Source organism: Chiloscyllium punctatum, chromosome 27 (assembly GCF_047496795.1).
Source record: "Chiloscyllium punctatum isolate Juve2018m chromosome 27, sChiPun1.3, whole genome shotgun sequence".
Classification (NCBI taxonomy): domain Eukaryota; kingdom Metazoa; phylum Chordata; class Chondrichthyes; order Orectolobiformes; family Hemiscylliidae; genus Chiloscyllium; species Chiloscyllium punctatum.
This window is the reverse complement of record NC_092765.1, coordinates 32338072-32410160: the sequence shown is the minus strand read 5'-3', so window position 1 is coordinate 32410160 and position 72089 is coordinate 32338072. Positions and strand designations below refer to the sequence as shown.

General features: G+C 41.8%; 1 protein-coding gene across 1 annotated transcript; it reads left to right on the top strand.

The window, feature by feature from the left end:
* The first annotated feature begins 44398 nt into the window (after positions 1-44398).
* Positions 44399-68769, top strand: utp11 (UTP11 small subunit processome component). The gene is made up of 8 exons (XM_072548486.1): positions 44399-44530; positions 50933-50994; positions 52554-52656; positions 53891-54004; positions 60080-60173; positions 64942-65072; positions 65596-65706; positions 68533-68769. Exons 1-8 carry the CDS (start codon positions 44468-44470, stop codon positions 68614-68616), a joined length of 762 nt encoding a protein of 253 aa, XP_072404587.1. The 5' UTR covers positions 44399-44467; the 3' UTR covers positions 68617-68769.
* Positions 68770-72089: the final 3320 nt, after the last annotated feature.

Below are 72089 nucleotides of genomic sequence, written 5' to 3'. Positions count from 1 at the left end.
TGCAATGTATACCAACAAATAAGGCAGCCATATTGGGAAGCTGCTGGATGGGAGAGAGTTTCAAAGAGAGGGCAGACATCTGCCTGGGATTACATGGGCTAGGAATGATTTAACAAATTGTAATCAAAGGGACAGCTGTCTACGTGAAACTATTTGAAATTCTAGCAGAAGAACTGCATTAAAGGGCTGCTAAACTGGAGAGGTCCAAGGAGAGAGCAGTCTCTCCTACAGCCACTTTAATAGACTGGGAATATTTGCTCAAGTCAATTGAAAACAGATGAAAAACATTTGGCACCGACAATGTGATATTTCGATCCTAACCCCATGGAAACATGGTTTTGTTTTAACGTTGGATTTGCTTAGCTCTACAAATCCAACTTGATTCTTTTTGAAAATTTTCATGCACAGTTACGGAGTATTGTTTTACTTAAAAGGTTAGAAGTGAAGTGAAGTACAGGAGAAGCCAAGATTTCTGCACGTATTTGCAGATTACAACATTTGGTTTCAATCGAGGGATGAGTGTTCCATGTATAGCTCAATTTCAGCAGTGAAATAGAAAATTTGAATGAGTCATGCATTTGTTCACCATGAATCTACAGAAATATATTACAGTAATATGAAACTTTGCAAATGGCAAGTTTTTCTTAACACTTTGATAGACTCACTAAGTGTAGGGATACAAAATACTCACTGATTTTCTTTGTAAACTGCTGGGAATCCTATAACATATGTGCCAACTTATAAAACTAGTAGAAGCTGGCTAAACAATTTGACAAGTTAACAAATATACGAAAAGGGCAACAACACAGAACCATTCCAATTTATTAATCTATCATCTGAACATAAACACGTTTATTTATTTTTAAACTTGAACCAAACATCGACCAAACATTATCCCATACTTCTTTGTGAGACATTGTTGTGCATAAATTACTTACATTACCAATAATGACAATTTGAAGATATTTCACAGGCTGTTCAACTGGGATGTTCAAAGTTTGTGAAAAGCTCTATGTAAATGTGAGCTTGACCTGTTTTGATTTATTATTATTGTCACATGTACCAAGGTACATTGAAAAGTTTTGTGTGCAGTATGGGCAGATCATACCATACAAAGTGCATAGAGATAATAGAACAGAGCAAGGAATACAGTGTTACCACTGCAGAGAGGATACCCAAAGAGCGAAATCAACATTAAATTTAAAATTTGAGAGGCCCATTCAGAAGTCAAATAACAGCGGGGAAGAAGCTATTCTTGAATCTGTTCGTACATGTGTTTAAGCTTTTGTAAACCTTTTACAATTGTTATGTTCTTAAATATAGTACAGGGGTATATGAATTTTCCACAGCCCAACCAGTTATCATAGCCCCAAACATTTTCTGCCGTAGCCACTCTCTACTGAACGCTTTCCAAAAGATCTTTTATCTTCTTCTGCACACCAATATCTTTTCCCTTTCCATGCACCATTCAAATATGCATCCATCTTCCCCTTCCCACATTCAAGTTCCTACCCTTTATTCACCTCATCTTCTCAATTCAGTCTGGCATTCTTCCTGACCCAGACCCCCCCTACCCGAGTTCATCTTGCCATGAAATCCTGCACTTTTCATCAAATAACCCTCATTCCCCATCTCACTTCATGCTGAAACTGCTTTCTCCGACTCCAATCCATCAGCTAATGATTGCACACTATCCCATCTTTCCAAACCAAGCTCACATTCCTCCTGCCCTACAGGTCAGGCTGCTACAGCCCTACACACAACTAATGCTACCTTAAAGTGTAGCCATCAGTTTCTATGTTCTTGCCTCTCCCAACGCAGCCCTTTCAACCAATTTACAATGCTCATGGATATGATTCTAAGCATTACATGCTTTGAATAGTGGTCTTATTTTATGAGATTGCTACCTCTAATCGAATGAATAGATTCACATCCAGGAGTAGCATCACTAGGGTAGGAATTGGTACTCATGGTGAAAAGGTCCAAGCCTGGATTTATTATTGACTACATGCCCTGGGCCATTGAAACATTGATCATAAGTGGAAAACATAAAAGTGAAATGTATATTGCAGCTATGTTCCTTGCTAAGGACAAAAAGAACATGTGTGAAGATGTTTCCCATGTGTAGAGTAATAAAGACTGTATAGTTGCAGCCATAAAATGACAATAACCTCACCACCTACCAACACCCCCCCCACCCCCCCAACTAAGTCCTTTTCCAGACAGCAGAACAATTTTCCCCTTACATTACAGTTCAAAACATGAATTTAATAAGAATGGAACAAAGAAAAAAGAAAATTTACAGGCCAGGAACAGGCCCTTCAGCCCTCCAAGCCTGAGCTGATCCAAATCCACTGATTAAACCTATCGCCCAATTTCCTAAGCATCTGTATCTCTCTGCTCCCCACCTACTCATGCATCTGTCGAGACGCACCTTAAATGAATCTACTGTGCCTTCCTCTCCCACTTTTGCTGGCAACGCATTCCAGGCACCTACCATCCTCTGTGTAAAGTACCTGCCATGTATATCCTCCTTAAACTTTTCACCTCTCACCTTGAAAGCGTGACCTCTCGTTATTGAATCCCTCATCCTGGGAAAAACCTTATCTCTATCTATCCTGTCTATACCCTTCATGATTTTGTAAACCTCAATCAGATCCCCCCTCAATCTCCTTTTTTCTAATGAAAATAATCCTAAACTATTCAACCTCTCTTCACAGCTAGCACCTTCCATATCAGGCAACGCCCTCATTAACCTTCTCTGCATCCTCTCCAAAGTGTCCACATCCTTTTGGTAATGTGGTGACCAGAACTGTACACAGATTTCTAAACGTAGCTGAACCAAAGTCTTGTACAATTTTAACATGACCTGCCAGCTCTTATACTCAATATCTCGTCCGATGAAGGCAAGCATACCATATGCCTTCTTGACCACTCTATCCACCTGTACAGCCACCTTCAGGGTACAATGGACCTGAACTCCCAGATCTCTCTGCTCATCAACTTTTCCCAAGGCTCTTCCATTTACAGTATATTTCGCTGTACAATTAGACTTCCCAAAATGCATCACCTAATAAGTCAGCTACTGTTCATCCTCTCAGTTTCTTGTTTCTGTTTTCTTAGTGATTACTCACTTCTAATCATTAGTGGGAATGACTAATGATTGAAAGCAATGAAGAGAAAGCTTTCCATTCACAGAACATAAGTTGATATTTTAATTACAGTAAATTACTACTGAATAAAGTCCTGTACAAAGGAAATTTAAAATAAATTGTTTGAAGTTAGCTGCTTAATTTTCTTGTAAAATGATGAGAAGAAAATGTGGCCATTTGAGATGTGGACATAGCTTGTCTTGTCTTCTGTTTGTTCGTCCTTTGAGGATATGGACTGCATTCATCACCTGGGACATTTGGAACGATTCTGGGGAGTAGGTTTAGATGTAACTGCTTTCTGGAAGGTATATCTGTAAATAGGACTGGGCACTGCTGATGGTTGACCTTTGGATGAATTGTTGACTTGAGATTTCCTCTCCTTGTGTTTTCACTCTGCCTCTGATACATACTTGCGAACGAAGGAAATGGTACCATTTTGTATTTGGTTGTGCCTCGTTTAGTGATCCTGTGCCAATGTCTCCCAGGACTTGAAGTCAACATCAAATCTCAACGAAACTTTAAGAATTTTGTTGTAACTCTTCCTTTGACTGTCATGACAGTGCAGTCCAGACCAACCTAACGAGATTTAGTCCAATCAGCAAGTGTCAGATATGCCAGTACATGGCTAGCTCAACTCAGTTGTGACAGTGACGATATAGTGTAGATGTTTAGCATATTAGCTGATGTCAATCAGGTCTGGCATTTTGTCCTACCATCTGGTCGTCAGAAATTTAAGATGAAGCTTCTTGACATGGCTACAATCCACACACCCAGTCTCACATAGAAAAGAGCATGAGCAAGACAACTTATATCATGGAATAAAATTCTGAAGGGACTATTTTTTCCATGACAGCCTGGTCCCACTTCTCTATCACACCAAATATCTCATTTTTCTCCCACTACACTTTCTCGTGCATTCGCAGGAGATGTAACACGCACACTTTTACTTCCTCCTTCCACAAGCTTGCCTTTGATGCAGTGATTTTTTTTGTAGCTAGTCTTATGTATTCCCTGCTCACAATTTAGGTTGCTCTACACCGGACAGACCAAACTCAGATTGAGCGGCTGTTTTATGGAATTGCCTGGCTCAGTTCACAAACCTTCTGGTCACTTTCCATTTCCAACCACTATCCTGCTGTCATGCTCACGTGACCATCCCAGGGCTGCTGCAGTGCTCTACTGAAACCCATAACAAGTGGATGAACACCACCTTTTTTCCCAATTAGCCCATTTACAGCCTTCTGGAAGAGGCTGAGATTAATCATGCTCTTGGCTTCCCTGACTGAAGGTGATCATTGGTGGTTCAGTGGTAGAATTCTCACCTGCCACGCAGGAGGCCTGGGTTTGATTCCTGGCAAATGCATTGCAGCATGTTTTGGGCTGAAAGGCCTGTTTCCACACTGTAAGGAATAAATGCTTCAACTTTAGTTTTGGCCCATTGCACTGGGCTCCCTGATCACTGAGGATAAGAATATTTGTGAAATTGCATCTCCTTGTTAGTTGGCTAATTGTCGGCTATGATTCATAGCTGGACATGGCGAGACTAAGAATATATCTGATCCATTTCTTTTGGGATTACTTAGCTCTGTTGATCACTTGCTGCTTCTGCTGTAAGTCGTTCTGTGTTTAATCAGGATGAAGCTTCATTTTTAGGTATGTCTGGTGCTGATACTGGCATACCCTCCTGCACTCTTTATTTGGATAGGGTTAATAACTTGATAATGATAGAGTGGGGCCTGGGGGTCACAGATTTTGGCTGTATACAATTGTGCTGCTCCTAATGGTCCACAATACCTCATGGATATGCAGTTTTGAGTTGCTGTATTTATTTCAAATCTATCCCAATTATCACACTGGCAATGCCAAGCAACACAATGGAGGGAATTTGTCTCCACAAGGACTGTGTAGTTGTCACTTCTACAAATGCTATCATGGATTTGTGACCGATAAATTGGTGATGTTGAGGTCAAAGGGGTTTCTCTCTCTTGCTGGTTTTCTCACTACCAGGTACAGCTTAGCATCTATGTTCCTTGAGATGTGGCCAGCTTGGTCTGCAGTCATGGTACCGAGTCGCTTGGTGTTGGAAGTTGAAGTTTTCCACCCCAGAGTATATTCAGTCACCTTGTGACCCTCAGTGTTTTATCCAAGTGGTGTTCAACATGGAGAAGTACAGATTCATCAACTGAGGGGATTGAGGGGTGCAACACATGGTTACAAGGAAGAGGTTTCCTTGTTCATGTTTAACCTGATGTCATGTGACTGCAGGGGGTTTGAGGACTCCCAGATCAACTCTCGGCTGACTTCCCACCACTGTTCTCTCACCTCCCCTGCAGATAGGATAGGACATGTCCAGGGATGGTGACGGTGGTGCCTGGAACATTGTCTCTAAGGTGTGATTTACTGAGCATGATTATGTCACATTATTGCTTGACAAATCTTTTTGGACATCTCTCCCAATGTTGGCACAAATCCCCAGTTATTAGTAAAGTTTGGATTTGTTACTGTTACCAAAGGTGAATATTGATGGTCTATCTGGTTTCATTCTCTTTTTCAGATTTTGTAACATTGTCCTGAAATGACATTAGTGAACCAGATGGTTTTTATCAATCAGCAAGGATTTCATTGTCATCACTAGTGTAGCTTTAAATTTTAGGTTAACTAATAGAATGTAAATTTCACCAGCTGTCTCAGACATTCGCAGCTGTCTCTGTCTGAACCAATAGTCTGGGTCTTGAGACTAGTCTAGTGACACCACCATTACACCACCACTTACCACTGTATAGACTTGCAGTGTAGCACACAATTTACTCCTCTTTATTCTCAGACTGATCATCAAAGTCTACCAAAGAGTATTCTAACTTTGGCAATTCTTGCATGTGCCTTGTAATCAATACAGACAACACGAGAGAATGTGCCAAAAACATAAGTGAATTGTCCGCTGCTAACAGATTCTGATCATTGTAGGAACACTGGGCTTAAGATCAGACTTTCATAGAGCAAGCCAGTACATTATTTCAGATTACTCATGTTGTTTGCAAGGCCAATGTTGTCACTTGCATTGGAGAACTAGCTTATGCTATATTTATATGTTCATCTCTGAACCAGGAGCTAGTGCAGTCATAAGCAAATAAAATTTAAAAATTCTGTCCTTGGATTTGTGCTTCTGATATGTAAAGGGCACAGTTCAAATTATATCCTTTGCAATTGTGATCTGCTACACTGACAAAGTTAGCTCCAGATCTCAGTAATGTGGGAACCTCAATAACTAAGTAGATCTTGGTCTAAATGTATCAGTGAGCCTGTACTGTGGAGGGTGTTTAAAAGGATCGATTTTGTGAACTTTCCGACAAATGTTGCACCAAGACAAATTGTCTTTTCTTTGAAACTACTATACTGAGAACTATGTGTGTGAAACTTTCAGGTTCACACTGCTGAGCACCATCTTTTGAGAAGGATAAGAGATAAAGCAGTCACTGGATTGCCAAGTTTGGATTTTCAAAGACTGTAAACTGAAGGAAGTAAGAGAACTTGCAAACTCCTATTCTGCAAATAAATCCTGTTCCAATACAATGAGGAAAAATGGTTACGTTACCACTGAGACTGTCATGGAGTTCACTCTGGGCAATGGACTGAGAATGATCAAAGTCAGCTCAATCAATTAAGTTTCACGACAGTTTAATCTTGTTGAGGGATTACTGATGGCACCTATCCATTTACTTCATAATGCATTTATGCCAATGAAATGAAAAGAGGTACCTCCCACACCTTCTCTGTTGATATCAATAATGCTAAGCAACCACACGGGTCATGGTGAAGAATGGTTGAGGGGTAATCTATCCTGCATCAGACAGACTAATTAAAAGAGATTGAATGATGCTTAAAGCCCTACACTACAAATTTTATACATTATCAACTTTGTGCAATGTTGGTTTTATAATCTAAGTTAAAAACAACGTATGGAAAATATTAACCATTTTGAGGCATTTGAGTAACGCAACCCTTTTGTCTTCGAGTTAAATACAATTCTTCTCATTGCTCCGTCTCCTTAATACTCTTGCTGTAAGTCTCCCTGCCGTGACCTAAACATTTTTTCTTGCCTTTCAATCCATAACTTTACTGTGCTCTCCTGAAAACACTGGCTCTTGCAGGAATAATGCCAGCACATTGCCTCAGCAGTGAAGTACTGAGAAGTAAAGTGACAAAACACTGTGTTACTTGAGGGAAAGCTAAAACAGCTAATAAAGAGAAACCTCAGATTCGGCCGACTGTCTAACTTTATATTGGGCTACTCAACAGAGAGGCATCATGGGATCTGCAGGAAGGTTTCAGAGCGTCCTCTCAATCCTCCATCAATTTATCCTCAGATCAGAGCAGTTTATACTGGCCACTTCTCAGGAACCATCACAGTCAGCACCATTTCAAAGACATATCGAGGACTCTGGGTGTTGGCGAAGGAATCTATTATGTCGTTGCATACACCTTCAACTCCTAAACAAGTGTGAATCAGCACTAATGAGCTTTGCTTTTAACACTCCCACAAAGGTAAACAATAGCCAATGCTGGGGTCAATAGTGTCAGGGATTATTTTATCTCAGCAATAGGTAAAAGAGGCTGAATGAGACTGATGGAAAGTTACCCTGAGACTGATCCTGATCACTCCGCCAGGAGATCTTTCAATGGGTGGTAGGATAGCAGGGTTGTGTAGGTGGGTACAGGGCTGCAGTAAATGTACTGCCTCTGCAGCAGGGAGGTAACTTAGTGTCCCAGGCTCTAGGATCGATTCCAGCCACGGGCAACTGTTTGTGTGGAGTTCACACATTCTCCCCGTGTCTGTGTGGGTTTCCATCACACCCTATCCATTTAATGAAAAGGGGTGACATTAAAACAGATTCTCAATTCTGACTAATGTCTTCAGTTTTCATGAACTAGTTGCGCACAAAAGTGATCTCTATAAAGCTGCATATGGTGTCAGTTCATTCAGTTAATTCCATTCCTGTCTATGAATCAGATAATTATAGATTCAAAACTTTACTGAGTTCATAACCATTACAGAGTTTGTCCCTTAGCCTCCTGGGGTGTTGAATGAATGTTGCTTGTTGATACTACCTCACCTTGGATCAGAAGTTAAACTAAACCAGTTTCATCTCACAGTCTAAAGATGTGTAGGTTAGGTGGATTGACCATGCTAAATTGCCCATAGTGGCCAGGCATATGTAGGCTAGATGGGTTAGCTACGGGGATAGGATTGGGATCTGTTTTAGGGTGGGATGCTGTTTGGTGGATTTTTATTATTCTCTCCAGAAACAGAGCATTTTTAATGTATGTGAATTAGGGTCCTGCAAAATGTGTTATTGTAATTTTAAAATTAGTTGAACCAGTGTGTGTGGCCCTTATTAGAAGACTACCTCAAAATATTTCTAGGCCTTACTGCATCTCCCCTAACGTTAAAGTAGATGTGGTTAAAGTCCCTCTGGCAGAAACTGATGAAGAGCAGGAAGTTCTCTCAACGTTCTGACCAATATCACCAAAGTAGTCAGGAATTTCTTTCATTTACAGTTAGAAGAATATTTTTTGTGTACAATGGCTCCTACATAACTGAATTCACATTTCACATTGACAGATTCTGCCACATTAATTCATTACATAACTGCAAATACACATATGAATTTGGATAATAGTTCTCATTCATTCTGCATGTGCTTTGTATCCACACAATGTCTTCTATTAATGTTCCCTATGGATTTCTTGTATTGCTGGTTCACTCCCATGGCAGCAAAGCTGTGCCTGTACTTCTCATTTTCTTCAATAATGGCCTGGCAAAAGCCCAAAAAGGAAAAAAGCGACACTCCTGGAAATTTTGCTCTGACCTTCTCTCTTCAGTAGCAGGAAGCACGTATGTGTGGATGAGAGATCAGCAAGCAATGAGCTTCAATGTGCTATTGGCCAAGGTTTGCCACATTTCATGGTCAATACTCAGAAATGAAGAATATGCAGGAGGATGAGGTACATCCACTGTCTTAATGCCATGACTGGGACCTGCATGCACTTAATGGAAGACAACTGGAAACCATACTGTGAGATTCATTCATTAGCCATTCACAAGGTAGACTGTTGCAGGACTTCAGCAAAAACTTGCTCACTCACATTCCAGCTACAAGGGACCTGACTTCACTGATGGTACACTCCAACAATTAATATAAAAGTTATTAACCACTTATGCCACATGCACTGGACAGCAGGAAATTGAGAGCAATTTCCAAGTTATCACTGGAACATTCAGTTGACTTTGCTCATCACATGGTTATTTTAAAAATACAATTGATGGAAAGGAGAGTTAGGCACTTTGTGAAATGAGTGCCTGACCTTTAATATCAATTTTCTACTCCATAGAATCCCTACAGTGTGGAAACAAACCCTTCGGTCCAACAAGTCCACATCAGCCCTCCAAAGAGTATCCCATCCAAACCCTGATTAATGCACCTAACCAAAACATCTTTGAACACTATGGATAATTTAGCGTGGCCAATTCACTGAACCTGCATATCTTTGGTCTGCGGGAGGAAACTGGAGCACCCGGAGGAAACCCACGTAGACACAGGGAGAATGTGCAAACTCCAAACAGAGGTTGCCTGAGGCTGGAATTGAATCTGGATCCCTGGCTTTGAGGCAGCAGTGCTAACCACTGAGCCAATGTGCCACCCCTCCGATGTTATAAAAATTACTAATAATATCTTCAAATGGGTAACACAACAGCAATTTGCATTATATAGCAGCTATGCTGTAGTAGAACATCTTCCCAAAGTACTGCACAGAAAGGTAATTTGGCAAGTATTGTTATAAAGCTAAAGCAGCAGCTGTTAGACAGATGGCCAAACACTTATAGAGTCATAGAGTCATAGAGATGCACAGCATGGAAACAGACCCTTCAGTCCAACCCGGCCATGCCGACTAGACAACCCAAATAATTTGAAATAAAATAGAACACACTGGAAATATTCAGCAGGCTACTCAGCAGTATCTGTGGAATGAGAAATGTTCTTGTTCTTTTTGCTGCCAGGTAGTTGGTTAGGTCTACCTCCAGCTGAAGGCACATCCATCAATTGTGGAGCGAAGGCAGTGGGAAATGCACAACTTGCCAAGAATTGGATGGACACAGAGTTCTCAGAGATTGTAGAAGTGAAGGAAGTTACAGAAAAAGTTACAGGTGAAATTAAGAAGGAATTTGAGAATATCAGAAGGCACATGTTTTTGCGACAGGGCCATAGGAAATCTGGTCAGGATTTAATGCTGAGTCAGTGCATCCCCAGAAATGTACGAAAAGCAGGCATGACAGACCATGTTGTGTGCTTCTGCTCCAATTTCCTATGTTGAGCTATGGTGAGCAGGCTCAGGGAAGGGATAAAGGACTGTGAATAGGAAGCTGGTGGATGGGCATTTGGATTCCTCAAGAGGTGAGGCATTTGCCACTAAGAGACCCTCCAAATAGGGCAGAACTCCTTCCCCTAGGCCTATATGAAGGTATATAAGGTACACATGGGGAGCCTTAACATGCAGCCTGGGCCTCCCCCTTTCACCATTGATAGAAGACCAGCCAGGGATGGTGAAGCAGCAAGTGACAGGCACTACAAAAAAACCCTCATCCCCCGATGATACACATTTTCACCCACCTCTCCAACCCCAACTCCAAGACCCCAGCAAAGCACAATATTCACTTTCCTCTATTCAGCAAGCTATATTCCTTGATGGATATCTCCCTTTCATTTTTGTTCAGTAGAGTTATGAGTTTTAAGGAATCTAACAGACCAGTTGTTTTGCAGGTTTCATCCAATGTCAGTGTAAAGGTCAGAGCCCTCAGATAGTGATCAGGTTATCAATGAGGTTCTGCACGTTCCTCTGCAGCTGTCGAATGCTTTCCAGAGTTTTGCTTCCAGCTTCCTGTCATAAATCTCAAAGCAGCCTCAAAAACAATATTGAAACATTAGTAATCCTTCTGACACTTTCTCTTCTCTGTTCCTCCTTTTTTTGATAAGCATTTCTAATGCTCTGTTACTTCCTTCTTTGAGCCAGCAGGTCATACAAGACACATGTAATACAGCTGAGCTAGGATATAGCCCCTTCTCACACATTTCTATTTCCAGCATGACTCACTGCATTGTAAACAGGAGTAGGAATGAGTGCCAATGATTCACTATCTCAGTCCGTGGCACCAGGATTCTGCAAATTTAATCAGTGCCCTAATCAAGACTCCTTGACTCAACATAGGCATGGACACATATCTGGCAACTGTATTTTCAGTCCATCTTGCCAAGTTGAACCATTCATTACACTCATGGTGGCATCATAGAAATGTAACAGTTTGGTGAACAAGTTCAGATCGTTGGTGCTTTGCAGGTAATTGTAAACTAGAGGGACTATCAACAATAATGGTTGTGTCTGTGCATAAAGCATGGTGTTGTGCAGATCATCATAAAACAACTACACTAGCTTTCCAGCTGTCTACAGTGCACTGAGGGCAGTCTTATCTCCCTACTCTGTGCTTACTGAGGGACCGTGATGCTGCCTTTACACTTGGAGATTGCTTTTACCTAAAGGGGGCTTTGCAAGGTCTGGGTACCTGAATGCTGAGAGGTTTCCATTCCAATATTAGCAACAATATAAATTGTGCCTGACTCATTCCTGATGAAGGGCTTATGCCCGAAACATCGATCCTCCTGCCCCTCAGATGATGCCTGACCTGCTGTGCTTTTCCAGCGCCACACTTTTGGCCAACATAAATGGTGTCTACAATATTTTTTTAAGCATCATAAGATTTAGGCAAATGGTAGAAAGAGAGAGAGGTAATGGAGATTCCAGGGGAAGAGTAATTAACTTGGTGAGACCTGACGTTTATGTGGCAATAACGGAGCTGGGCCAGATAGACTGGAGACAAGAACTGGTCAGAAAAACTCCAGCTGAACAATGAGTAACCTTCAAATGCAAGACAGTTGGGATACAATCAAGGTATAATCCCTCAAAAGGGAGAGAAGGGACAAACAAATCCAGAACACCCTGGATGAAAAACGAGATGGAAATTAAAACAAAGAAGGGAAACGGTGTCAAGTGAAAATACATTTGAGAGTCAAGCTGAATATAACATGTTCAGACGATAAGTGAAAAAGCAAATAAGAAAATCAAAGAGAGAGAATCTGATAAAAAGGCTACCAGCTGATACAACAAGGAATCCCACAGTCTTCTATTTGCACATAAATAGTAAAAAGGACGGTAAAAGGAGAGGTCGGGCTGAATAGGTAACAAAAGGAGATAGGTGAAGGTGGAAGCATTACTGAGGTGTTAAATATATATTTTGAATATTTCTTTACCAAGTCATCAGATGTTACCTCAGCCTTGGGGACAAAGGAGGAAAGCTAGCCATGAGAAGATTTTAAAAAAGAGATATTGGATAAGCTGCCAGTACTTAGAGTTGACTAGATACCCTGAACCAGATGAGATGCATACAAAGATAGAATTAGAATTAGATTTAGATTTTATTGTCATGGATACTCAAATACAGAAGTATTGAGTACAGTGAAAGTGTACAATGTTGCCATTCCCGGCATGATCTTAGGTACAAAGTTACCTTGGTACAAAATCTTAGGTACAAAGTAGAAAAATAAAGAAATAAAGTTAAAAGTTAAAAATCACAACCTTTCTTAGTAGAGTCATAGAGAATTAGAATTATACAGCACAGAAACAGACCTTTCAGTCCAACTTGTCCATGCCGACCAAATATCCTAAACTGATCTAATGCCACTTGCCAGCATTTGGCCCATATTGCTCTTCCTATTCAGATACCCATCCAGATGTTTCTTAAATATTGTAATTGTACCAGCCTCTACCACTTCCTCTGGCAGCTCATTCCATACACACACCACTGTCTGCATTAAAACGTTGTCCCTCAGATTCTTTTTATATGTTTCCCCTCTCACCTTAAACCTATGCCCTCTAGTTCTTACTCCCCTACCCTGGGTAAAAGATTTTGGCCATTCACCCTATCCATGACCCTCATGATTTTAGAAATTTCCATAAGGTCACTCCAAAGCCTCTGTTACTCCAGGGTAATAGCCCCAATCTGTTAAGCATCTCCCGATAGCTCAAACCCTCCAATCCCAGTAACATCTTTGTAAATCTTTTCTGAACCCTTTCAAGTTTAACAACATCTTTCGTACAGCAGGGTGACCTAATTTGAATGTAGTATTCTAAAAGTAGCCCAATCAATATCCTCTACAGCCGCAACATGACATCCCAACTCCTATACTCAATGCACTGACCAATGAGGACCAGTGTACCAAATGCCTTCTTCACCACCCTGTCTACCTGTGACCCTACTTTTCAAGGAACTATGCACCTGTTCAGCAATGCTCCCCAAGCTCTATCATCAAAGGCCCTGATTTGCCTTACCTAAATGCAAATCTCAGCCTATTGGCCCATCTAATCAAGGTCCTGTTGTACTCTGAGATAACCTTCTTCACTGTCCACTACACCACCAATATGGGTATCATCTTCAAATTCATTAATCATTCCTCCTATAATCACATCCAAATCATTTATATAAATGACAAAAAAAAAGCACACTCAGCACTGATCTTTGTAGCATACTATTGGTCACAGGCCTCCAGTCTGAAAAACAACCCTTCACTATCACCTTCTGCCTCTGAACATCAAGTCAATTTCATATCCAATTGGCCAGCTTCCTCTGGATTCCATGTGATCTAACCTTGCTAACTAGTTTACCACGCATTAAGTAGAAAAATAAAAGAAATAAAATTAAAAGCTCAACAGTCTTTTTTTAAGTGCTTAGCCCATGCTGGGCTCACATTTCCTACCTGTGCTCGATCTCCTCTATTTTGGCCTGCTCTCTGGGAGTCCTCAGGCTGCCTTCTCTCACCACTGCTACAGGCCCCAGATAACCTGCCTCACCACCGCGTTGGGTTCACTCTATCAACAAAATGCCAATTCAGACCATCAGCCGCTGCCACACTCTGGACATGATGAAGCTACAATGACGCTGAAACTGCTTCTTCCATGATTGAGCTCTCTCCAGTGAAGGGAAGTTCAATCTCCCCTGCACTCCCCATCATTGTAGATGCCAAGAGACCTGGGGTTGCCTTCTCTCCACACCACCACCGATGCTAAGGGATGTCTCATGCTGCCATGTTGGACTTATTCTCCCTTTTGGGCTTGTTCTCTTCTTCATTCAGTCAGGATGAGTTCCTATACAATCAGTCAAAGGATCTGTCTGATATCAATCCAGGGATGTAGGCTTGGACAATCAGCTACTTGGGTCAACACAGCTAGGATCCTGTTCCCAACGGAGGTGAGGAGTGGCATGTAAGGCACTCACAACTCATCCTGACTCTTTCTGCCCTACTGTGGGCTGTTTACTCCAGTCATGAGACAAAAGAAGGAATTGGGTGAGATGAAAGTGGAGCAGTTGTTTGTGCTGGTGCTTGGTGTGGCACGGTGGCTCAGTGGTTAGCACTGCTGCCTCATAGGGTCAGGACCTGGGTTCAATTCCAGCCTTGGGTGACTGTCTGTGTAGAATATGCATATTCGCCCTGTGTCTGTGTGGATTACCTCTGAGTGGTTCGGTTTCCTCCCACAGTCCAAAGATGTGCAGGTTAGGTGAATTGGCAATGCTAAATTGCCCATAGTGTTCAGGGAGGTGTAGGTGCATTAGTCAGGGGTAAATATAAGGTAGGGGAATAGGTCTGGGTGGGTTACTCTTCAGAGGGTCAGTGTGGACTTGTTGGACTGGAGAGCCTGTTTCCACACTGTAGAGATTCTAATTCTAAGGTCATTGAGTCATAGAGATGTACAGCACTGAAACAGACCCTTTGGTCCAACTAGTCCATGCCGACCAGATATCCCAACCCAATCTAGTCCCACCTGCCAGCACCCAGCCCATATTCCTCCAAACCCTTCCTATTCATATACCCATCCAGATGCCTTTTAAATGTTGCAATTGTACTAGCCTCCACCACTTCCTATAGTAGCTCATTCCATACACGTACCACCCTCTGTGTGAAAACGTTGCCCCTTAGGTCTCTTTTATATTCTTCCTCTCTCACCCTAAACCTCTGCCTTTTAGTTCTGGACTCCCCCAGCCCAGGGAAAAGACGTTGTCTATTTATCCTATCCGGCATGGTGGCACAGTGGTTAGCACTGCTGCCTCACAGCACTAGAGATCCGGGTTCAATTCCCGCCTCAGGCGACTGACTGTGTGGAATTTGCACGTTCTCCCCGTGTCTGTGTGGGTTTCCTCCGGGTGCTCCGGTTTCCTCCCACAGTCCATATATGTGCAGGTTAGGTTAATTGACCATGCTAAATTGCCCGTAGTGTTAGGTAAGGGGTAAATGTAGGGGTATGGGTGGGTTGCGCTTCGGTGGACTTGTTGGGCCGAAGGGCCTGTTTCCACACTGTAAGTAATCTAATCTAATCTAATGCCCCTCATGATTTTATAAATCTCTATAAGGTTACCCCTCAGACTCTGATCCTTCCAGGGAAAACAGCCCCAGCCTATTCAACCTCGCCCTATAGCTCAAATCTTCCAACCCTGTCAACATCCTTGTAAATCTTTTCTGAACCCTTTCAAGTTTCATAACATCCTTCTGATAGCAAGGAGACCAGAATTACGTGCAATATTCCAACAGTGGCCTAACCAATGTGGGAGAAAGTTAGTGAGTGAATGAGTCAGGTGTAGAGGCAATACAGGCTTAGTGGTCTGGGGGATTGTGAGTGAGACCAAGTGAAGGAAGATGTTGCACATAACAGTGGGAATGATGGAGCAGAAGCATTGGCATGAGGCGTGTGCTATAGCAGAGATAGAAGTGTGAGGTAGCACAGACAAAATGGTGGCACTTACCCTGGTGGAATGGAGAAGGTCAATGTTCTTCCTGTAGCATGTCTATACATTCCTTTAGATGGTTCAGCTGGCACTGATCCCAGGTGCAACTTCGGACTGGGCTAGTAGGGTCTGGTGGTATGGTCTCCTCCACCAATCCTAGGGGAAGAGAATGCCCCTTCTGTGCAACACCCAGTCCACCAAGAGCTCCAGGACACTGTGCACTATGTTGGGTGCCAATTTACCCTCATCTGTTAATTCAGCAGGAAAGTTCATAAGGCTATGGATTGCCAAAGCTTGAATGGGTGCATAATGGTCTTTTTTAAGATGACACAAGTGCTATAAATCCCTGGATGTCCCAGCAGTGGTGAGTATTTACAGCTACAATGAGTGGAGAATCAGGCTACCATCAGAAGGGAAATACCATTGGATGTAGGTTTGCTCACTGAGCTGGAAGGTTCATTTTTAGACGTTTTGTCACCATACTAGGTAACATCTTCAGTGAGACTCCAGACAAAGCTTCGTCTGGAGGCTCACTGAAAATGTTATCTAGTATGATGACGAAACATTTGAAAATGAAACTTCCAGCTCAGCGAGCAAACCTACGTCCAGAACTTCAACCTGAGCTACAAATCTTCTCAAAGAAATACCATTGCAGAGCTGTATATAGTTACTGAGGTGAATTTGGGCTGAGAAAACTAGCTGGGTCGCACTGAGAGAAACCTTCCATGAAATGCAGCCAGAATGACCATTAGCCAGAATATAGGAAGATCCTGCCATTCAGTAGAGGGAGGATTGGAAGAGCAACATTTGTGGGAAGATACTGGATCTTGTACATTGGTAATTAGTCCCAATTGCCCATTATACTTGGATTCACTGATCTGCATCAACTGTCAGTCCAGCACTGCCTTGACTCTAAAATTCTCATCGCTTTCAATATCCTTGTCCATCCCTATGTTTATAATTTCCTCCAGCCTTACTCTATGCTTCCCCAATTCTGCTCTTTTATGCACTAGTGGTAGCATCAGCCATGTAATCCCTGAGCTCTTGCAGATCATCACTATAGCGCTGCTCCTCTCTACTTCTCAAAGACACTACTGCCTCTTTGACTAAACTTTTGGTCACCTGTCCTAACACATCTTTATGTAACTCTGCATTAATTTTGTTCCCGTTAATTAATGTTTCCCGTAAAGTTGAAACCCTGAGATGGTTAACTGCTGCCACTGAAATGCACACTCCTGTTATTGTGAAGAAGATTAAATGTTAAATATGCAGCTCAAAAGTGGAGCTGAAAGGACTACTCAGTGAGTCAACCTCTCCGTATTATCAAATGGAAAGATTCCAATTCTCCTCTGATTTACATCAACTAGATACTCAAGGAGCAAGAAGAGTTGGGTTTGCTGTTCCATAAAAAGTCATCTGGTGGGAAAAGTAAAACAAAGGTTTCAGAGTGTGCTGAAACTGAGTATTTTGAGTGACTGGGTGACTTCCAGATATATCCAGAGCAAGTGTCACAACCCTTCAATGTGACTTCCCACCCAGCAATTTATTGAAACTGAAAAGGCAAATACTTCAAAAAGCAGAGAAAAGTAGATTAGGACTGCATCTCATTTAAAGCAAAGTTAACCATTCAACGAAAATGTTATTCGCTGCCAGGCAACTAATGGAAATTAATAATTTTCCCATTTAAGGAATAGCAGCACTGACAAAAAAATGTATTAATGCAATGAACAGATCTTTCATCTGCGTGGTGAAAGATAAAAATGAATAAAATAACATCTTTCTAATTTAAGCACGCTGATCCCTAACAGCAGACTGCTTAGTTATAATAAAAGATATTTGGCATTTTAGCTGAGAATTAAGATGGTTAATGCAAAGAGCAGTCTACATATAGAAAGTTAAAAGTACAGGGAAAATTCAGGGTTCTGCAAAACAGCAAAAGGGGAACCTAACTTATGCCAAAATAAATTGAGGGTGGATTACACACCACTCATTCCTTTCTTGTGTCATTGTCTATTCTTCTGCTTGAGCAATTGTGAGTTTTGGATGGAATTGAAAATCAAGAGGATGAGACATTTAACAAGTATTTTTGAGATAACAACTTCAGGAAAGCTTTTATCAACTACTCGTTTTCTTACTCCAGACAGAAAGAGTCCCTCACAAAAGAAGAGAGAATGACATGAAAAAGAATCTACTTGCTGAATTGTTGGCATATCTGGTTGAGATTTATTATGCCATGATAACAATGCATTGTTCATTGTCTAGCATAAACACATCTCTTGTTTTAACTCACTGTCAGTGGTGTCATGGAGACCTCTCAGTGTTATTAATTCCCAACTAGCATGTGTTGGATTTTACGGGATTGCCTCCCAGAGCAAAAAGTTCTTTCAAATCCACCAATTTTTTAGAAAGCAGAGTGTTAAGATACTTGGAGGCTGTCTAAACAAGTTGAGCATTGGACTTTTCATCTCTCTCTGAACACGAAGTCTCACCCTCAGGAGCTGGGATGTAAGCTGGGGAGAAGGGGACAAGTGTTTTCATGCGGTGGGTGCAGAGGTCAGGAAAAGTCTGAAAGGATTAATATATTTGATTGCCAGCTAAGCATTACCTTCTGTCAAGATGTTATGAGATGATGGTGGGGAGAGGAGTCTAGGATCTTGTTGGAGACAGACTTAAGGCTAGCTCCTCCTTAACAGTCTTGTAATCCAGAACCTGTTCTTATATTATTTCGAGATGGCACGGTAGCTCAGTGGTTAGCACTGCTGCCTCACGGTCCCAGGTTCAATTCCAGCCTCAGGTGACTGTCTGCGTGGAATTTGCACATTCTCCCTGTGTCTGTGTGGGTTTCCTCTAGGTGCTCTGGTTTCCTCCCACTGTCCAAAAATGTGCTGATCAGGTGAATTGGCTATGCTAAATTGCCCATATTGTGAGGTGCATTAGTCAGAGGGAAATGGATTACTCTTCAGAGGGTTGGTGTGGACTGGTTGGGCCAAAGGGCCTGTTTCCACACTGTAGGGAATCTAATCTAAAAATTGCAGAGAAGAAATAAACAGCATCTTCTTTACAAGATTCTTTTCATTAGATCATGGGTGGCTATCCTCATACACAGTAGACCACATTACCCGCAGTTAGCGATGGGAAAAACATTATCCTCCATGAAATAGGTTTCATTAGAGATTGTTGCTCAACAAATTGTTGTTTGCATTTATCGTGTGCCAAAAAAAATCTTTATTTGATTGCATAACCAACGAACTACACCTTCAAACAAGGTTTTTGCTGTTTGATTGATTTCTGCTGCTACGGACAACGTTCAGTTAAGAAAATAAATCAAGATTCTATTCAACTTGGTTACGGCCACAAACTGCGCTAAGTATCACACCAATTAATGCATCCATTTCTGTAAATTTCACCATCTGATGGTACTTTGTTAATCTTTAATTGATTTTGATCAGAAAAGACTTTTTGATGAAGTTGTTCTTTTATTAGACATTAAGTGTAATTTAGACATCAATGCGATTTATAGATGTTATAAAATTAAGTGCTTAAAAATACATGACTTATAATCAGATAGTCTTCTGTAATATAATAAATAGTTAGAAATGATTAAAAAGCTAATATATAGTTGAGGGCTGAGGGTGATTAATATAGGAATAATGGATACTCAGGTTCAATTGCAACTCAATAATTTTATCTTCATGTTTAGTTGCTTTAGACAGCGGTGAACATATAACAGATATTGTTTTCAGAAAAGCAAATTTAACAGGTTTCAATACCATGAAAAGATGTAAGCATAAAAATCACATAAATAGCTGTTATTCAAAGCTTAAGTGGCCACTTTCACATTACTCCTGCATCATGTCATTTTCAAACAACAGCAGCACAGTGTAGTTAATATAACGCCAAGCCTCAAAGAAGACAGCCAGACACTGTACTTATACCAATAACTTTCTGAATAATTTCATTCAGCCTGGCACACTCATAATGATAATAGTAGTTACCACTGTACATTACTATAATAGACGGTTTATGGTTCAGTTAGGTATCCACATAGCTTTAGGCCAGGTGGACCATTGAGTTAATGGGCTTGATTTTCATCCCAGAAGAATGGAAGTTGGGAATGTTCCCTGCTCTGTGTGCCTACATTAGGAGAAAGTGCCTGCAAAGTGGAAATTTTATTCAAATGTGGCTAATCATTGGCTGTCAAATCCAGAATTAGCACAGAGGCAGCCACTGGGTCTGCTGGACCATGTAGTGGGCTGGTTAAAAAACTTGCCTCAGTGCTGTGGGACTTCATTCCAGTTGTAATAATAACAGTAAAACAATAAACAACCCTCTAGCCCACATCTCTCAAACACCCTCACCACCCAGATGCCCTGTCCAGAACCAATATGTGGAGAAGCTTTCCTTGAAAACTATCATTCATTCATAATTTCCAATTTTCTTCAAAGAAGTCTTTTTACGACAAACCTAAAAAAGATATCAATTGTCCAGGCCTTTAAACTTCCAATGGCAGAAAATAGAAGCACTTGTCATCTACTTATGCAATTGACTAAATAGATCACAGGCAAACAGCTGTTGATCCATCAATGTTTCCCCTTGGGTCCAACTGTTTCAACAAACTAATGGAGGTCTGAGGTCTTAGCCAATCTTGAACACTTTTAGACAGCTGTCGCAAAATGTGTTTTGTTTTAAAGAAAGTTGTAAGTCATACTAGGATTACTTTTGCTTTAGAACGAAAGGCTTTTCCACACATGCTACTGTTACTTTAGAAATTATTGGTCTTTTGCAGAGGGTACACTGGGTGAATGGGCATAGAAGGGTCAAAGGTTTACACTGTGGAAATGCAGAGCCTGAATTTCTGAAAGTTACAGAATCACAGGTGATTGCCCCTGATATGGAGGTGGCCATGTCAGGCGTGTAAAGTGTTGGCTTGTGACTTGAAGAAGACCACACCCTTTTCCCAGACTGGTGAAAGTTGGAATAAAGGTGGGGATCCTGGAAGCAGATTCTGGACTCTACTTTTAAGTGTCCACAGTTGGACAAAACTCCAAGCCACGTTTCTAATGATTTGTTCTTTAAAGTCCAGTTTTTCCATTCATTTCTCTGTTTAATAATGAAGTTCTTTTTTGATTATATATACTGATGAGTAGCTGAGTGAACCACAAGGTCCAAAAGCATTTGAGAAATGAAATCCTGGCAAGGCTGCCAGATGATTCAAGGGAATGGCTTTGGATTGAATGGAGGGGTCTGTCTGTATTGGCACTGCCTGTCCACTGCTATAACAATGGATTGTGAGTCAGGCCAGTGAAAATAAAATGGGAGCCTTTCAGAGTTTCAGCAAAAAAGAGAGGATACGATTATTTATCAAGCCAGATAGTTTTCAGATTGGCTACCTTTATTAGAATACCATTTCAGATTGCAGCTTTTAACCTTTAGATTACTTACAGTGTGGAAACAGGCCCTTCAGCCCAACAAGTCCACATCGCCCCGCCGAAGCGCAACCCACCCATACCCCTACATCTACCCCTTACCTGACACTACGGGCAATTTAGCATGGCCAATTCACCTGACCTGCACATCTTTGAACTGTGGGAGGAAACCAGAGCACCTGGAGGAAACCCACGCAGACACGGGGAGAATGTGCAAACTCCACACAGTCAATCACCTGAGGCGGGAATTGAACCCAGGTCTCTGGCGCTGTGAGGTAGCAGTGCTAACCACTGTGCCACCGTGCCGCCCATTCTAGAATGTTCCATTTCACGATCCCATCCTGAAAGGACCCTAGTGGGTTCACTTACATCATTAGAGTGGACCATTGCCCAATTTATTTGGAAGTCAGGAGGCGAGGGTAACAGGAAATCCAACAGACAATGCCATCTGGCCAGGCTAGCCACTTTGAACAATGCTAATCATCCATGGTCTGGATGAAACTTTCATCCACTACAGCTCTCACCCACACAGGAAATTCCCACAGCCTGCTCTTTGGGAACGAGCCCCAGCTTATCATATCCCACCTCTAATGGCCAGGGCTATTCTGATCCCTTCTTTGTAATGTCCTCTTGATTGGTCACAACAGATATTTTTATTTCATCACACAGCTTTGATTAAAAAGTATAAGTGACAGTGTGTCTAGTACAGGCAGGAATAATAAAGGATACTTAGTTTTAAGAGGATGTCTGCTGACACCCCCCCAAAAAACTCTCCATATGCAAGTGCAAAACATGCATGTTTCAGTGACATCATTGCATCCCATTCACTCATATTTATAAAAGCTCCAGGTACCACTGTGCCTTATAAAACAGGTAAAGAGAGAGGCTAGACTGGAAAGCATTGAGTGTGGAAGGACAATGGACAGCATCCATAAACAACACCAGATTTGGAATACCTGTCTTTAGAAGCCATAGTAATTGATGGATGGCTGGAATCCTTCCTCAAAAAGTGAAGATTTTTAGGGCAAAACCTGGCTTTGCTGCTAGCGGGGAGGCTTCTAGATGACACAAACATTTTCTGTGAACTAATGAACTTTATGTCTCAAAGGAAATTCGAATATTCTTCTGACATTAAGAATTGCTCCACCTGCTCCATGTCACGTTATATCAGTGGGTTGTAACTTTATGTTTTTCAATAATGGATTTTTGTTGGATAATACAGTGATGCAGCCAGAAGGCAGGTAGGCCATCCTCAGAGCTGTCACCCCGGGTGGGCACCGGGGCAGGCTGTCCTAGAGGTGGTTGGAAGGTATGTCAGTGTGTACTGAGAACTGGAAGGGGTATGGGGTGGAATGAGAGCCGGAAGGTGATTAGAGGCGGGCTGCCTTAGAGTGGTCGGAAGGCGGGAGGAATGGGGGCGGGGCTTGCTGGGTTTTCTGGGGGTCTGTATTGTATGCATTGTTTCTTACGTAATTTGACTGTCTTCTATGTACAAACGTCATTGTTATTGTTTGTAATGATTGAAACTGGGATTTGAAGTTTACCCTCATCTCCCTGAAAACCGGTTGAATGTTAGGTTTAGGGGCTTGGATTTGCCATTCCCCTCCCTTGTAAAATTGCTGTTTCTCTGTATACAGCTGTAAATGTGAATTGTTTTGTAAACTGTGAATTGTTTAATAAAATTAGAAAAAAAGGAAAAAAGCAATACAGTGATGCTTGCTTAAGCTTGAATGGAGTTGGATGTCACTAATGTAGAAGAGCTCTAGTCAGGTCTGGTTCAGATGGATAGCCTGTTTCCTTGAGGAATGGCTGTGGTATTTCTTCTAAAGGAAGCATGTTACCATCCAAGAGTACATGTCCTATTGGAAGTATATCTTGGGAGTCAGAATTGTTTTCCAAAGATGCTTGTACTCAGGATTGACTTCTTTGCAAATGTAACTATCATCATCTCTGTCACTTCGGGAACTGTTTGTGGTATATGCACACCTTTTGAAAATGTCCTGCTTTCTTTCAAATGTAACAATTGAACGATAGAGCTGGAGAATGCTTTTCTTTGCATTGAGAGAGTGCAGAAAAGATTTACAAGCATGTTGCCAGAATTGGAGGGTTTGAGCTGTAGGGAGAGGCTGAATAGGCTGGACCTCTTTTTTTCCCAGGAGCATAGGAGGCTGAGGGGTGACCTTATAGAGATTTATAAAATTCACAGGGGCATGGATAGGATGAATAGCCAAGGCCTTTTTTCCTTACACGGGGGAGTCCAAAACTAGAGGGCATACGTTTAATGTGAGAGGGGAAAGATTTAAAAAGGACCTGAGGGATGAATTTTTCAAGGAGAGGCTGTTACGTGTATGAAACAATGTGCTAGAGAAAGTGGTGGAGGTGGATACAAATACAACATTTAAAAGGCATCCAAATGAGTATATGAATAGGAAGGGTTTAAAGGGATGTGGGCCAAATGCTGGCAATTGGGACTAGGTCAGATTAGGACCTCTGGTTGGCATGGGTGAGTTGCACCCAAAGGGTTTGTTTTCACACTGCATGACTCTATGGGTGCTTTTTTTTGCACCCATACCCTGGATGGAAACTCTTAGCAAAATTATTTCAACACACTTTGTGCTAGTTTGTTATGAAATTATTTGGAGTTCTTGTACTTTGAGAAGTTAATGGGTTCTAATATTTTTCTGGAATACATTTATCCAACTGTTCCCTAGAATTCTCTGTGGATTTTCCAAACTTCAGGTTCTAATGCAAATTGAAGAGCCATTGCCAGCGTGAAATCTCCCTTCAATTGCAAAAAGACATGAAAGAAATAAAACAGAAATTCCAATGATAATTCTTTCTCTAATTTGTTCTGGTTGCATTGTCCCCTATTTGCAATGTTCAGAAAATGCATAAAAATCATTGATGGGGTTGGCAGCAAGTTCTCCTGGAAACAATTATTTTAAGAAAGCATCAAAAAGGCATTGATATCTTCTTTTTTATTCTTTCATAACCTGGTCTGCTAATTGCCCTACAGAATAAAGCACTGTGTTAACTTGTTCTGCTGGTAATTTGGTGTGTTGACGTGGAGTAATTTTGTAGTTTGTAAATTGTTTCTTTACTGTTGACCAATTTAATTCTTGGACTGAAGTATCTGAAACATTGAAACTGCCTGAAGGTGTGATTTCATTTTTTTTTGTTTATATTAAATTCTGGAATATTTTAACAATTATTTAAATTCTAATCTTTTTTTAAGGTGATTTGTGGTTTCAAATCAATTAATATACCATTTGATGGAGAACTTTTTTTTTGAAAATTGTAAGCTTTCAATTGTAATTGATTGTTGTTTTGTACTGTTTGAAAGTTTGCCTTCAAAGCATCTTTGGATATGCCTTCTCCGATCTCTAAATTGTAAAAGGTTTTTCAGCACTGTACCAATCAGACATTTATTCATTAAAGCATCGAATTAAGTTTTAACCATTTGAGGTGTTGTAAATCTTTTAAGAAGTGTACAGCGAAGAGGATTACCTCAGATTACAGCAGGATCTTGACCAGATGGGCCAATGGGCTGAGAAGTGGCAGATGGAGTTTAATTCAGATAAATGCGAGGTGCTGCATTTTGGGAAAGCAAATCTTAGCAGAACTTATACACTTAATGGTAAGGTCCTAGGGAGTGTTGCTGAACAAAGAGATCTTGGAGTGCAGGTTCAAAGTGGAGTGCAGATTTGAAAGTGGAGTCGCAGGTGGATAGGATAGTGAAGAAGGCATTTGGTATACTTTCTTTTATTGGTCAGAGTATTGAGTACAGCAGTTGGGAGGTCATGTTGCGGCTGTACAAGACATTGGTTAGACCACTGTTGGAATGTTGCGTGCAATTCTGGTCTCCTTCCTATCGGAAAGATGTTGTGTAACTTGAAAGGGTTCACATAAGATTTACAAGGATGTTGCCAGGGTTGGAGGATTTGAGCTCTAGGGTGAGGCTGAACAGGCTGGGGCTGTTTCCCCTGGAGCGTCAGAGGCTGAGGGGTGACCTTATAGAGGTTTACAAAATCATGAGGGGCATGGATAGGATAAATAGACAAAGTCTTTTCCCTGGGGTCGGGGAATCCAGAGCTAGAGGGCACAGGTTTAGGGTGAGAGGGGAAAGATATAAAAGAGACCTAAGGGACAATGTTTTCACTCAGAGGGTGGTACATGTATGGAATGAGCTGCCAGAGGAAGTGGTGGAGGCAAGTACAATTGCAACATTTAAAAGGCATCTGGATGGGTATATGAATAGGAAGGGTTTGGAGGGTTATGGGCCGGGTGCTGGCAGGTGGGACTAGATTTAGTTGGGATATCCGGTCGGCATGGACGGGTTGAACCAAAGGGCCTGTTTCTATGCTCTACATCTCTATTACTCTATGACTCTAAATGAAACTGTATCTTCCTGATACAAAAAGGTTAAGAGGTGGTTGGTTCATACCTTTTTTGATAAGATAGAAAATTGATGTCATTTCTCCAACTTCCACAAACACTTGTATCTTTTTTAAACTGGAATAAATATGTTTTACTGGTTTTCACACTTTTAAATAATTTCTGGTACATAAAAAAATCAATAAAAGTTCTCTTTGTCCTCAGTGGAAGAATAGACAGTGTTGTATCTGTGCTTGACATCAATCAGGGAGTTGCAAACAAAATCATGATGGCAGAAGGTCACCCATGGCCCCTATTAACCGTCATTGCAAGATACTTGAAATGAAGAAGGAACAGGAGGATTCTCAAGGTTACAAACATCATGGTAGCTTCCAGGTACTTGGCACAGACTTCTAAAATGTGGTACTGATGATCACAACTGACTTGAACATTGATGGAATCCTCTCCTGTTAATAAAGTCAGCTATGTTATTATGATCTGGCGCTCTCAATGTGGTGTGTATACCAACTGTAGCCCCAGGACCAGGATAAGCCAGCTACGTTGACAAAGCCTACTGCCTATACTGCAGCGCCAACCTTAGCACAAGGAAATGAGGGAAAGTGATGTGACCTTTCACAAATTGCGTTGGTGACTGCCTTGCTACGTTTGCAGGTTGAGGGTTTTGAGATCTCACACAGGCTCTTGGAGACAGCCAGTTGCATACAAATTCAGTACAGCTGTTGCCTTGAGAAGCACTGAGTTTTGACGGCTCACTACCCAACCCCAGGTTACAGGACCCACCCCAGGAGGTGGCATTGCTCTATGGCAATGTCTCGGGACATTGGCAGTCTGCAGCAACACTGCACCTCCCACATCTGGAGAAAATGGCTCCCAGGACAATGGACTCTGAGTTTCCTGTACCACCTGTACATCCTCAAGGAACCTTTAATTGTGTCGTCTTCATTTGGAGGCAGTTTGCTGGAGGTTGCTCCTGGTCCTGGTGGATCTGATCCTCTTCCATTTCTCTATCCCAATGTAGCACCACGGCTATTGTGACTATGAGGCCTGCTGTGGTGGAATCCATTGGTAATGGTCCCAATGAACCAGTTGCGAGGGAATATCAAAAATAGAACAGGCTCTTTGTAATGTGTGCTGTCAGCACTGACATCACACACAAATGACAGTTTAGCATAGTTCTCCACACAGTGTGACATGGTGGACTCTCACAAAATGGGACTTCGAAATGAATATAAGAGATATTATTCAAATTAGTTCATCACGTTTCACACAAACATAGTAAGCGGATCTAGGTGATTGTGATTACTGATAGCTTGTTCACTCAAGCCCACTTCACCCACAAAAGGCAGGGTTGAGCATGAACAGCTTGATGGTGAATACTTACAGTTCAAGGTGAGAGGAAATCAGCTCTGTGCCCTTGTGCAGTCTCTGAGGCCTGGCATTGTCTTTATGAATTGCAGTGAGGTAGCAATTGCAAAAGACAAGGCAAAACCAGACAGAAATGCTGTAAGCATCCAATTCGGTGCAAAGTGAATGAGTGCTAAGAGAGTGAGTCAGGGGCTCTGAGATGCACCCTGGCCCAACAATCCATAGTTGCCTGTCCCTACCTGTAAAGTGCCCAGGCTGCAGCATTCCAATGTAGCACTGAAGAGCAGACTGTATTGTAAATGGGTTGGAGATGTGACACAATGAGCTAGTGAGGCTGATGCAGGTCAGACACCAACCTCCTTGGATGCAGGCTGTTGGCAGCCATTGGCTATTAAGTGTACCCTAAGATGTTGGTGACTGCTATCCAATGTGGAGGCCCAGAGGAGCAAGCAGCCATGTATCCACTGTGGCTTCCATGTCAGGAGTTGTTGCCATTTAGTTTCAATTCAGGAATAGGAAAATGCATATCAATGAGGTGAGATTAGATACGACTGGCATGCAAATGAATGCAAGCAGGCCTCTTGTCACTCACTAGCAAGACCCTCACCTGACTGTTCAAAACTTTGATGCAGAATTGGATGCTTTTCTCTCGACAACCAGAATCTCTTTTCTTCCAATCCCACCGTGTTTACCCCCTCACCATTGCTTACGTCACCTGGGAACATTACACTCTTTGTTCGAATATATTCCACACAATGAAACCAAGTTCCAAGACTCGGAAAGTCTGAGGTTTCAAAGTCAATAAACCAGCAAGGAATGAGTTGAAAACAAAAGGAAAATAATTAAGGGAGAAAGATCTCAAGGGAAAGCATTCTCTTGGTTTATTTTTCCACTTTTTCAGTTGTGCAATGTGGAGACATTGCAGGAACTTACTTGGAGGTTGCTAGGTATAAATCATCAGAAATATTTTCTTGACTTCAAACCCACAGCCTTATGGAATATGCATTCTTGGTCCTAATGCGACTCTTAATTGCAATTCATTCCTGTAGGAATGACTGATTAAAACTTTTCATTGCTTGAGTGGCTGACGAACACTGCCATCTGTTGATGGACTCAAAGAATTGTAGTATTTACCAAGAAATTATTTTGATCACATAACTTTGATCTTTGATCTTTGAGCTGATCTTTCGCTTAAAGCAATGTATTCACATTTTAATTTTTATTTCAAATAAAATATTGACGTAATTACAAGCTTTCTTTTACTCAGTTATTATACCTCCTTAATTTCACAGCCGTATCCACAGAAATCAAAGATTCAGAAAATTTCACAGCAAAAAACAAAGCCATTCAGGCAAACGAGTCTGTATGAACTTGGTAAGAGAACCATGCCTATCCATACTTACCCTGGAGAAGCTGGTAGTAAGTGAAGCAGTGCAATCCTTGGGGTCTAGGGACACTCACAGTGCTTTGCAAAGGGAGTTCCAGGATTCTGACCCATTGACAGTGAAAGAATAGTAAAATAGTTCCAAGTTACCGTGGTGGGACTTGGAGGGGGATGGTGGTGATGTTCACATGCAAATGCTGTCCTTGTCCTTCTAAGTGGTAGAGGTCATGAGTTTGGAAAGTGCTGCTGAAGGAACTTCGGTGAGTTACTGCAGTGTGCCTTGTTGATGGTACACACCGCTGCCGCTATGTGTAGGTGGTAGAGGGAGTGAACGTTGAAATTGTTGGATGTGGTGTTAATCAAGTATACAACTTTATCAATTGATACTCGGCTTCTTAAGTGTTGCTGGAGCTACACCGACCCAGGCAAATGAAGAGTATTCCATCACACTTCTAATTTCTGCCTTATAGATATCAGGCAGGCTTTGGGAGACAGGAGGTGAGTTACTCACAACAGAATACCTAGCTTCTAACCTGCTCATGTAGTTACCGTATTTAGACGGCATGTCTAGTTCAGTTTCTGGTTGTTGGTATCCCCAGGATTTTGATAGTGGAGAATTTGACAATGGTAATGTAATTGAACATCAAGGGCTGATGGTTAGATTCTCTCTGTCATTTTTCAGCCAAAGTCCAGATAATTCAAAAATAAACACTGTTATACAAGGAAAATGAACAATCCCATAAGGAAAACATAGCTGCAGAAGTAATATTGCCAGGAAAATGTAGCTTCAGAAATGGGGCAAATAGAAAACAAAATTGGACACCTTGGAGAAAATAACAGTCCAAGATTACAGAAGATACAAAAGAGCTTCCATATTTGATACTACATCAGAAGCAAAGCAAGTTAAAACATGGTGAAAAAGTTTGCTCGCTGAACTGGAAGGTTTGTTCTCAGACATTTCGTCACCATGCAGGGTAACATCATCATTGAGCCTCCATTGATGCGCTGGTATACTGTCCCGCTTTCTATTTATCTGACTCGGCCCGTTGTGGTGGGTGATATCATTTCCAGTTCTTTTTCTGCGAGGTTGGTAAATGGGGTCCAAATCGATGTGTTTGTTCATGGAGTTCCGGTTTGAATGCCAGGCCTCTAGAAATTTCCATGCGTGTCTCTGTTTAGACTGTCCCAGGATGGATGTAGTATTCCAGCCAAATTGGTGTCTCTTGTTGTCTGTGTGTAAAGATACTAGGAATAGTTGGTCATGTCTTTTGGTGGTTGGTTGGTGGTTGTGTATTCTAGTGGCTAGTTTCCTGCCTGTCTGCCTGATGCAGTGCTTGTTGCAGTCCTTGCAGGGTATTTTGTATATGACGTTTGTTCTGCTGGTTGTTGGCACAGGGTCCTTTAGATTCATCAAGAGCTGTTTCAGTGTGATGGTAGGTTTGTGCGCTACCATGATGCCAAGGGGGCAGCGTAGTCTGGTCATCACCTCTGAGCTGCCTTTAATGTTTGGTAGTGTGGCTGGAGTCTCTGGGCGTGTTGTGACTTCTTGTTTAGGCTTGTTGTGTAAGAATCGGTAGACTGTGCTTATTGGGTACCTGTTGTTCTTGAATACATTGTTATAGGTGCTTTTCTTCAGTATCTTGTAGTTCTTGGGTACTGCAGTGTGTTGTGGCTCATTTAAATAATGTCCTAATGCAGCTCCATTTGTGGAGAAGAAATTCATGACTGAAGAAACCCAGCAGGCCATCAGACAGACAGTAGCACCAAAACTAAGCAGAAAGAAAGAAGGGAACATACTCAACACACAGGAAAAGAAAGTTCTGGAAGTACTTAGAAAAGACAGAAATAATGTAATCCTACTGGCAGACAAAGGGCGCATGACCGTCATCCTGAACAGAACACAATATATTGAAAAAGCAAACACCCCACTAGCAGATACCGACATCGAGCAACAGGTGCCAATGGGCCCAACTCCATAGTAGAAAGCTGTATGACAGCACCACTGAAGAAACTCAATGAAATTAACAGGTGGAGTTAACAAAACAGACCTCCAAAGAATGAAACCTGAAGGATCCAACACATTCTGTTTCTATGGATTACCAAAGGTATGCAAACCACCCATCCCCCCCTCCCCCATCCCAGATCCACAGACTCACTTCCCGGCATTCTGACATACAGGCTAGCGAGGGAATTTCACCGTAAACTGAAATACCTAGTAGAAGACTCACACCACTCCGTCCACTCCACCCAGGAATTCCTTAACATCATCAAAGATTCCAAGGTGGAGGACGATGAGGGCATTGTTCCCTTCAATGTGACGGCCCTGTTCACACCAGTAAACATCACCCTGGCCAAAGAAACACTGGCCTCGCTGCTAGACAAACCGACAACACAAACACCAGACAGCACCAACTCCATCAGCAAGGACAGCGTCCTCCAACTAGTAAACCTGTGCCGTTTTACCCTCAACGACAAGACCTACAAACAAATCACCGGGACACCCATGGGATCACCAATATCCGGATTCTTGGCAGAAGCAATTATACAGAGGGTGGAACAAACAGCCCTCCCCACAAACCAGCCCAAGCTTTGGGTCCGCTGTGTGGATGATACTTTTGTCATCACGAAACGGAACAAATTAGAAGAAACACAAACACATAAACAACATCCTTAATGGTATAAAGTTCACCAAAGAGGAAGAGAACAAACAACAGACTCCCTTTCCTAGATGTTGCAGTAGGATGAAAAGCCAATGGAGAGCTGCAGACAAACGTATGGGGAAAACGACACACACAGACCAGATTCTCAACTCCAGGAGCAATCATCCCAACACCCACAAACAGAACTGCATCAGGACATTATTTAAATGACCCACAACACACTGCTGCACCCAGGAACTACGAGGTGCTGAAGAAAAACACCTTTACATTGTATTCAAGAACAACGGGTACCTGACAAGCACAGTCCGCTGATTCTTATACAACAAGGCCAAACAAGAAGATACAACATGCCCAGAGACTCTCGCCACACTACCATACATTAAAGACATCTCAGAGATGACAACCAGACTATGCTGCCCCCTTGGCATCATGGTAGCACACATACCTACCAACACACCAAAACAGCTCTTGATGAATCTAAAGGACCCTGTGCCAACAACCAGCAGAACGAACGCCATATACAAAATACCGTGCAAGGACTGCAACAAATGTTGCATTGGACAGACAGGCAGGAAACTAGCCATCAGGATACATGAGCACCAACTAGCCACCAAAAGACATGACCAACTGTCACTAATATCCTTACACACAGACAACAAGTCGACTGGAATAATATATCCATTCTGGCACAGGCTAAACAGAGACATTAATGGGAATTCCTGAAGGCTTGGCATTCAAACTGGAAGTCCACCAACAAACACATCTATTTGGACCCCAGTTACCCCTCAGAAAAAGAACCACAAGTGATGTCACCCACCACAACAGACCGAGACAGATAAATAGAAAGCATCTGTACACCAGTGCTTCAGCAGACGCTCATTGATGATGTTACCTAGCATGGTGACGAAATGTCTGAGAACAAACCTTCCAGCTCAGCGAGTAAACTTACAATTTGAACCTGAGCTACAAATCTTCACAAAAATCACAAATTAACACGTCTTTACATTTGATTGGGATTATAGTTTATTACATCCCACAAAGGGGGAAAAAGGAGCAACAGATACTTTTGCTTGAGTTCTACAAGCCATTGACAATTACTATAACTTCAAATTAAATACAACCCTTGAAAGAAAAAGTTTTAGAAATGGACTCAGCATCAAGGGGAGCCCATCAAGAATTTCAATAATGATATCTGCAGAATAATGAAAACTATGACTTTGGAGTTGTAAATTTAGAATCCCTAACAGTTAGAATTATTGTTGGAGTTGCAGATGAGTCCTTTTCAGATTTATTAAAGTCGATTTGATTTTAGATTTAAAGAAAATCAGAAGGTAAATAAAGCAAAGGTTCAGAAGCAACACAGGTCAATATTAATAGGAGAGGATCAACTTTTTAAAAGAGATCAGAGGAATCCATCCAGTTCTTAAGGTAAAAAATCTCGAAGTCACATGAAAAAGAGAAGCTCAGAGTGAAGGATAAATACCAGATACTAAAAGGCAGTGCCTGTTGTGTGAAGCAAGGAAGCCTCACAGACACACAGTACCCAACAATTAAAGGAAAATTCTACATCTGTAAATCACTTTCAGAAAATGTGCTGAAGCAAGGAAGTCACAGAACAATGAGAAGACAAATAGCTACTCACATAAAGAAGTTAATGAGGATAGAACAGCATGCAAAGGAAGAAAACTTCAAATATTCCGGGGGAAATAAATGATCCAGACCAAGCTTCTACCTGACAAGAAGATATTTATGTTAATGGACATCTTTTCAGTGTAATTTGAAGTTTGAACCAAAGGCAAGGTCCTGCTCTCTCTCTTTCACTCTCTCTCTCTCTCAAATCCTGGCAGATTAATCTCTCTACTAAAAACAATGACTGCAGATGCTGGAAACCAAATACTGGATTAGTGGTGCTGGAAGAGCACAGCAGTTCAGGCAGCATCCAACGAGCAGCGAAATCGACGTTTCGGGCAAAAGCCCTTTATTCCTGATGAAGGGCTTTTGCCCGAAATGTCGATTTCGCTGCTCGTTGGATGCTGCCTGAACTGCTGTGCTCTTCCAGCACCACTAATCCAGATTAATCTCTCTGTCAGTTTCAGGAATTTGTTGTAAATTCCCCTAACTTAAAACCTGGGGATTATTCTCAAGAACTGCCACTGCTACCATCCATTTGAATGCTGCAAGGTGAGTGAGGGAGTGAGTTTCCGATCAAATTTCAGGCAATTCAGCAAGGGAGCAACTTCCCTAGGAGCCGAGTTAACCTGTTTAATGACTGAGGTGGTTTTGTTTTGTTAAGTCTATCTTGGTCGATTGTTTACTTAACCTCGCCCCATCAGAGCCCATGTCAATGGGCCTGGTTATTACTCACCCCAATATTCCTGGGTTAATATGGGCAATGAACCAGCAATAAAATGTCACACCATCCCGAGGCACCACTGTATTTGGGAATGTCAGGTGAGGATAATAATCACACTTAGCTGTTTACTCAGTCATGGCAGAAGGGAGTTTGCCAATATTTACTATCGAGGCTGACATTTTAAAAAAAAGACCCAAACCCTGAAGGAGGGCAGCAAACAAGCATTAACTCCAGCAACTGGCAGAGAGAGTGAAGTAGAATGACCCTACTTGAACTTATTCAAACTAACAGAAGATAAAAGATGGAGAAGATTCCAGAATTACTCAATGGAAGAGCTGAACAAACAGCCCAAGGTAAGGAGAATACTGCCATCTAGTGGTTAGATAAGACATTACACAGGACTGCAACAGCATTGCTAACAGACGTAACAAAGTAAATTTTATAATCTGTCAGAGTAAATTTTTCTCTTGATCATTTTCTTCAATCTATCTGAGGTTCAATGTATGGAAATGGATGAGCCTATGTGATTGACCCACAAGAAACCACCGAACGAGCTGGGAGAAATATAAACTTCAGATGCATTTGGTGGAGTCACTCTCAAGCTGTACTTGGTCTGGGAGTTTTCAAGGCCACATGACACAGGTGGAGAATACTCGCATTGATGGGTGAGGCCGAAAGTGGAGAGATAGACAGATGCTGATTGATTTTACTATACGGAGTTCTAGAGGCTGGTAGGTATAGGGAATGCTGGATGACTAAAGAAATTGAGGGTTTGGTTAAGAAAAAGAAGGAAGCATATGTCAGGTATAGACAGGATGGATTGAGTGAATCCTTAGAAGAGTATAAAGACAGTTGAAGTATACTTAAGAGGGAAATCAGGAGGGCAAAAGGGGGACATGAGATAGCTTTGGCAAATAGAATTAAGGAGAATCCAAAGGGCTTTTTCAAATATATTAAGGACAAAAGGGTAACTAGGGAGAGAATAGGGCCCCTCAAAGGTCAGCAGGTCAGGCAGCATCCAAGGAGCAGGAGAATCGATGTTTCGGACATGAGCCCTTCTTCAGGAATTCCTGAAGCCATTCCTAAAGAAGGGCTCATGCCCAAAACGTCGATTCTCCTGCTCCTTGGATGCTGCCTGACCTGCTGCGCTTTTCCAGCAACACATTTTCAGCTCTGATCTCCAACATCTGCAGTCCTCACTTTCCCCTCAAAGGTCAGCAAGGTGGCCTTTGTGTGGAGCTGCAGAAAATGGGGGATATACTAAACGAATATTTTGCATCAGTATTTACTGTGGTAAAGGATATGGAAGATATAGACTGTAGGGAAATAGATGGTGACATCTTGCAAAATGTCCAGATTACAGAGGAGGAAGTGCTGGATGTCTTGAAATGGGTAAAGGTGGATAAATCCCCAGGACCTGATCAGGTGTACCCAAGGACTCTGTGGGAAGCTAGAGAAGTGATTGCTGGGCCTCTTGCTGAGATATTTGTATCATCAATAGTCACAGGTGAGGTGCCGGAAGACTGGAGGTTGGCAAACGTGGTGCCACTGTTTAAGAAGGGCGGTAAAGACAAGCCCTCGGTGGTGGGCAAGTTGTTGGAGGGAATCCTGAGGGACAGGATGTACATGTAATTGGAAAGGCAAGGATCGATTAGGGATAGTCAATATGGCTTTGTGCGTGGGAAGTTATGTCTCACAAACTTGATTGAACTTTTTGAAGAAGTAACAAAGAAGATTGATGAGGGCAGAGTAGTAGATGTGATCTATATGGACTTCAGTAAGGCGTTCAACAAGGTTCCCCATGGGAGACTGATTAGCAAGGTCTGGCTCAAAGGTAGAAGACAGAGGGTGGTGGTGGAGGGTTGTTTTTCAGACTTGAGGCCTGTGACCAGTGGAGTGCCACAAGGATCGATGCTGGGCCCTCTACATTTTGTCATTTACATAAATGATTTGGATGAGGGCATAAGAGGGACAGTTAGTAAGTTTGCAGATGACACCAAAATTGGAGGTGTATTGGACAATGAAGATGGTTACCTCAGATTACAACAGGATCTGGACCAGATGGGCCAATGGGCTGAGAAGTTGCAGATGGACTTTAATTCAGATAAATGTGAGGTCTGCATTTTGGGAAAGCAAATCTTAGCAGGACTTATACACTTAATGGTAAGGTCCTGGGGAGTGTTGCTGAACAAAGAGACGTTGGAGTGCAGGCTCTTAGCTCCTTGAACGTGGAGTCACAGGTAGATAAGATAGTGAAGAAGGTGTTTGGTATGCTTTCCTTTATTGGTCAGAGTATTGAGTACAGGAGTTGGGAGGTCATGTTGTGACTGTACAGGACACTGGTTAGATCACTGTTGAAATATTACTTGCAATTCTGGTCTCCTTCCTATCGGAAAGATGTGAAACTTAAAAGAGTTCAGAAAAGATTTACAAGATGTTGCCAGGGTTGGAGGATTTGAGCAATAGGGAGAGGCTGAACATGCAGGGGCTGTTTTCCCTGGAGTGTCGGAGGCTGAGGGGTGACCTTCTAGAGGTTTACAGAATTGTAAAGGGCATGGATAGGATAAATGGGCAAAGTCTTATCCCTAGGGTCGTGGAGTCCAGAACTAGAGGGCATAGGTTTAGGGTGAGAGGGGAAAGATATAAAAGAGGCCTAAGGGGCAACGTTTTCATGCAGAGGGTGGTACGTGTATGGAATGTGCTGCCAGAGGAAGTGGTAGAGGTTGGTACATTTGGATGGGTATATGAATAGGAAGGGTTTGGAGGGATATAGACCGGATGCTGGCGGGTGGGACTAGATTGGGTTGGGATATCTGGTCGGCATGGCCGGGTTGGACCGAAGGGTCTGTTTCCATGTTGTACATTTCTATGACTCTATAACTTGAAGGTTGCACTCTCAGATTAAAACAACTGAACTGAGGAGCGATTTCTTCACGTAAAAGATTGTGAATCTTTGGACTTCTCTATCCAAGAGGGTTGCAGATGCTTTATTATTGGGTGTATTTGAGTGGAGTGATTAGCACAAATGAAAAGGTGGCTTTAAAAATAGCCCCCTGCATATGCGCAAATGGACTCTGTGATGTGACATACAGATGACAGACACCATTAAACCAAAATATATCTGTGTGAAAATGTGGGGCTGACATTACTATGTTCTGTGGCATTACCACAGCTGTTAAGCGCAGAGGCTTTACTGAGACCGAGGTTCCAGGACTGATGGCAAGGCCTTTGATTGGAACCGAAGTCTGGGAGTGGGGAAAAGCTGGGAATGATGACAAAGATAATCAAAGTAGTGTTGGCTATTTAGCTGGTAGCTCTTCATGGTGGCTGAGGGAGAGATATTTTGGTGGGGAGAGGGGGGCTGTTGTTGACAGCACTGAGGTCTTTCCCCTCTCTGTGCTGAGTGCCTGAAAGCTGGTACAATCGGGCCTATCCTTTCGGTGGTGTCTATTAGTCGGCATCGACGTTGCATTGTTAGGTGGAGTTTCTGCTCAACACAGCTGTTCACAAAGTAGGGTTTGGATACTAAAGCGGTTAAAGGACATACCACATGGAATGGCAGTAGATTAGTTTATTAAATGGTGATAATTGTTCCAATGACTTTCTCCTGTTGCTATTTCTTATGAATGTATTTTATTCTATAGTGCACCCTGGAATCTAACCTTGCCTCGTGTTACTTCAGACAGCACCTTTATCCAGGCCATATCGCAGTAAGGTAAAGGTGACGTCCTTTAAAGACACAGTCCTGATAACAATCTCATAGTTAAGATGTTCCAAATTTCCCAATCTATATCAGTAGCATTGCCACCTTACTTCTGAAAACCTGCCTTTCTGACCAAGAGATCGTTGACGTCCACCATTCCTTCCAAAGCTTAAACTTGATTAAATTATTTCTTTGGGTTATGAAGTTACATTGTTTTGACCTGGTGTATTTCCAACCAGCCAGTCCCCTCTCCCCTGCTAACTCTGCCTGGCCTCCATGCTGCCGACTCAGTCAGCTAGGCCATCTCCCTACCTTGCAGTGACCTGCACCAGCACTAACAGCTGGGTCACTCACCTTTATCTCATTCAGTTCCTCCTGTTCTCTCACAGTAAAACAAGGCAGCTTACGGTAGGGCAGAGAAGGCCTGGAAGGCTGGAGGGGTGCCTGACCTTTGACACCTCACCCACTACAAGGAGAGAATTTCGGCCCTGGTAGGGACCACTCCTGCGGTGATGCTGGGATATCCAAGTCCCGCCAACTGAGCAAGTACCACACTGCCCGTTCCGCAACTCTCACAGTAACTAGGAGAAAGTGAGGACTGCACATGAGTTAGAGTCAAAAAGGAGAGAGGGAGGGGTGGTGGAAAAGCACAGCATCTGAAGAGCAGGAGAGGCAACATTTCAGGCATAAGCCCTTCTTCAGGAAACTCTCACAGTAACCCCACAGTCAATTGCAATCATTGCTCACCACATTCTAGCCACCAACCACAACACCTTCTCTCTCCTTTTTCTTGCAAGTACAAAGAGAATATCCGCCACCCTGCTCAAGAAATGGCAGTCTCTGCCACCTTCTCAATTTATGATGATGAGAGTACCAAGGCACCGGAGAATGCATCAGTAAAGCTGCCTCCTCCACCCGTCACCAGCTCAGATTCCGACACCGCAGAGGCTATGTCAGTGTTAGAGAGTGTGGGAGCACAAGCTGGGGAGGGCTCTGCAGCCCTGGGCCACTGACACTTGGGGGACTGCTTGAGACCGTGTACCTGCTTAGCCCCAGGCAGGAAGGTAGGCACAGTGGACAGTGAAGATAACAAAAGGATCTTGAGCAAATGGATCAATGGGCTAAAAAATGGCAGATGGAGGTTAATCTGGATAAATGCAAGGTATTGTAATTTGGTACAACAAACCAGGGTAGGGCTTATACAACTAATGGTAGAGTCTTGGGTAGTATTGTAGAACAGAGGGACCGAAGGGTGCAGTACATAATTCTTGAAAGTTGCATTGCATATAGACAAGGTGGTTAAAAAGGTGTTTGGCACACTTGCCTTCAGTCTTTTGAGTAGAGGAGTTGAGAAGTTGTGTTGAGGTTGTACAGGACATTGGTGAGGCCTCTTCTGGAGTACTGTGTCCAGTTCTGGTCACCCAGTTACAGGAAGGATACAATTAAGCAGAAAGGGTTCAGAAGAGATTTATCAGGATGTTGCCAGTTAGAACATAGAACATAGAAGAATACAGCGCAGTACAGGCCCTTCGGCCCTCGATGTTGCGCCAATCAAAGCCCACCTAACCTACACTAACCCACTATCCTCCATATACCTATCCAATGCCCGCTTAAATACCCATAAAGAGGGAGAGTCCACTACTGCTACTGGCAGGGCATTCCATGAACTTACGACTCGCTGAGTGAAGAACCTACCCCTAACATCAGTCCTATATCTACCCCCCCTTAATTTAAAGGTATGCCCCCTTGTAATAGCTGACTCCATACGTGGAAAAAGGTTCTCACTGTCAACCCTATCTAACCCCCTAATCATCTTGTACACCTCTATCAAATCACCCCTAAACCTTCTTTTCTCCAAAGAAAACAACCCCAAGTGCCTCAGCCTTTCCTCATAGGATCTTCCTACCATACCAGGCAACATCCTGGTAAACTTCCTCTGCACCCGTTCCAGTGCCTCCACATCCTTCCTATAGTATGGCGACCAAAACTGCACACAATATTCCAGATGCGGCCGCACCAGAGTCTTATACAACTGCAGCATGACCTCAGGACTCCGGAACTCAATTCCTCTACCAATAAAAGCCAGTACGCCATATGCCTTCTTCACTGCACTATTTACCTGGGTGGCAACTTTCAGAGATCTGTGTACATGGACACCAAGATCCCTCTGCTCTTCCACACTACCAAGTAGTCTACCATTAGCCCAGTAATCCATCTTTTTATTACTCTTACCAAAGTGAATCACTTCACACTTAGCTACATTGAACTCCATTTGCCACCTTTCTGCCCAGCTCTGCAGCTTCTCTATATCCCGCTGTAACCTGCCATATCCTTCCTCACTGTCTACAACTCCTCCGACTTTCGTATCATCCGCAAACTTGCTCACCCAACCTTCTAACCCTTCCTCCAGGTCATTTATAAAAATGACAAACAGCAATGGTCCCAAAACAGATCCTTGCGGAACACCGCTAGTGACGGCACTCCAAGATGAACCTTTGCCATCAACTACTACCCTCTGTCTTCTTCCAGAGAGTCAATTCCTAATCCAAACCTCCAACTCACCCTCAATGCCATACCTCTGTATTTTCTGCAGTAGCCTACCATGGGGGACCTTATCAAACGCCTTACTAAAATCCATATATACCACATCTACCGCTTTCCCCTCATCTACCTCCTTCGTCACCATCTCAAAGAATTCAATAAGGTTTGTGAGGCACGACCTGCCCTTCACAAAACCATGCTGACTATCCTTGATCGCATCATTCTTATCCAGATGTGCATAAATCCTATCCCTTACAATTCTCTCTAAGACTTTGCCCACAACAGAAGTGAGACTCACTGGCCTATAGTTACTAGGATTATCCCTACTCCCCTTCTTGAACAAGGGAACCACGTTTGCTAGCCTCCAGTCCTCTGGCACTACTCCTGTCGACAAAGAGGACACAAAAATCAAGGCCAATGGCTCTGCAATCTCCTCCCTTGCTTCCCAGAGAATCCTAGGATAAATGCCATCAGGCCCAGGGGACTTATCTATTTTCACCCTTGCCAGAATTTCCAACACCTCTTCTCTACATATCTCAAAGCCATCCATTCTACTTATTCGTGCCTCATATCGACAACAATGTCCTGTTCCTGAGTGAATACTGACGAAAAGTATTCATTCAGCGCCTCCCCAATCTCTTCAGCCTCCACACGCAACTTCCCATTACTATCCTTGATTGGACCTATTCCTTCCCTAGACATTCTTTTATTCCTAACATACCTATAGAAAGCCTTAGGGTTTTCCCTAATCCTACCAACTAAGGACCTTTCATGTCCCCTCCTTGCTGCTCTTAGCTCCCTCTTCAGGTCCTTCCGGGCTACCTTATAACTCTCAATCGCCCCTATTGAACCTTCACGCCTCATCTTTACAAAGGCCGCCCTCTTCCATTTAACAAGGGATTCCAACTCCTTATTAAACCACGGCTCCCTCACACGACCCTTTCCTCCCTGCCTGATAGGTACGTACTTATCAAGGACACTCAATAGTTGCTCCTTGAACAAGTTCCACATATCAATTACGCTCTTGCCTTGGAATCTACTTTTCCAATCCACACATCCTAAGTCATGCCTCAACGCATCATAATTTCCCTGCCCCCAGCTATAACTCTTGCCCTGTAGTACACACTTATCCCTCTCCATCACTAGACTAAAAATCACCGAATTGTGGTCACTGTCCCCAAAGTGCTCACCTACCTCTAGTTCTAATACCTGGCCTGGTTCGTTACCCAGAACCAAATCCAGTATGGCCTCACCTCTTGTTGGCTTATCTACATATTGTGTCAGGAAACTCTCCTGCACACATTGCACAAACACTGACCCATCTAACGAACTTGAGCTATAGCTTTCCCAATCAATATCAGGAAAGTTAAAGTCTCCCATAACAATCACCCTATTACTGTCGCTCTTCTCCTGAATCATCTTCGCAATCCTTTCTTCAACGATTCTAGGACTATTAGGAGGCCTGTAAAAGACTCCTAACAGGGTGACCTCACCTCTCCTATTCCTAACCTCAACCCAAACTACCTCAGATGGCAAATCTTCATCCATCTTCCTTTCCACCGCTGTAATACTATCTTTGACAAGCAAAGCCACATCCCCCCCCTCTTTTACCCCCACCTCTGACCCTACTAAAACATTTAAACCCTGGAACCTGCAACAGCCAATCCTGTCCCTGATCTAGCCATGTCTCCGTAATAGCCACAACATCGAAGTCCCAGGTACCAACCCACGCTGCGAGTTCACCTACCTTATTTCGTATACTTCTGGCATTAAAGTATACACACTTCAAGCCACTCTTCTGTTTACAGGCACCATCCTTTAAGATTGATGCCATATTCCTAACCTCCCTACACTCCAGGTCCTGCACCCTAAAGCTACAGTCTGGGTTCCCATGCCCCTGCAGAGTTAGTTTAAACCCCCCCAAGAGCACTAGCAAACCTCCCCCCAAGGATACTGGTGCCCCTCAGGTTCAGGTGCAGACCATCCTGTCTATAGAGGTCCCACCTTCCCCAGAAAGAACCCCAGTTATCCAAGTACCGAAATCCCTCCCTCCTGCACCATCCCTGTGGCCACGCATTTAACTCTTCTCTCTCCCTATTCCTCGACTCTCTATCACGTGGCACGGGTAACAAACCAGAGACAACAACTCTGTTCGTTCTAACTCTGAGCTTCCAACCTATCTCCCTAAAAGCCTGTATAACATCCTCAGCCCTCCTCCTACCTATGTCATTGGTGCCAATATGGACCACGACTTCAGGCTGCTCCCCCTCCCCCTTAAGGACCCGGAAAACACGATCAGAGACATCACGTACCCTTGCACCTGGGAGGCAACATACCAAACGTGAGTCTCTCTCGTTCCCACAAAACCGCCTATCTGTGCCCCGAACTATCGAGTCCCCAATTATTATTGCTCTGCTCTTCTCCACCCTTCCCTTCTGAGTAGCGGGGACAGGCTCCGTGCCAGAGGCCTGAGCCCCGTTACTTACCCCTGGTAAGTCGTCCCCCCCACAAGTATCCAAAACGGTATACTTGTTCTTGAGGGGAACGACCACAGGGGGTCCCTGCACTGGCTGCTTCCTCCCAGTCCCCCTCACTGTCACCCATCTATCTGCCATCTTTGGAGTTACTACTTCCCTATAGCTCCGATCTATGACCCCCTCTGCTCCCGAATGATCCGAAGTTCATCCAACTCCAGCTCCAGTTCCCTAACACGGTCTTGGAGGAGCTGGAGATGGGTGCACTTCCTGCAAGTGTAATCAGCAGGGACGTCCATGGCATCCCTCACCTCATACATGTTGCAGGAGGAACATTGCACTGCCTTCACTGCCATCCCTCTAAAGCTAACCTTTATTTAAAAAAAAACTGGGTCTAAAGTTGTGGAAGGTTTGAGTTATAAAGGAAGGCTGGATAGGCTGGGACTTTTTTCACTGGACCATAGGAGGTTGAGATGTGAGCTTAAAGAAGTTTATAATGAGGCGTATAGATAGAGTTAATGGTAAATGCCTTTTCCCTTGGATGGAAGCAAAATAATGAGGCAACGTTTTTACATAGAGAGTAGTTTGTGTGTGGAATGGACTTCCTGAGGAATTGGTAGATGTGGGTACAATTACAACATATAAAACCTTTCCTACACATGTACTTAACCAAACTGATGCAGCTCACTGCCACACAGCATGATGTACACTCTTTGTCTGAAGATTGCTGACCAGTATGGCAGGGTGCCCCTGTTGTATGACTACACTAATTTGCATGGCCTATAAGATATCAGAGCAGAATTAAGCCATTTGGCCCATCGAGTCTGCTCCATTATTTAAGAAATGTTTAACTCTGCCTTCTCCCATAACCCTTAATCCCCTTATTTACCAAGGTGGTGCAAGAGTGAACACTGTGAGTATGCATGTAAACTCTTAGTTAGCAAACACTAAGAGAGCAAGTAAAGCAGTACCAAGATAGGCTGGTCTAATCCATAAACTATCCATGCATTAAGGGTGTCTTTGCAGCTGCTTCTCAAAGCTAGTGATTGATATGCTCTGCAGTGCAGATCTGTCCTTCCTAAGCAACCCCTGTAAATGGATCACCATGATGTCATGATGGTTCGGAGGGTTTGTCAAATGTTGGATACTGTGGATGAGGATCCAGTGACTGGTAGCCCTGGATTCATGTCCGGAGATGCAGGTTGGTGCTGATCAACATGGCGACTACTCACAGCCTGGAGAGAGCTGACGTCACTAGGTACCAGCTCTGATTTCCATGTTGAGGGTTCCCAATGTCTAACTTGTTCAATGTGTTTGGCAAGCTGAACATTAGTGAGGCAAGTTTGGATCAGTAATAAGGTATCTGACAAGCCAGTAATGCCCCTTAAGTGACAATTAACGGCTGTCTTGTGAGAAACATGCCTCTTTGCTTGGCAAAAACTTAAAAGATGCACCATTGCTCTGAACACTGAGATTGGTCTTTCTGGACTCTTCATTCAATTCTGTCACCAATCTCTCCATAACCCCCATGACTTGGACGCCTGTAGTCTGCTGCTTGTCCTTGAAAAATGTTGACTTCTTAAGCACCTTCCTAGGTTGCTTACGTTCTCCTAGGGTAACAAGCATTAAATGATATTATTTCCACTTAGAAGTGTTGGAGATGGGAAAGTTGAGGAGCAGGGCTGCAGTTCTCCATCTGGCCGCAGGGGAGCAGCAGGGTCGGGCTTCAGACCATACCCTCTGACGGGCGGCTCCAACAATGCTCTCGTCCCCTGTGACGCCACGGCTAGCCCCGCCTTCTTGGGGGGGCGTTCCCGTGAACACTCCCGCCCATCTGGGTACGTTCTGGCTGTAATCCACGCCTTCCGAGGCATAGCCCCGCCCCTCTTGGCGTTTCAAAGATAGTCCCGCCCCATAGGCGTGGGGATCCGAGGCAGTCCCGCCCCCCCACCCCCAGGGCGTCCCCAGCGGTAGCCCCGCCCCTTTACCCTGAGTAACTGCGCCTGAATGTGTGTAATAGTGTGGACCGACCATGCGAGGGCGCTACCTCTCCGCCGGAAATGAGCCATTATCCATGAGCCGGAAGTAGCGTGTCGGCCGGTCGGGATCTCCGTCGGACTCGAGGGTGAAGATGGCGGCGGCTTTCCGTAAAGCGCAGAAATCGGTGCAGCGTAGTCACCAGGAGCGGAGTCAGGTAGGTGCCCGGGGGGAGGAGGGGCGGAGGGGCAGAGGGGCAGAAATCAGTGTCTGCCTAAATGTCACTGCTGGAACTAGAGCGGGTTCCGAATGGGAACTTACAAAAGGAGAGCAAACCCATTGGAGGAAGGTGATGGGAATGGCCATGGTGTTGGAGGGAGGGTATGAACATGGATAGAGGATTAGGGGTAACTACAGGGTGGGGATAAGGGAGGGGGCATTTTCAAAATGACACTCTGTATCTAGTGGAGTGCCACAGGGATCAGTCCTGGTGCCACTACTGTTGACAATTTATGCTAATGACTAGAAAGCAAAAGTGAATGTTCAGGTGGGGAAACAATTGAGGAGTGGCACCCAAAAAAAAAGCGATGAGGATTGACAAAGTTTGCAGAGGGGTGTAGCCAAATTGAGTGAATGGTAAAACTTGGCATGTGGGATACAATGGGAGAAAATGTGTGTTGGCAGCAAGAATAGAGGGTCTAAGTATTGTTTCAACAGACAAAGACTGCACGCATCTTCAAAGTAGATTTGGCAGTTCTTGACCATGAATCTCTCAAAACTGGCTTCCAAGTTCAATGATAATGTAGAAAACAAATGTAATGTTTGCTTTTATTTCAAAGGGATTGGGGTATAAAAGTAAGGAGGCTTTGTTAAAACGACACAAGGCACTTGTCAGACCACAGCTGGAATAATGTGACCAGCTTTGTGCCCCTCATCTAAGGATTGGAGGCAGTCTGCCACAGAGAATGTCAATAGGTTGACAGTGGGCATCGAAGGACTGCCTTAAGAAGAGAGATTGAGTAAATTAAGGGGAATTTATAAGAATGAGACAACCTTATTGAAACATACAAAATTCTGATAGGATTTGATAGGTTAGATGCAGAAACATTGTTTCCCCTTGTGAGCAACTTGAGCAAGAGGGCAAAATCTGAAAATGTGAGGCTACACATTTAAGACACGTCATCCTTCAGAAGTTGGTGAATCTGTGGAATTCTTTACCACAGTGGGTTGTTGAGAGATCAGGTCATTAATTGTATTCAATCTGTTCAGTAAGGGAATCGGGGCATATGGGGTGAAGGTTGAAAAGTGAGTTGAGGATTATCAAATTAGCCATGATTACAGTGAATGGCGGAGCTGACTTAATGGGCTGAATGGCCTGCTTTTGCACCTATGTTTTATAGGTGAGGAAGATTAACCAGTAGTGGTGGTCAGGTAGTGATCCAGAGACCCAGCAAAATGCTCTGGGGACAAAATTTCAAAGCCCATCGTGGCGTATGGTAGTGTCCAAATTCAATTTAAAATATCTGAAATTAAGAGCAAATCTGATAGCAGCCCTGTAACATTGTCAATTGTCATTTTAAAAATCTGTGGGCGGCACGGTGGCACAGTGGTTAGCACTGCTGCCTCACAGCGCCTGAGACCCGGGTTCAATTCCCGCCTCAGGCGACTGACTGTGTGGAGTTTGCACGTTCTCCCCGTGTCTGCGTGGGTTTCCTCCGGGTGCTCCGGTTTCCTCCCACACTCCAAAGATGTGCAGGCCAGGTGAATTGGCCATGCTAAATTGCCCATAGTGTTAGGTAAGGGATAAATGTAGATGTAGGGGTATGGGTGGGTTACGCTTCGGCGGGGCGGTGTGGACTTGTTGGGCCGAAGGACCTGTTTCCACACTGTAAGTAATCTAATCTAATCTAATCTAATCTAATGTTCTTTGGAGAGGAAATGTCACCTTTTATGAAAGCAAAATAATGTGGATCCTTGATGTTGAAGCAGACACTGAAAATGCTGGAGAAACCCAGAGGGAAGTGGTTTCTGAAGAAGAGTCATTGCAGACTTACCATGTTAATTCTGTTTCTCTCTCCAAATGACTTTGCCTAGCATTTTGGAATTAGTCATCTTTACCTGGTCTGGCCTACATGTGACTAGACCCACAGCAATGTGACCTCTGAAATGGCTTAGCAAGCCACTCAAGGGCAATTAAGGAAGAGCAGCCAATGCTGACCCAGACAGCACCACCCACACGCCATGAATAGTTTTATTTTGAAGAAAGCTAGTAAAGACAGCAGGATCAGAATATCTTCCTGTATTGTATTGAAGTAAAGAGTCTGATGTGGCCAGCTTTCATCTTTTCTGGTCAGGATATACTGGCCAGAGCTACCACTCAACCCCAACTGTGTACCTTCACCAAGTTCAAATCATCTGTTTACTTCTGTTTATTGTGTTGGTCACCAGTTATGAACTGCCATTCAATTTACTGTCCAAACAAAGGTATTAGTGTTTCAGAAGTAGTGCAGTGATCATAAATAATTCTCACCTCTCTTGACTGTGATCACATAGAAAAGGAAGGACTTGTATTGATATTGTGCCTTTCTTGACCACTGAGCATCCCAAAGAGTTTATAAATAATGAGATACTTTAGAAAAATGGGGACCGAGCTTGGTCAGTTTGAAGACAGCAAAATTCCTCAAACAGCAAGAGATGGGTAAAATTAGACCAGATAGTGTGCTTTCTCCATATTATAAATGGTGACAAAATATGACCAGGAAAACACTCTCTGAATAATGACTTGTGCTCTTTAACATCAACCTGAGTGGCATGTGGAGAATCAGTGAGGTCACTTTTGCACCACTACATACAGTAGTTCTGGTTGTCCTGATATAGGCAGGATGTTATTAAACTGGAAAGGGTGCAGAAAAGACTTACAAGGATGTTGCACTGGAGTATTTGAGTCATAATGAGAGTCTGGATAGGCTAGGACTTTTTTCCCTGCAGTATATGAGGTTGGCTGTTGAGCATATAGAGGTTAATAAAATCACAGGAAGCATTGATAAGGTGAATGGCAAACATCTTTTCTAAGGGTAGGGGAGTTCAAAATTAGAGGGTGTAGGTTTAAGGTGAGAGGGGAAAGATTTAAAAGGGACCTGAGGGGCAACCTTTTCACACAAAGGTGGTTTGTGTGTGGAATGAACTGCCAGCGGAAGTGGTAGATGCAGGTACAATTACATCATTTAAAAGACATTTGGGCAGGTACATGAATAGGAAAGGTTTAAAGGGATCTGGGCCAAACAAGTGGGGCTACTTTGTTTTGTGAAACCTAGTCATCATGGATGAGTTGGACCGAAGGGCCTGTTCCTGTGCTGTTTGACTCTGTGACCTTATCCAAAAGATGGAATCACCTGCAGTGTGGCTTTTTCTCAACAATTCACTTATGTCAAGTTTATATGTCTCGTCCAATTTTTGCACAAGTGAAAACCTAGCAGCAATTGATTGACTGTTTGATACAGACTACCCAGTTTTTATTTGTCCCATTGATTTTAAAAAAGACAGGTGGAGTTATCTGTATAATGCGCAGCCTGATTCAGTATTGCCTGTTTTGTGTAGCTGCTTCACTGCCGGCTGTATTAAAGCAATCATTTTTCCTTCAGTGCATTGTATTCTGGGACTAATTCAGATTTAGTATCTGCACTGCAAACATGATGACAGCTGATTTCTGTGGTACACTGTAACAAAAGCAATGATATGATATTTCAGATTCCAATTAAAAGCCGATCTGTATTATTTCATAGTGGATGGAGCAAAATGTTCTCAGACTGAGGAAAAGAACCTTTCCAAAGATTGTGTAATGCTGTCATTGCTACTCAGTAGTGTTATCGAAAACCTCACACTACCCAGTCTGCACCAGTTCCTCTGGATTATAAGGTAGCTAATATAACCACACGACTTTCAAAAAGCAAGTTTTATAGGTAAAACAGGGAATTACAGGCTGGTTAGCCTGGCTCCAGCAGTGGGGAAAGTCCTGGAGTCCACGATAAAGATTTAATATAAGAGCACTTGGAAACAGTGACAAGATTTATCAGGGTCTGCATGGATTTAGTAATGGGAAATCATGTTTGACAAACATGTACTTTTTTGAGGTTATGATTAATAAAGTTGATAGGGGGAGTCAGTGGATGTGATTTACATGGACTTTCTGAAAGTTTTCAATAACGTTCCACACAAAGATTTGGCATGTAAACTTAAAGTGCATGGAATTGAGGGAGGTGTACTGACATGGATAGACAACTAATTAGCAGACGGGATGCTCTTTGGTTGTCAGTATGGGTTTGATGGGCCTAATGGCCTTTTGTACTGTAAGGATTCTATGAATATTTCCATGTTTGTAGATGACTCCAAGCTTGGTGAGCTGTGAGGATGCAGAGATTCAGTGTGGTGTGGACAATTCGAATGAGTGGACAAATGCATGGTAGATGCAGTAAAAGGTGGTTAAATCAATGGTTATTCATTTTAGTATCAGAAATGAGAAGGCAGATTATTGTTTAAATGGTGATAGATTTGGAAAAGGCAAGTGTAATGAGGCCTGGTTTGTCTTTGTACACCAGATGCTGAAAGTCAGTGTCAGGATGCAGGGTATGCCATTTAGAATTGAGATGAGGAGAAATTTCTGAACCCAGAGAGTGGTGAGCTTGGGGAATTCTCTACCACAGGAAATGGTTGAGACCAAAACATTGAATTTTTTTTTTAAAAGAGTCATATCTAGTTCTTAGAGCTAAAGGGATCAAACGATCTGAAGAACGAGCAGTTACAGGGTACTGAGTTAATAATCACCAGGATCATATTGAATAGTGGAGCTGGCTCTGTGGGTTGAATGGTCTACCCCTGTTCTTTTCTCTGTTTTTGTAATGACTTTAACAAAATTAATTTCCAAAGTCTCACCCATTCTTACCAAGTGAGAGAATACAGAATAAGAACAGACGATGCCTTACATTACAACCCTTCCAGGATGGGTTTTTCCTGAGCTTTATTCACCACTGCAGTTAGCAGGACCTTCACCTGTGCCTGTTTTATTATAATCTTCTGATCTCACTTTTTCTTCCATCCCAGAACCAAAATAGGATTCCCCTTGTCCTCCTATCATTTCTGCCATCTTCAGCATGACACCTGTATGAACAAACCTACCTTTGCAGATTCTCCTCCCCTTTGGGTACCTTGTTTCATCCTCAAATACCAGCCCTTTTACTTCATCCTTCATACAGTCCAAGACCCCTAAACCCCCTGCCACCCACAGCTGATTACTACTTGCAGTTCAGTTTACTATAATCACTGCTCATAGTGCAGTCTTCTCTCTACTAGGAGACTAAATGTAGTTTGGGTCATCGCTTTGCAGAGCACCTTTGCTCAGATTGCAAAGAAATCCTGTGATTTGTCTTTTTAATTCTTTGTTCAGTTGCCCACTCTCCTCTCATGTTGTGACCTTCTCTAGGGTTGTGGTGAAACTCCATGGAACTGAGGAACAGCGAGCATGTCATCTTCCAATTTGGCACCATATAACCTTTCAGAATTTGAATTCTCTAATCTCTGCCCCATTGCTGTCAGTCATTATTGGTATTTCTGTTATACATCTCCTATTTATAAGTATCAAAACTGGGATCTGTTTAATCACCATTTCCTGTTGCCTTACACCATCATTCCCTTTGTCATTAATTTCTCCCCCCTTCCAGCCGATCATAGGCATTTGGTTTTCTTTCTTACTGCATCACTTTCACTGTCTCAGTACTTGCTTAAAGCCTGTTACATCTCCAGCTTTTTGCAGTCCTACTTAAAAATGATCAACCTGAAATGTTATCCCTGTTTCACTTTCCACAGGTGCTGTCTAGCCAGCTAAGTATTTCCAGCATTTTCAGGTTTTATTTCACATTTCCAACATCCACATTTGCTTCTAACTTGCTTTTTATTAAAAATGCTTTTCAAAACAATTACTATAAAGTGCCAAAGAAATGTCTCCCCTGCTACGCTTAAAACTCTGGACATATCTCTGCATCCACTTTCAAATTGGTTAATTGAAGGAAATTCATATGGATGACTCTTTTTAGTCCATGGGAACGAAGGTGGTTTTGGGGTGGAATCGTTAATAATGATATAGCGTAATTGCTAAGAGAATTTCCTTGATCCTTCACGCCGATTATTTGCTTTCCGTCTCAATTGTACAAGTGTTTGGGTGCAATAACACTGCAAACTTCCACTTGTATTTGCTGGGTTCCGGATGTGAAAAGCAATCTTTTGTGATGAAAAATATTCACTCACAGACCTAAAGTTCACAAGCGTTTCAGAATCTGGATATTTAATTCACTAATCCATTAACTTCTGGCCCAAGTCTATTTTTCCTTGTTTATTAGACTTGTCTTTAAAGGCATATAGCCCCATCTTAGCAGCAGACTGGGAGATACCTAGTGGTGCATATGGCATAACATTAATATCCTTCTGAAGAATGGTGTATCATATGTAATGTGAACAATGGAATTGAAGATGTGCATTTAAAAATAAATTGCCTATGAATTATTTTATGTGCACAGTTCCAACCCTGATATTTTCTAGTAACATTATCCTTTTTACTCATTTTGCACAGCCTAGATTTCGAAAGCGACTGGGTCTCTTGGAGAAGAAGAAAGATTATAAGCTACGTGCACAGTGAGTATTTCATGAACAGAAGTTTAAGGCATTTGGCTTCAATGAAATACTATGAGGGCATACTACTGAATAGCCAATACTCTGCAAATAAAGTTACAGAATGTCAAATTTACCTATAGATTGTATCTGCGACCCTTTTCAAGATACTCAAGGCCCTACAAAAATAGGAATTGGAATGGCAATTCAGCCTGTCAGACCTTTACCCACCTCATCCCCATAACCCTGTACACTACTTGTAATCGGACATCTCTTACTCTGTACCTTTAAATATGTTTAAAGACTGAGGTTCCACAACCTTCTGTGGTAGAGAATTCCAAAGGCACATCCTTCTGAGTGAAACAATTTCTCCACATCTCATAGCTAAGTGGCAACTTGCGTTATTATTAACTTATACGCCTGATTCTGCATTGCCTACTCAGTCTATTCCATTAAATATTTTGTAAATTTCAATAAGATCACCTCTCATTCTTCAAAACTTTAGCAAATAAAGGCCTGGTTTGCCCAATCGCACGTCACAGGACACTCCTGCCATCCTGGGGACAAGTCCAGTGAGGTTTTCTTCTCTCTCAATGGCAATAATGTATTTCTTGATATAAGGAGGTCAAAATTGCAAACAGTACTCCCAAGGTGCAGTCAAAGCAAGCCTTCATTAATGCTATGCTCAACCCCTTTTGTGATATCCATTAACCTTTCTAATAGCTTGCAGTATTTGCTTTGTAGCCTTAAGTGACTTATTGACAAGGACATGTAGATCCCTTTGTACATTCCTGATGAAGGAAAAGTCAATTCTCCTGCTCCTTGAATGCTGCCTGACTGGCTGTGCTTTTCCAGCACCACACTCTTTGACTCTGATATCCAGCATCTGCAGTCCTCACTTTCTCCCTTTGTACGTCTACACTTTTTTGTTTTATCATTTTAGAAATATGCTTCAAGGAAGGTAGGACCTAGGAGCTGGATAGACCCTTTAGTCAGATCATGGGCGATCTGGTTATGGCCTCAGCTCCACTTTGTCTGCATCCCATAATCCTTGACTCCCTTGTCCATCAAGAACCTGTCTAACTCTGAATAAACTTAATGGCCTAGTCACCACTATCTTCAAAACTCTACCAACCTTCTGTTGTTCATCTCCATTTTAAAAGAGAGGCCTCTTATTCTTTAACTATGGTCTAGTGTTAGTCTCCCCCATAGGATGGAACACCCTCTTCCACCCTCCACAGTCCCTTTCAACATTTGTTTCAATAAGATCAGCTCTCATTCTTCTAAACCCCAATGGATTTAGGTCTATCTAACTCAACCTTCCTTCATAAGATAAGCCCATCATTCCCCGCATGAGTCAAATGAATCTTCTCTGATGAGGCATTATTTTATATATTAGTTGTTAATAATTACCATTCTACATCATATCAGGTAAGTTTTTGACAGATATGCAATAGCTTATTTTTCTCGACTAGGATTGTTCAATTGCCGTATTTAAGCTGACTTGGTGTTGTTGCAGACTTGTTATTTTTGTGATACCAAAATTCATCTCAAGGTAAACCATTTGATTGTGCACATTTCAGGGATTATCACCGCAAGCAGAACACTCTAAAGGCATTGCGACAGAAGGCATTAGACAAAAATCCAGATGAATTTTACTTTCGAATGACCAGCACCAAACTTGAGGTTTGTTTAGTAATATAAGCCAGATTTATTTTTTCACTGATACAGTTTTTGTATATTGGGCAAGGTGTGACTTTCAAATTACCCTGAACTACATCCCTTGAAATTAATGTTCCATTCAGCAGAATTGCAAAGATGATCCTAAGTCTTTTTGATTCAGCCTCACATTCCTTTCAACTGTATATGATTGATACCTAATCTTTGGAAAGAACCATTAGAGCTGTAATATGGTTTCAAAGTAATGTTTTTATTTTTAAAACATACATACTAGATGTGTTTGAGCTACTGGTCTTACATGGTCTGCAAAGTCACCTTGTAGTACTAATGACACTTTTTAGTGCACTATCCCAGCCAAGTGGGTCACCAAGGTTCTTCAGTGAAAGCTATAAATCCTGCAAGCAGTACTTGACATTCTTCCTAAAGCAGGCAGTAACTCCCTCCAAACAAAATAGACATTAATGGCATCCCTTTCATTGTACGTAACAATTAAATGTGTCAACCCAATCTTCAGATTATTCAGTTCCAGCCTGTCAGCCTAACCCATATTGAGATAATTGTATTTTTGACATGCTGTTTCCATAATCTTATTTCTGGACAGAATGACTCCCGTTCATATAAGCAAACAAAGATTAAATAACTTTTTACAAGTCCTTTTTTTTGTATATGTAAGTGTTCACAGGGATTAGTTTGAAGAAAATGGTGCTCATGTACAATATCCCTTCCTGTGTATCGTGTAATATGCGGTATGTTGTATGCTGTATATCACCCCAAGACTAATTTAGATTATTTACATTAGTGAAAGCTGCTTGACATCCTGGACACTGATGCATTCATGTCGCATCACTGCCATGTTGGTGTTGTGTAATACTGCAGAACAGTCCACTGCTGGAACTGCACATTATGTACTACTTAACCTGTATTATACAAATATTCCTTGTCTGTGGTGGGCTTGCTTCTGCTTCTAAGTCAGTTTCAGGAATTAACAGATACTAGATGTGATCTACCAGTCTGACGTCTTCAGTGATGGGACATTGCAGTCATTATAAAGGAGCACGATCTGCGAACAAATAAATAGGTGCCACTTTTATTTCACTGAAATGTATTTTTATTTGTCCTTTGAATACTCATTGTACCTCCATTGTTTAAGTGCGTAACAGTTACTCTCAACAGTTCTATAAAATAGTGTCCGTTCTCTTTCTGCGTGGAGTTTATGGATATTAACCTGTTTACTGTTTAGGATGGAGTTCATGTCATCAAGCAGCCGACAGAGGAAGTAACAGAGGAACAGCTGAAGATCATGCGAACACAAGATCTGAAATATGTGGAAATGAAACGGGTTGCAGAGTCAAAGGTGACTTGATCGTTATTGTTTTCACTCTTTGCCAATAGCTTCCAAAGACTTCCTCCTCTAGTTCAATGTAGATGTTTTAGAAAAAAAATTTAATTTGTTGCAGCATTATTCAATGCTGCCTTTGATGTTCACGGTTATGGATGTATTACTTCTTCAGGGTTTGAAGAGGGGGAAACTATACCTTTTACAAAAATGTTTTTGTGCCCTTCGCAAAAATTTCTCAGTGATTAGCTGCTGTACGTTTGCCAATTCTGTTCTGCACACTTTTTAGAGAATGTTTGTTTATTAAATGGTAGTAGTGACAGTGGCCATTGGGTGGCACTAGAGTATTTTTGTACAGATGCTAAAATACTTCATTGTGCAGGGAAAATCCATTTTTGATTAGATTAGACTACCTACAGTGTGGAAACAGGCCCTTCGGCCCAACAAATCCACACTGTCCCTCCAAAGAGTAACGCCCCCCTGCCCACCTCATTTCCCTCTGACTAATGCGCAGTGGGCAATTTAGCATGGCCAATTCACCTGACCTGCACATCTTTGGACTGTGGGAGGAAGCCAGGGCACCTGAAGGAAACCCACGCAGACACTGGGAGAGTGTGCAAACTCCACACAGATAGTCGCCCAAGACTGGAATTGAACCTGGGAACCTGTGTTGTGAAGCAGCAGTGCTAACCACTGAGCCGCCATGCCGCCAATTAAACAAGAAAAATTTGTAGGTCCAGTTGCTCTTTTACAATTGCATGTGTCAATTTCTCCTTTATAATGTTGCCTTGGTAAGTTATATTGACATGGTTTTATGCAAGGCTCCATGGAACTTATTGCACAAGGGCATTTGTAAGGGAAGGAAAAGAATGTGCATTAGAGAGCTATTATGCCATCAAATGTTCAATTAGAAATGATGTGGCCAAAGCATTTTGCTTTGTGCATAGAATTCCCAACCTGTGACCTGTTCTTGTAGTCACATATCACTCATCCGTTTCAGTCTCTGGTCATTGATAACCACCAGGTAACAATAGAAATGCCATTGAACAGCAAGTGGAAACATTTAGATTCTATCTTGCTGGAGATGTTTATTGCATGGTTTTTTTTTTGTGCAGTGTGAGTATTATTTCCCTTAATAGCCCAAATCTGGTTATTGTCCTGCTTTTACTGCATATGGACAAACTATTTTATTATCTGAGGAAGTGCAAGTATTGATGCAATCATTGACGAACACCACCATATAGTCATAGAGATGTACAGCGCAGAAACAGACCTTTCGGTCCAACTTGTCCATGCTGACCAGATATCTCAACCCAATCTAGTCCTACCTACTTCCAAACCCTTCCTATTCATATACTCATCCAGATGTCTTTTAAATGTTGTAATTGTACCAGCCTCCACCACTTCCTCTGGCAGCTCATTCCATACACGTACCACCCTCTGCATGAAAGTGTTTCTCCTAAGTCTCTTTTATATCTTACCCCTCTCACCCTAAACCTATGCCCTCTAGTTCTGATCTCCCTCACCACCAGGAAAAGACTTTGACTATTTATACAATTCATGCCGCTCGGTATTTTATAGACCTCTATAAGACCCCTCAGCCACCCCACCCCACCACCCCCTTGGAGGAGCGGTACGGTGGCATAGTTGTTAGCACTGCTGCCTCATAGCACCAGAGCCTCGGTTTCGATTCCAGCTTTGTGCAAACTCCTTACAGACAGTTACCCATTCTCCCGTGTCCGCATGGGTTTCCTCCGGGTGCTCCGGTTTTCTCCCGCAGTCCAAAGATGTGCAGGCCACGTGATTTGGCCATGCCAAATTGCCCATAGTGTTAGGTGCATTAGTCAGAGGGAAATGGGTTGGGTGGGTTACTCTTTGGAGGGTTAGTGTGGACATCTTGGGCCAAATGGTCTGTTTCCATACTGTAGGGAATCAAATTTCATCTAATCTAATCTCCGCTCCAGAGAAAATAGCCCCAGCCAATTCAGCCTCTCCTTATAGCTGAAATCCTCAAACCCTGGCAACATCCTTGTAAATGGTTTCTGAACCCTTTCAAGTTTCACAACATCCTTCCAATAGGAAGGACACCAGAATTGCATACAATATTCCAAACATGGCCTAACCAATATCCTGTACGGCTGCAACATGACTTTCCACTCTGACCAATAAAGGAAAGCATACCAAACACCACCTTTATGATCCTATCTACCTGCGAGTCTACTTTCAAGGAGCTATGAACCTGCACTCCAAGGTCTCTTTGTTCAGCAACACTCCCTAGGACCTTACCATTAAGTATATAAGTCCTGCGAAGATTTGCTTTCCCAAAATGCAGCACCTCGCAGTTATCTAAATTGAACTCCATCTGCCACTCCTCAGCCCATTGGCCCATCTGATAAAGATCCAGTTATAATCTGAGGTAACCCTCTTTGCTGTCCACTACATCTCCAATTTTGATGTCATCTGCAAACTTGCTAACTGTACCTCTTATACTCACATCCAAATCATTTATATAAATGACAAAAAGTAGTGGACCCATCACCAATCCTTGTGTCATAAGCATCCAGTCTGAAAAACAACCCTCTACCACCACCCTCTGTCTTCTACCTTTGAGCCAGTTCTGTATCCAAGGGGCTAGTTCTCCCTGTATTCTGTGAGATCTAACCTTGCTAACCAGTCTCCCATAGGGAAACTTGTCGAACGCCTTACTGAAGTCCATATAGATCACATCTCCTGCTCTGCCCTCATCAATCCTCTTTATTACTTCTTCAAAAAACTCAATCAAGTTTGTGAGACATGATTTCCCATGTACAAAGCCATGTTGACTATCCCCAATCAGTCCTTGCCTTTCCAAATACATGTACATCCTGTCCCTCGGGATTCCCTCCAACAACTTGCCCACCACTGACATCAGGCTCCCATCCATAGTTCCTTGGCTTGTCCTTACCATCTTTGTTAAACAGTGGCACCACATTAGCCAACCTCAAGTCTTCCGGCATCTCACCTGTGACTATCGATGATACAAATATTTCAGCAAGGGGCCCAGCAATCACTTCCCTGGCTTCCCACAGAGTTCTAGTGTACACCTGATCAAATCCTGAGGATTTATCCACTTTTATGCATTTCAAGACATCCAGCACTTCCTCCTTTGTCATCGGACATTTTTCAAGATGTTACCATCTGTTTCCTGACATTCTATATCTTCCATGTCCTCTTCCACAGTAAACCCTGATGCAAGATACTCGTTCAGTATCTACCCCATCTCCTGTGGCCCCACACAAAGGCCACCTTGCTGATCTTTGAGGTATGATGAAGGAGAATCATTGAAGCAGCTAAAGATGGTTGAGCCTAGGACAATACCCTGGGGAACTGCAGCAGATATGTCCTAGAGCTGAGGTGACTGACCTCCAACAACTACATCCATCTTTCTTCATGTTAGGTGTGATTTCACCTAGTGGCAAATTTTTCCCTTGAATTTTATTGAATTCAATTTTACTAAGGGTCCTTAATGTCAAACTTGGTCTAATGCTGACTCACTCTTAAGGATAGTTACTCTCATTTCACTTGTTGAGGTTAGCTCTTCTGTCCATATTAGAATCAAGGTTAGAATGAAGTGAGGAGCTGGGTAACCCTGATGGAACCAAAACTGATCAATCCGGCTGAGTAACTGTTGATTTGTGTGATAGAAAGTTGGCCAGATTGCACTTTTCCCACTTGTTGTGGGGACCTTAGTGGATCCCAGTGTTGCTGTTATTGTACCGGAACAACTTTGGCTAGCTCTGAAAATAAATTTTATTACTATTACCAAAATATTTTTCAAGCCCATAATCTTTGCAGTATTGAGTTCCTTCAACCATATCTCCATATTAAATAGGCTGAAACTGTGTAGCTGAAGCCTAGCATCTGTGAAGCTGGAGGAACTTGGGGGCTGAGGAAGGTTGCACACATTTGTTCTTTGAACTGCTGTTCTTGTTTTCTCGATCATTGAGAACTTTTGTGCAGCATTCTAGTTTAATTATTTACCACATTCACAGCTGGATGTGACCAGTCATGCAGAGGTTCGATCTGATCCATTTCTTGCAGGGTGGTTTAACTTTATGTATAACATGTTGCTTATGCTGTTTCACGTGCAAGAAGTCCTGTATTCTAGATTCACCAGATTAACACCTTCTGCTCCCGGCATGCCCTCCTGCAGTGTTCAGTGAAGCAGGACTGAAGCATGATGGTCATGACAGAGTGGGAAGTGTACATGACCAAAAGGTTAGAGATTGTGATTGAGTGCACTTTTTGTATTGTTGATGTTTTACAGTGCCTCATCGATGGCAAGTTTTTTGTTGTTAGATTTGTTCAAAATCCATGTCATGTAACACATGTAACAATATGATGAGAGGTATCCTCAATGTGAAGATGGATCTTTGTCTCCAGAGGCTGCGCAGTGGTCACCTCGATCATAACTTGGTGAGGATGTGGTTATGTGGATTTTTCTTTCTTGGTTCACTCGCTACCTGCTACAGGCCCAGGCTAGCAGCTATATCTTTTAAGATTTGGACATTGGATCAGTAGTGGTGCTACTGAGCCACTTTTGGAGTGGAAGTGGACATCGTCCAGATTACATTTGTATTTGTGCCACCCTTCTTTCAGTTTGTATTCAACATGGAGGAGTACAGATTCATCAGCTGAGGGGCAACCAATCTGTGATAGTCAAGAGGTTTCATGAAGTCATAGTCATGCAGCATGGAAACAGACCCCTCAGTCCAACTAGTCCACACTTAGCCACGTTCCCAAACTAAACTAATCCCACTTGCCTGCATTTGGCCATATCCCTGCAAACCTTTCCTATTCATGTACTAATCCAAATGTCTTTTATGTATTGTAACTTTCCTGCATCCACCACTTCCTGTAGCAGTTCATTCCACATACAAACCATTCTGTGTAAAACAAAAAGTTGCCCCTCGTGTCACTTTTAAATCTTTCTCCTCTCACCTTAAAAGTATGTCCCCCTAGTTTTGAACATCACACCCTAGGGGAAAGACCCTTGCTATTGACCTTTTCTGTCCCTCATGATTTTACAAACCTCAATAAGATCACCCCTCAACCTCCAATAGATCCTTGCCCATGTTTGACTTTGATGCCTTGAGGCTTCATGGGTTTGGAGTGAATTAAAGATACAGCTTCTTTCCAACTAAATATCACTAAGCTGCCACTCTGGTGGGTCTGTCCTGCCAGTGGGACAGGGCATATCCAGGGATGGCAATGGTGCTGTCTGGGATCTTGACTGTACACCGTAATTCAGTGAGTATGCTGTGTCAAACTGGTTGTGCAGTGTGAGAAGCAATTCTTTCAGTTTTGACACAAGGTCCCAAACGTTAGTAAGGAAGGCTTTTCATGGATTTTCAGAAATGTGTTTTAAGTTGTCATTTCTGGTGTCTCGGATGATACAGCATGGTCAGTCCAGTCTCATTCCTTTTAGGCCCCATAATGCTTTGATCCAAGTTATTTGCTAGGCCATTGAAGAGGGCATTTCAGTGTCAACCATGGTGCTATGCCACATGGGTAAGGATAACAGATTTTATCCTCTAAAGGGGGTGAGTTCATCAGATGAATTTCTACAACAATTGACAATGATTTTGTGGTCTTCCGTGATAGTTTTGGTTTTGTTCCTTTTTAAAAACAAATTCAGATTCTACATTCATGGTGCTTTCATGGAATACGTTTTGTTTGCTATCTCAATGTCATATCTCATGAAGGGCATCACATTTCAAAGTGTCAAAACTTATAAATTAGGAGCATAAGGCTGTGTTTTTATGCTGACTTTCTCTGGCTTGTACTTCAGACGTTTTCGAGCACTGGCCAAAACACAAGCATGTGTCACCGACAGTAATTAACCTAAAATTGACCCCAAGACTTCAAGCAGTTCACTGTTCTAGTTTTAGAGATTGAAACAAACATGTACTTTAATACATATTATGTTATCAAATGCATTTTTACAGATTTAAGTAATAGGTTTTATTCTGGCAGTGCAAAAGAGAATATTAAGCCTGCTGTGAAAGTCCTTGTGCATTGGTTTGATAATATATATTTGCAATACACTTGCAGAAAATTGAACGACTCAAGTCTGAACTCCATCTTTTAGAAGCTAACGGCAAACCAAGTAATAAGCACATTTTCTTCTGCGACTCTAAAAAGGAAGGTACTGTATCTTATGTATTTTCAGATCTGTTTTTAAAAAAAAAACTCCAGTTAAATTCCTCTTACTGTTTAGCTCTTACCCAGAAGGCTGGGACTCCTTTTCCTGGGTTGCTTCAATGTATGCTGATTTCTGTGTGACATACTGCACCAGTGAGTATTCTCTAAATTTGGAGGAGGTACGCGATGATCAATCCCAGTGATGACTTCATTCCCTCTGTGCAATGGCAACAGGATGTGTTTGGAAGTGATTAATAGTATAAACCCTGGCTGCTTTCTTTTCTACTCCTTAACCCAAGAGCACCAAGGCCAGCTGACATCACCTGAGTCAACTCAGTCCAGAGACTGAGTCAGTTTCTTTGTGCAGTGATTGTACTCACTATGTAACCTTTCTGAGCCATTTTGACAACTTAACTATTCCTATCAGACTACAGCAATATTTCTTTTGCATTCAAAATTAGACCAAAGCATTCAACTGAAGGAAAAAAAAAAGCGAACAGAGAAATTTTCTGAACAATTCTACACAAGTATCTGAATCCGCTTTCGGAAGCTAAAAATAATAACGCTTTATGTGAAAGAAGATTGTACTTTGAAAGCAGAAAATGCCTTTCAGCTCTCAAAGAATTGGTTCTTCAGCAGAGTAGATCAGTTCAGCTGTGAGTGGCTAATTTACAAGGCCTTGTTGACAATATCAGGATGGAGGTGACTGGTAGTTATGGAAACAAAGCGTAGCAGTTAATAAGGACTGGTGTGAAGGTGAAATAGAGGATTATTTGTTGGAACAATATGAGGAACCTTTTTCTGTTTCTGCCTGTTTGCTTGGTCTGATCTGGAAGAGAATACTATATGGCGATAAAATATAAAATGAATTAATGCTCCACTGCCCAACACTATTGTCCATTGCCTCTAGAAGACCAAAATTTGAAAATATTAGTGGAAAGAAGGAATATTGCGTCCTAGCTGTTTTGTTTTTTAGGCTTTAGAAATTTAGTTGTCATGGCTGATTACAGGCATGGTTTGATAGTTAGCACTGCAGCCTCACAGTGCCAGGGACCCAGATTTGATTCCAGCCTCGAGCAACTGCAACCTCCACACAGACATTCTCCCCATGTCCTCCAGTACTCCGGTTTCCTTCCACGGTCTAAAGGAGTGCAGGTTAGATGGATTGGATTGGTTTGGCTATGGGAAATGCAGGGTTACAGGGATAGAGTAGCGGGATGGGATGCTGTTCGGATGGTTGGTATGAACTTGATGGGCTGAATAGCTTGCTTCTACACTGTAGGGATTCTATGATAGTAGTGTCTATTAAATATAAGGTAAGTTGCGTATTTTGCCCTCTGTGTTGTTACTTAACATTTAATTATCTGCTAATTTTGAGTTCCTTGATGGAAATACACTCCAATCCTGCAATTAAGACTTCAGAATACCAACGTAAGTTTCTAACATTTCATAAATTATGCTAAATACTGGCACATAAAAATTGAGTTATCCCTGTGTTTTAGACCCCTGAAAGAATGGTTTGTGCATTCTAGTTGCGTTTCTGTTACAGTTGTCTGCCTTTTTTTTGTGTTTACAGGTCATTCTGCTATAACGTGACAGTTGCGTTCCTGTGTACCTTGTGCTGTAGAAAATTGCACTATGGAAAACCGCTGTAAAAAGTCACAGTGTAGAAAATTGCAATAGAAAATCGCTATAACAATTCAGTAGAAAGTTCACATTGTTTGGATAATGTCCACAATTCGTCAGTCACATTATAGCCAACCCATGTTGACGAAGCACGCATAGAGCCAGAATGACCTGCACAATATTGATGTTGCCTAAATTCTTTTTTGGATCCCCACGCTTAGTAATATTGACTCATGCTTTAGTATTGTTTGAGTCGTTGTTGAACCGGAATTCTGTATAGCTGAAGCAATACTGGCTCCCTTTTTTTTTACAAAGAAATGATAGTTTGTTTTGATCCAATATGAATGAGCCCACACTTAACTGTGCTGAATTTTTTCTGTCATAGTTTTGCACATTACTTTAGTTATCAATGCCTCTTCATAATTTTTCACTCCATCCTATGATACTACATTCCCCTCTCTTGTGTCATTGGAAATCTTGGATACATGTCTCTCTATTATCATTGACTTAGATAACAAATATGATAATTAAGGCTCCAGCATTGATCCTGATGGGATGCTACTTCCAAATCCCACTCCCATTATCTGGATTTTGACTTTTCATTTGTGCAATCTCCTAAACCAGTCAATAATTTCTTTTTAATTCCATGACTTTTAATTTTAGTTTATCTTATTGATTTTTCTTAGGAAAGTCAGATAAACTACAGCATTGACATGATCTACAAATCCCTGCTGGCTTTCCAAGTGACTAAAGTTTCTTGAAGTAATTCTGTCCTGAAATGTGAATTCCAGTAAATTCCTCTGTGGAGACCCTTACTAATTTTCCTTTATTTTTCTCTTATGTTTTTGGAACTAAAAGTTGAATTTTTAACAGTTGTCTATTCTGAAAGAAAAGAAAACAAATGCAGATGTTTGCTGTTGGTGACTTCACTAAGCTAAGGAATACTGTTCAAAATATGTCATTGATTGTTGCTGTGCCCAGGGCTGGAAACTGGTTGGATGTTGGGTTGAAGAAAGTGAGGACTGCAGATGCTGGAGATCAGAGCTGAAAATGTGTTGCTGGAAAAGCGCAGCAGGTCAGGTAGCATCCAAGGAGCAGGAGAATCGACGTTTCGGGCATGAGCCCTTCTTCAGGAAGGGCTCATGCCCGAAACGTCGATTCTCCTGCTCCTTGGATGCTGCCTGACCTGGATGTTGGGTTGGTCAATCGAGGGAGGACTCTAGCCAGCTATAGAAAATATTGATTTTGTGAAAAGGAAAAGAAAAAACTGGTTCTGACTGGTTTTGGCAGGTGCAGGGTGATTTTGGAAGCTTTGGGACTGGCTGCGATATTTTTTACTCAGTTTTCTAGACATTTATTGAATATTCTGAGAAAATAATCCAAGTCTGTAAGGAATAAGTAAATAGTTCTAGAAGTCTACTGAAACTGTTCGTATTCACTAGTGTCTTTGAAATTAGATATACAGTTTTGTGTCTTTGATTGACTCATTATCCAAGGATTGCATAAAGACATGGCATCTATTATTTGACACTTTAATTGAACTGGGAAATTCCAATTAATTTTAATTTATTCCTTAACTGTGTATGTCTGCTTGTATGTGGAGTGGTTTTTATAATCAAGGAAGATTGGGTTTAAATCATAGATACCCATACTACTTGGCTTTGACAAAGTTGGCTTAGTCCTGCTAAAGTTACAGTATTAATAAGTTGATGTCGAAGGTCTTTTATTTGTAAGCTCTGGCTTGGAATAATTGGGCAGTTTTGAGGGTCCTTGAATATTACTATTTAACTGTTGGAAATCCAGATAGTAAGCCAGATTTGGTTTGGCTTGCTATCCTGGGTCGTAACATCTCCATAATAGCACCTAAATGAGTTGAGTCTGTGATTTCCATGTTTTGGGGTCTCATCTTTTTTAAACAGTGGAGTTGTATTTATACTTTTCTAGCCTGAATTGAATGTGCATTACAGCTAAAGAACCTGCTGTTTTCTCGCCTAATTCCTCTAAATCCCTGAGATGGAATTTAATGTCATTCCCTGTGGCAAATTTGGAAGTGGGAGATGTCAGATGGGGCAGGAGAGTGAGGGCAAGGACCTCACTGTCTCTTGAATCCACCCCAATTAAGCCCATGGCAGAAATGTCCATGGCTCGAAGGTCATTGGACGGTCTTCATATGCTGCTACTCATTGTCCAGTTAAAAGCCTGATCATACCATTGCCTGTGTTAATGCAGGGGAAGCACCATTACAAACGTGCAGGCTCCCTTAGCAACTGGAGCTTCCACCCCATGGTTCTTGATCCCAGGGGCAGGTCCACTGCTGTCTGGTTATATAATTCAATTAGCTTTCTCTCAAAGAGCTGGTGCAGCTCTCCAGCTGGTGGGAGACAACCTTGTCACCTCCTGTAAACACTGCCACTGAAGTAGAAGCTATCAAGTTCTGGGGATTTGCCAGTCTTTAGTGTCATTATGTTTTCCTTATGTTTTCTTGCTAATGAGTTCCAGTCCTTAATTTATTATCTATTTCACTGGAATGTCAGCTATATTATCTTTTTCCACTATGCAGAAAGACACACAAGTAATTAGGTAACAAGTCTGGTATTTCTTAATGCTTTTAAAATAAATTTTTATTTGACCCTTTTTTTTTCTAATAACCTGTTTGAAGAAGTTATTACACAACTCCAGTGGAAATGGGACTTGAACTTGGGTCTCCTGGTCCAGGGATAGTCACCACCACTGCATCTCAAAGCCGCATCATCTGGTTTTTCTTTATTTTCATTTACCGTATTACTTGCACCTGTTTTTACAAGGGCTGCATTATTTTTGGCAAGCTTTTTTCTTTTGAACTTGTATCCTCCTCGAACCATACTCCCCAGTCTGTCTTTCATGCTGATAAAACAAAGCCAATTGTGGTGCCCCATGTTCATGTCCTAGCTGTACTAATGAGCACGGCTATGATTATTGTGTCTGAGGTTTCTTTGGTCTTTCTGACATCTCACTAGCCCTGACAGATCTTTATATAATTGTACAATTCAAATTGTTCACAATGTTTATTGATGGAGTTGCAAGCTTTGTAGATGTTTTGTTCTCATTAATCATTGATTGCTTAAGTTATAATATTTTTAAGAAGATCTCTTTCAAATTTTGCACAGTTAAACAATTTGACTTGGCAAAACGCCTCAATACTGTACCAGAGCTTGTAGACCGGGTATACAATCGACCAACGATCGAAACTTTACAGAAGGAAAAAATTAAAGGAGCCACATGTCTCCGGGATCTCAAGGTAATAAGAAATGATGTCCAGATGAAAATGTACCTAAAATGAGAGCGGTCACACAGGCTGACGAAAGTATTATTGCCATTTCAGAAAGTTAATTGGGATTGTTTTACTGTTTATACAATCTGACAGTCATTTGAAACTTGTGACTGTCAACTTGCACAAGGTCATTGTTCTAGCTGTAAGAAACCGCATGCACTTATTTTGCAAGACCATTGTTTTTACTCTGAAAGACAGTATTACAGAAATTGTTGGTGTTCATTCATTTAGCCTATCAAACATGCTCAAGGGACTAAATAGCCTGTTCCTAACTTGAATGTTCATATTTTTTGATCTTCAAGCAGGTTAAAGTATATTCCTTCACAGAATTCTGTGTTACTGCAACAATTTTTTAAGTGAAGGAACAATTGGCAGTTAATTATTATAAATCTAGAGCTTGCCCCTCTCTCTTTTGCATTTCCCCTGTTATTTGCCTGAACAATGAGTATCACCTTTCTTCTTTCAATGATTTGTAATTTGTCCTTTTCAGAAACTTGCTCAACAGAGAAAGAACCAATATAACCTGCTACAGCAGCACATTGGGAGAGAGAAGCAGTTGTTTGTAGTGGCCCAAAAAATACAGACCAGAAAAGACCTCATGGTAAGTATATAGAGTTCATAATTTTACCATAGTTTAATATATCGTGGATTTTGTAGATTTGGTACACAGCATTCAGGGGAAACCATTATTAATCACTACAACTATTTTTATAATTTCAAGACTGAAGTACAATGTTAAATGTTGACCATCTCTAACAAGAGAATCTAACTGGCACCTGATGACATTCAATAGCACTGATGCCATTGAATTCTCCACTATCAAAATCCTGGGGTATTACCAATGACCAGAAAGTGAACAGGACGAGTTGTACAAGTACAGTGGCTACAAAATCTAAGAACCTTGCTTAGAAACTCATCATCTGATTTTGAAAACCTGTCCACCATGTACAAGGCCATGTTGGGAGTGTGCCATCCACTTGCCTGGATGGGTGCAGCTCCAACCACACTCAACAGCCTGTACAACATGCAGGACAAAGCAGCCCATTTGATTGACGACACATCCTCAAGCAGTCACTCCCTCATAGGAACAGGAATAAGTTAGTCAACCCCTCAAGCCTATTCCACCAGTCAGTGAAGTCATGACAGATTTGTAGCCTAACTCCATTTTCCTGCCTTGGGCACATATCCCTTATATTTAAAAAATAAACAAAATAGCAGCAGTGTGGAACCATCTACAAGGTGACCTCCAGAAATTCTTCAAGGCTTTTTAGGCAAAACTTTCCAAACGCGTAACCACTGCTGTCTAGAAGGACAAGGGCAGCACATGCATGGGATCACTTCCACCTGCAGGTTCCCTTCTGAGCTGCACACCATCTAGACTTGGAAATAAATTGCCGTTCCTTCAGTATCACTGTGGCAAAATCACGGAACTCTCACCCTAATGGTATTGTGAGTCTGACTGCAGCAATTCAAGCAGGCAGCACCACCTTCTCAAGGATATCGAGGTATAGCCATTAAATGCTGGCCCAACTAGTATCACCAACATATCACAAATATGTTTATTTTTTAATGTCTAATTTGAGGCCCTGAGTTCATTTGCCTTATTTGCATTGAAATAAATTCAGTTTAGTTCTTCAGCGTTATCTCATTCTCTAACTTGCTTTTGCCTGCCTTCTCTAATTAATGTGCTCTTTTTAACTTCAAAACCATCCTCATCTGTCTCTGTACTTACTTCTACTTAGGATCAAAAAGATTGAAGAGGGTAGAGTGGGTAAACGTTATCTATATGGACTTTAGTAAAGCCTTTGACAAGGTTTCTCATGGTAAACTGATTAGTTAAGTTAGATCACATTGGATTCAGGGAGAGCTTGACAGTTGGATGTAAAATTGGTTTTACGGTTGGAGACAGGGTTGTGGATGGTTGTATTTCAGATTGGAGGTCTGTGACCGGTGGTGTGCAGCAAGGTTTGGTGCTGGGTCCACTGTTGTTTGTCATTTATCTCAACGATCTGGATGCAAATTTAGGAAGAATGGTTACAAAGTTTATGATGACACCAAAATTGGTATAGTCGACTGTATGGAAGGTTATCCAAGATTACAAAGAGATCTTGATCAATTGATCCAATGGGCAGATGGAGTTTAATTTGGATAAATGTGAGGTATTGCATTTTGGTAAAATAAACAAGGACAGAACTTATATAGTTAATGCTAGGGCCCAGGGTACTGTTGTTTAAGAGGCCTAAGGATTAAGGTACGTAGTTCTTTGAAAGTTGCATCACAGTTACCTGGTGATTAAGGCAACATTTAGCACACTTGCCTCCATTGCTCAGACCATGAAGTTTAGGAGTTGAGATGCCATGTTGCGGTTGTACAGGATGTTGGTGTGGCCACTTTTGGGATACTATATCCAGTTCTGGTTGCCCTGCTATCATTGTTAAATTGGATATTATTAAATTGGAGAGGGTTCAGAAAAAAATTACCAGAATGTTACTAGTATTGGAGGGTGAGTGTTATAAGGAGAGGCTGGATAGGCTGGGGCTTTTTCCATTGGAACAGAGGAGGTTGAAGGGTGACCTTGTAGAAGTGTATAAATCATGAGTGGTATCTAAGGTGACTAGCAAAGGTCTTTTCCATAGGATAGAGAAAATTAGGGGGCATATATTTAAGGTGAGAAGAGAGATTTAAAAGGGACCTGAAGTGCAACATTTTCACAGAGACAGTAGTTTGTAAATGGAATGAATTGCCAGAGGAAGTGGTAGATGATGCAGACACCATTCTTAAAAGGCATTTGGACAGGTACATGAATAGGAATGGTTTAAAAGGACATGGACCAACTGCAAATAAGTAGAATTAGTTTAATTTGAGAAACTTGGTCAGCATTGAAGAGTTGAACCAAAGGGTTAGTTTCTGTGCTGTATGACATCAACAGATGAAAGGTAAGAAATGTCCTTGCTATACGTTACTTAATTTAAGGTTCGAAAGTGAGTGTTGTAACAGTTTTCCCACCAGTGTACTTAATCGGACGTTACTAGAAACTGAGCTTTATTTTTGAACGTTTTACAGGTAGTTTTTTTTAAAAAAGCTAGAATTTTATTTTTAGGTGTAAATGTGAGGGAAAGGTATTAATTAGATGAATTGACTATGTTTCGTAACTTTGACATTTTGCCTTTCCTAATTAATTCAATTGTGTAAAATTTTTTTGTGTGATATTTTAATGCAGCCTTTAGGCAGATGAGAATAAATCTGATCTGTATTTTACAGGGTAGCTGTTACCTTATAAAAGCAACAAATATAGATTAGATATGCTTTATGAAATCTTATTAACATCATAAAATCAAATGAATTCACTTGTTAAATTGGTTGTGTTCCCTGTTTTGTGTGTATATCATCTATCATTTTTTAACCTGAATGGGTTTTTTTTAAACAGGACAAGACCAGGAAAGTGAAAGTGAAGAAGGAAACTGTAAACTCTCCGGCCATTTACAAATTCCAATTTAAGAGAAAACGCTGACATTTCTCCAATGGACAGTTAAAATATTAACCATTGAGCTACCCTTTTCATGCAGATTTTCTGAGAGGATTGGTTGCAAACTCTTATGTTTTTTGTAACATTTAAGATTTTATTGTCCCTGTTGCATTAAATAAATGTGAAGAGAGCGGTTTAGTTTGAGTGACGTGCTTTTTGTTGAGTGCTCTTAATCAGTCACTGGAAAGTAAGAGTCAGAATTTACATTGTGTTCAGATTCAGTTTGGAGATGCCGGTGTTGGACTGGGGTGTACAAAGTTTAAAAAATCATACAACACCACGTTATAGTCCAACAGGTTTAATTGGAAGCACACTAGCTTTCAGCTGGTTGACGAAGGAGCCGTGCTCCGAAAGCAAGTGTGCTTCCAATTAAACCTGTTGAACTATAACCTGGTGTTGTGTGATTTTTAACTTAGTTCTGTGCTAATTTGTGAAATTATATTCCTAAGGAAAGTGACTCAAAATGGCCTCAATCTCTCATTAGGGAAAGAGGGGAGAAAAATAGCAATTTTGGGATTAATATCTAGTGATCTCTGGAGAATTCTTTTAGGCTTGACCACTGGTTCATTCTTCCATCTTGGTGTTAGATAGCATACCAACATTCACTGGAAACAGATCTTCTATGTTAGCACTTTCAGAAGAGTAGCAAAAATGTGTGACAGAAAACAGACTGCAGTGATAGCTTAAAGTTTAGTTTGAAAGGCATAATTGTTAGCTTTTAATTCCAAACAAGTAAATTAAAGGTGATATCCATATTGAGCTTATATTCCATCATACCATTTTGTACAGTGTAAGCTGAGGTGTGTGAAAAGTGCAGCTACCATCCCAGGCTTTCTCACACATTGGTGTGTAACGATGTTCCTGTTTTACGTCAAGTGTTTTCTCGTACTACAGTGAATCTCTGGATGCAACACTGAATTTTTGTTAGCTTTCAGACAAGTTTGTTGTCCCACCCTGCTTTCTAAATGGATTTGATTACCCAAACAGCAACTCCAGTGTCCCTTACCTGAGAAATACCAATTTATTATTCATTGTCATTGTAGAGCAGCTAGAGTCTTCATTAGAGTCGAAGGAAGATCTGTTTTGTCTGCCTCGTCAGCATCAGTGAACCTCATCCCCAGGAGGCTTGATACAAATTAATTAACCTAATTAAAAACACTGATTGCAGAGATGATTGCTGTGGTGCTGGCAGCAGTTGCATATAAACTGTATGGGGCGGAACTGCAGCCAATTGATGTGTGACACTGTGAGATAATGCTGCAGAACTAAGGAAACCTCATAAAACCAGATTTGATTTTGTATAATTTGTTCATCTTTTATTTATAAATACAAAGTTTGATCTGATCAATATTGTATTCCATCAAACAATGCTAAATGATCCATACCAGTTCCAATTCTGACACAATCCATTGCCGAGTATGGTGCAAAACTCACCATTTGTGATTTGTTCTTCAGCAACTAAGCAAAACAAAATTTCAGTTTCTTAAATGTTCTTATTTATGGTCATCAGGGAGATTTATGGTTTAAAGTTCACAGTTAAAGATTTAAATGCCCTTTTCTCCTTCCTGACTTGCAGGTGTGGTATGCTTAGAATAAACAGGTTACTGGTTAGTCAGGGACTCATAATCTATGAGGAGCAGGCAGGAGTTTAGAGCTGTTATGTACACAAATAGAAGAGCCAATGAGAGACCACCCACACTTCAGTAATTCATCATTGAGCAGCTCTTTTGTGTAATCATTTTGATAAATGTGATGGTTTTACCAGACTGTAGTGTATGAATTGATTATCATTGTAAGTAGCCTGCACAGGTAAGCAGACGATAATGGGGTTGCTATTTCAAAAACAGATGACTTATATTGGAAGATGAAAACAGCAGTTCATTCCAGTCTAATATTCTGTGAACTGCATCTGAAAATTACTGGGATTTCTTTGTTCAGTTTTACCTGAAGACGTACTGAGACATAGGTGCTGCTCTGAATGCCAACAGGTTACTCATCTTTAGATTTTCATTTACCCGATTGTTTTATGCCGCATCAATCAGAGGCTTAAATGGACTATATCATTCTAATAGTTGTGCAAAACTTCATAACAGAAGAATGATCTCTTTTATGGTTACATATGTTAAACTTAATGGGCTATTCTCATTTACCTAATATATTTTTTTTCCCCCAAATGTTTTTCTTTAAAAAGCCTTCACGCGCACAGTTATTATTTAAGTGAACATTATTCTGTTTATGTCAACAAATGAATGGTGGTGCATGGTGAGTGAAAGGAGTTTTGGATCCAGGCGTGTTCATTATCTTGTAAGCATAAATGTACGTTGTTATGTTACATTATAAGAAAGGCTGGAATTTAAGTGGCACCTTTTAATGTTTTCGAAATTGCCCAATTGTTTTGCAGCCAATAAACATCTGAGCACAAAAACAAAATGTTGTGGATGCCTGAAATCTGAAATGTAAAAATATGGAAATGCTGAGCAGGAGAAGCAATTAACATTTCATCAGAACAGTGGTCTCAAGGTCGCAGACCTGAATGGATAATTCTGTTTCAATCTTTCAAGCAATTTTTGAAGTTTCATTTGCGCACGCTGTCCCATAAACCTGCAGTCAAGTCTATAATGAGGTCTTGAGAAGTTTGTGACTCCCTGTGCTATGCACAGGAAATTTATAGCTGATTGAATGTTGATCGTGGAGAGTTACCTGTCTAATTTCAGCTTCCAGCTCTGAGTAACCAATTGGCACAAGCACGTTATCACTTTAGTCTCTGCCTCAGTCTACATTGGATGAGAGGAGCTGCAAAACTTCAACCTGATCCTGAGGCTGCTGATCATCAGTCCATGATGATGTCAGGGAGATAGGGCCCAGTTTTTGATACTTTTCAGTAGCAAGGGAAGAAACTCAAGTTGTTAACACTGCCAGCTCCATGGTTCTATTAGCACCCTCCATTAACACTTTATTTGACCTTAGAAACAATTGTGTAACATCGGCACAGACATAGGTTTAGTAAGTTCTAAAGAAGATAGAAGTGAGTGGGAAAGTTTGGTACATAATGTGAAAAAAGGTGAGTTTACCCACTTTTATAAAAAGATAGGAATCCAGCGTGTTAAAATACAGATTGCAGGACTTAGAGGTACAGAGGGATCTGAGTGTCCTGGTGCGGGAATCGCAAAGTGTTAGTCTGCAGGTATTGCAAATTATTAGAAATGCAAACAGATAATGTTGTTTATTGCATGGGGGAAAATTAAAGCAAGGATGTATTGCCACAGTTGTAAAGGGCTTTGCTATGTCATATCAGGAGCACCACATACAGTTTTGTCTCTTTTTAAGAAAAAGATGTAAATGTGTGAGAAACAGTTCAGAGAAAGTTCATCTGACTGATGTGTGGGCTGGTGTGATGAGGGAAGGTTGAACAACCTGGGGGTGTATCCACTGGGATTTAGAAGAATGAGATGTGATCT

Coding starts and splice junctions, on each gene's coding strand:
- utp11 (XM_072548486.1), top strand. CDS start 44,468: ATGGCGGCGGCTTTCCGTAAAGCGCAGAAATCGGTGCAGCGTAGTCAC. Junction 54,005..60,079: donor AACGGGTTGCAGAGTCAAAG/GTGACTTGATCG, acceptor ATACACTTGCAG/AAAATTGAACGACTCAAGTC. Junction 60,174..64,941: donor CTGCGACTCTAAAAAGGAAG/GTACTGTATCTT, acceptor AATTTTGCACAG/TTAAACAATTTGACTTGGCA.